General features: G+C 36.8%; 1 protein-coding gene across 1 annotated transcript; it reads right to left on the bottom strand.

Annotated features, from left to right (window-relative positions):
• Positions 1-13972: 13972 nt before the first annotated feature.
• On the bottom strand, positions 13973-44980 carry VRK1 (VRK serine/threonine kinase 1). Its single transcript, XM_015832052.1, has 13 exons — positions 44868-44980; positions 39769-39930; positions 38519-38574; positions 35853-35922; positions 35193-35280; positions 32396-32504; positions 32211-32303; positions 29689-29821; positions 28747-28867; positions 27476-27534; positions 26144-26316; positions 19114-19225; positions 13973-14382 (listed from the first exon to the last, which is right to left on the bottom strand). Exons 2-13 carry the CDS (start codon positions 39923-39925, stop codon positions 14282-14284), a joined length of 1272 nt encoding a protein of 423 aa, XP_015687538.1. The 5' UTR covers positions 39926-39930; positions 44868-44980; the 3' UTR covers positions 13973-14281.
• Between the last annotated feature and the right edge of the window lie 27109 nt (positions 44981-72089).

Raw genomic sequence — 72089 nt, 5'->3', positions numbered from 1 at the left:
TGGCATTTAATGGTGGGGCCTGGAAATGACTTTATAAACGGAACATTATTCTCCTACAAAAAGGATGGTATATTTTTAAATCAAGCCTGTAAAAACTCACTCATCAGTGGTTTGTGAAACTTGAGTACACTGATGCTTCAGTACTCAATTAATGTCAAGCAATATGGATTTCAATCTGGCTTGAATATATTTAAACAAATGAACTAGAGACAAATGTTGGCTCTTCGGCCAGCCAGAGTTAAAAAATCCATTTTCTAGCCCATTTATAATAAGAGCTAATTTGAATGTAATTTATCTGAAGCACAATGGGTTTCTTAATTCTTACTTGCATCTATTACTTACAGTTTAAGGAATGGTTATATTATGGATTTGGGGGCATTTAAATAAATTTCATTGAAGTGAACTGCATCATCCAACCTTTCAAAAATAAACAATGTTAGTAAAAGCTCATTTAGTATGGAAAGCATTTGAGGATGCTGGAACTTGAAAGATGTTCACAAGCAAGCCATAAAATGGGTATTTGAAAACATTATAGGGAAAAAAATGTGCTAGTTTAGGGCCAAAATTCAGGAGGAGTTTTCAGTCCTTTTCAATCCAACAAATTATATTAAAGGGCATAAGTTTTTGTGAACCAGAACTTATTTCATCAGATGTAGTGATGAAGCAATATAGTTTGTGATAGTCTTTGACTTTTAATAAAAATGTTTATTTGGAAGGGTACTTAACAGACCTTGTGATGTTTGAAAGGAAACATTTTTCTATTCTTATTGTTCTGGAATTAAAATGAAATTGCTCCTTGCTCACGTTAACCTATTGAAATTATTGGAGTTCATGTCTTACTGATATACAGTATGTAAGGTAACAGTCCAGTCCTGGTTCAACAGTTTGGCACATAAAAGAGAAATCTCAAATTATTATCCTGATTTTTGACATCCTTCTTAACATGTCTCTTTCTAGCAAAATGCAATTATTAGTAATTAATAGTAGAAAATTTCTTTCAGATATTAGCAACCCAAGACTGCTGTTCTCAGATACGTTCTTCTGGTGCTTAACTACCTTGTAGTCAATGGATCTTTGTTTCTGAACTTTTCCACACATTTAAACATTGAGGATACAATTCAGATTTACTCTTATTTAAGAAGAGAACCATTTAAATAAATGATGATTAACTTAAGCTAAATCAAAGCATCTATGCTTGTCCCATTATGGTTGTATTTTAATCTGAAATGCATTGGATTATAAACATGAGCTTACTAAAATCATTCTTTGGCTATGCAGCAGATGTTCTTTAGGATATGAACATTTGCAGAAATGATGAATATTTCTGGTCATGAAGCAGTTTGGAAGTCTCTAAAGTAACATATGTAACACCACTATTACATCACTGGCTGCTGATCTGCTTCCAGATGCAATTCAAGGTGTTGATTATTACCTTTAAAGCCCTTTATGGCATAGTCCAGGACATCTGCATAACCATCTTTCCATACTTGTGCTGGTAGAAGGAGTCTATTGAGGATCCCATTAACCAAGAAATTTTGGCTGGTAGGATCCAGAAAAAAAACTTTTCTGCCATGGCTCCTGACCTTTGGAACATCTTGCCGCAGGACGTAAGATTCACTCCCTTTTAGTCTTTAGAGAAAACCTCAAAATGTGGCTGTGCCAGTTGGTGGCTTGAGGTCCTGAACAGAAGCTGCTGGCTGGAGGTGATAGGTACACTAACAGAGAAGGCACCCCACCCATTTTTTGTAATTTTAATCTCTTTTTATATTTATAATTGTTTGGATATTTGTATATTTTATCTCATTGTAAGCCGCTCACAGTCGCCTCAAACTGTGAGATGGGAGGCAAATAAATTTAATAACAATAGGAATATGGCAGTCAAAATAACTATGAAACCATATTGAAAGGAGAAATCTACACATGGTTATTGATCTGTGTTTTTTGTCAATAGAAATCATGAATTTTCAGGGAAAAAAGACAAAGAAACTGTTAAAAATTAAGAATTAAATGTATAAAGACTAAGGTGATTGGGTTTGACTGGGAAGATGGAGTGAACAATTATAATTATACAAAAATCAGTGGATTTTCTGCTCCTCCAACTTCATGAAATACAATAAAATATCTAAACATTTAACCGCTTGTCTTGATTCCCCCTCCAAGGCAGAAAAGGGGAGTGCAACAGATCCAACGTAGCCCAGCCTATCCTGTGACATCTCTTCTCTGGGGACCAATCTGAGAAAAAAGGCTGGCAGTCAGAAGGGATCATCTGATATCTGCTGTTCTACGCTGGGTGATTTTTTTTCTTTTTTAAATAAACTATGTAGAAGATAAAAGATAGATGCCATGAAGCAGTGATGTTCCCTAAAGCACAAAATTGATTCAGATAAGAGATATGAAAATCCTCACTCTCACTAATGTGAGCTTTCCTTTCATTTTAATACAGACAGTTACAATGGACGCCCCCCCCAAAAAAAAATGTACTTGCAGTCTGATTTCAAAATTATTATGGTTGTACTCCACTCCCAAAGTCACATGATTGCATTTTGGGCATTTGGCAACTGACTTACCTTTATAGCCATTTCCAAAGTTTACTTCCAATTTTCAGCAAAAAAAATGCATATTGGGTTTAATGGATTTGCAAAATAACTTAAACAACACTCTAAAACCCCAAATAAAAGATGTTCATATCCATATGTCCATAAAGGTACAACACCTCATATTTACCAAAAAGCTGGATAAAAAACCAGGCCTTCAAAGCTTTTTTGAGGGACAACAGCATTAGGACTGCCTGGACTTAGGGGAAAATGCTATTCCAAAGGGCAGCCCCACAGGACAGAAAAAGTTGCTTCCTGATCCCACAAGATGGCGCTGCTTTAGAAATGGGATCCATGGCATACCAACCGAAGCAGAAGTTGGAGAGAGGCAGTTCCTCAAACATCCAGGCCCAATACCAGGTAGGGGTTTGAAGGTGCGATCAGCATTTTGAATTGTACCCAGAAGTTGTTTGGTAACTAGCAGAGCTCACATAGCAGAGATATTACATGGGCATATAAACCCATTACTGTTCACACTGCGACATTTGGATCCAAGTGTGGTTTCTGAGTGCTTTCCAAAGGCAGCTTCAGGTAGAGTGCATTAAAATAGTCCACATGTAAGTATTCTTGGCATGGGTGGTGGTGACAAAAGCCTCCCAGTTTGAGAGAAGAAATTCTTGTTCCCAATAATATCAGTAACTTGCTCCTCAATCTAAACTGCAATGATGACAGAAGCAAAGAACTAAAAACCCCTTTTTCTCTGGACATGATCTAATTTAAGCTTTTCTATGCTGGATTTTTTTTTTCCAAATGAGTCATGCAATGAGCTAGTGACATTTGGAGAAAATTAAAATTACAAGCTGGACAGCATTATGCACTCCTAACATGCCAAGGACATCTGCAAAATACTTTTGAAAAAATATGTTGTGTTGTGTTCTTTGGGAGTTGTATTTTTAGTTGATGTTCAGTGTGCTGCTCAGAGTCACTTTGTTTGAGTTGGACAGCCCTATAAATCCTGCAAATAAAGGAACCAACCAACTTCTCTTATCCTCTGTTATCTCTGGCTGAGGATTTTGGAAGACTGACTTTTCATGGTTCTGCTGCTTTCAAAGGAGCAACACTAAAAGAACATTGTAGAATTGAGAAAAGTCTCTGCCAGCCTGGAAGAATAGACTGACAGGAAAGGACTACAGTAAAGAAATCAAGGAACAATGAACAAAACAAAGGAAACCTGATAATAGTATTAAGAAAAATAAACGTATTAGTCACAAACATGAAGAACTAGAATTTATTCTGCATTGCTTCTTTCTTTAAAACACATTTTGGGCTTTGATACCTTTGCAATATGATAGATTGTACAGTCAACCAAATCTGGATTTGGCACTTTTATCCACCCATCGAGTCCTTCCTAAGGACCTGGGATAGACAGCTATTGGTCTTTGATAGTGTTAAAGCTATCGATGCAGGATACAAGCTGTTCCAAATAAAGCTGCCTTTTGCAATTGACTGATGGTGATTTTGTCAATGCCGACAACATTCAATTGGTGCTCCAGTTGTTTTGGGATTATACCCAGCATGCCTATTTCTATATGTACTACCTTTGCTTTCTTTTGACACATTTGCTTTACTACTATTTGCAGATCTGATTATTATTATTGTTATTATCATTTTACCACAGAAGCCCTTTTGAATTCAGTTAAATATTCTAGTGCCGGAAAAAAGACCATTTTTGTTTATGAGAATGGCAATGCCAAGATAGACCCGCATTTGGTGTTAGGAGGGTAAATTTTCATCCAGCCAATGGGATTTTTCCTTCCAATCCACTGAAGTTCATGCAAGCTCATATAATTGTACTGAATTTTTCCAGTCATTAAAAAAACCCTTCAAAATAATTGATTTTGCTATCAGATATTTTTTTTCTGGTGGACATATATTATTGATTCAAATACATAGTATTAAAGCAAGTCAAAGGAATATTTTTGGCTAAAGGCTATTGGCATATATGATTTGTTTATAATTGCACCAGTATATGAAGACAAAAAGTGATACAAATGCAAACTTTAGTATCAAAAGCTTTATTTATTGGAAAATTTTGTCTTTTTTTTTTTACTTATTTTCAGATTCAGGAGCTCCAAATTGAAAGAGCTATCAAATAAACCCACTAAAATGTCCTTTTCAACCTGCTAGACTAAAGATGACTAGAGGATATTCAGCATATAGAATGACTCTTTTGACAGCTGAATCGAGCCTCTTGTTACCTTTAATCTTGAACTTCGACTTGACCCAAGTCAGGATTAAGTGGTACCAGTTTACCATCTGTCATTGGTCAGCCCAGTGAAGGACTTTAAAGAGCACATTGTGTAGCATATAGCTTGGCCTTGATGTAGAGGCTATATCTGTTCCTACTTACATAACAATAAAAGTCTGTATTTAATTTCCCACCAACAGATGGAGGAGTAGGGCTTATTCCACTTTGTTGCTCCATCTGGATGTCTTAGAAAAAATAGAAAAGGGAAAGAGGCCAGCAATGCCCTCCTTGTTGTGTCCAGTGAAAAGACGAAGCAAAAGTGACTGGGGCATAGATTGGGTCATAGAAAATTAATACATGTCAAGGAGCCCAAAGTAAGGCTTAAAACATCATATTGACTCCTGGAATAATGGGAATGAATTCAGGTGCTGCCTCCATGAAGCTGCCCTGGCTGAAAGTATTTTGATGTGATGCTGATTTTTTGTTGTTTTACATCTTTGAACTGGACAAAGTTTTCCCATATTTTTGTAATTGCTTCACAACATTTTGATCTTTGCCCTCTCTCTCTTCTACACTAACTGTATTTTCCAGAAACCCACATTATTACACTGCTAAATTAAATTCAGGGTTATCAGATGCAGTAATCAAAGTTCAGATGGCTTTCAAACTCACCAGGGGAGAATATATTGATCTCTATTTAGAGCTTCAGTATTTAATGTTCAGGGTTGTCTGAGGTTGGGTCTGGTCACTGTTAGGAAGATGGCTGTACTAATCCTAACCTTAGTCTCCTCTGCTCTAAGTCATATCCATGCCAACAGTCTTTTGGTAATTCAGAGGAAATATAAATTATCAAACATAGCAACTTCATGGAGCTCCTGTCTTGTTTTTATATTAACTACATACAGGGCTTTTTTTCTCATAGAACGCCCAGAACGGAGTTCCAGCACCTTTTTTGGATGGAACCTTGTAGGGTTGGCAAGGCAGGTTGTATGACGTGTGTGAGTTGTGGCATTTTTTTTTTTTTTAGAAAAAAAGCACTGACTACATACATAAAAACAAAGAAAATGAAAACCCAACATAAAAAAGGTGAAAAAGCTGAAAGAAACAAAAACATACAAGATATATATTTAGAGACATTAATAAATTGAAGCCATAATTCACTGCAATAGTTCATAATCATTTCTGAAAACTATTGAATGGCTGGACCCATATATTTGTTTTTGCAGGGCTAAACTGTAAGTCTTTTGACGCTTAGTCCATTTTCTTTATCCAGAACTGAATCCCAAATTTGAGTTAATGCAGATAATTGCTTTTTAATTTAATTTTAAAAAGTAATTTAATATTAACTTAGCTACATCCCTAACAATGTAAATGGAATGAAATCATTTCTAAGATATTTCTTGCTGGAAAAAGATGTAATTTTTAAAAAATCTATTGCATTTTTTTAACATTTCTTCTTTTTTAACTGGTTAAGTAAAACATGAAAGCAAAAAAAGAAAAAAGTACATATACATACTTAATGCAGTGGATTATGAAATGTATGACCTATTTAATTTTAAATAGTCATTACACAAGGTTATATCTTACTTTATAAAAACATTCTATCTATTCTAAATTTGATTTAGACAATAATATTTTGTGGATTGAGTGAATTTAAATTAAAAATTGTTTAATTTCTGTTACAGAGGAATACTAAATAATACAACATTGTTCTTTTTATCTGCTTATTTTGAAACCTAATACTGAAAGCAGGAAAAATACTAACTGAATGTGAAAAATAATCCACACTGAAGTTAAGTAAAGCTTTTATCTGTGACTTTTCTTTTCCATTTATTAACAAGATACAAAAAGCACTGTTTCTTTTCTTTTCTCTTCTTTTTTTTTCTTAACAAAACTGAGAAAAGCAGGTTGGAGCAAGGAGGAAAACAAGATTCAGAACGTACTTTATGCCACCTGAAACACTGTAATCAGTCTCAATTTTTGAACCATAAATCTTAATAATTTCTACTTTTTCTGATTTTTAGCATTTTATCATTTTCACAGGCATCTATAAACTGAAGCAAGCTATGCATTTTACCTGTCAATGTAGCGCTTGATTTGTTGTAAGCATTTCCAAATACAGACTAATTTCTTTTATATGGTAACTATTTTATGTCATTTAAAATAAAACTATTAGGAAAGATTTCTTTTTCTGTCTTTCTGGAATAAGAAAAGAAGAAACCACCCCCCCAGGAAATTTCTCTGCTCCTACTTCCATTTGTAAACTGAACAGTTGGAAAAACTGTTTAAAAATACCTAAAGCCTCCAAGTTATCAGTCTGATATGCAACTCCACCAGTTTTTATAAAAGTAACTCTAGAATCAAAAGTACTACTGCCTCCTGTCTGGTGGTTCATCTGCCCACAGAGAATATACAATCTGTTCCTACGTAAGTCCCAAAGATGCTTTTTCAAAAGGCAACTGGACTTTCTTTGTTTTTCCCTGAAGACATTTCACTTCTCATCCAAGAAGCTTTTTCAGCTCTGACTGGATGGTGAGGAATGGAAGGATTTATATTGCTTGCAGCTATCTGGCTGTTACTACTCTTTCTGAGAGTTGTTGAGGTCACTTGGAGGTTTATCTGTATCTTCAGGGTCACCTGAATAGTGCAAAAGGATATGGATGTGGAACTTGCTGGGAACTTCAAGAAAAAAAAAGAGAAAGTCCAGTTGCCTCTTGAAAAAAACACCTTTGGGGCAACCATGACCTGGATGACTGAAAATCTCCATAGACAATCTATTCCTAAGGTTGAGATGGGCTATTGATAGCCCACCACTGCTTGCATAGAGAACATCCAGCACCTAAAGGTTATTTTGCTAAGCTTTAGTGGCAAGATTGTATATTTTAAGCTGCTGGTGATTTTACCCACTCAACCCCCAAAAATAGAAAGCAAACTATTTCCATATTTCCATTCCCACCCTTGAAACCTCCCCATGAAATTATAAAAAATTGACCATATGAACAGCATGGTTCTCATATTTTTGGTAGGAATGGAAGCAATTTTCCTCTCAGAGGGCAAAGCTGTTAAATCCCACTGCAGTGATGTCCCTGTGGCTCCAGCCCTTAGCAGCTTACGCATCCCTGCCCCAAGGAATGTGGCCCAGAAGCCAAGGATGTTCCAATTTCAGCTGGGGAGGTGCTCTGCTAAATTCTATAGCAATTGTCTAGGTATAAGGCTGCCTTTGAAGAATAGATCAAAAACTTAAATTAGTCCCAAATGCAACTGCCAGGTCTTTAAAGTATCTCATGGTATTTATAGCTCAAAACAAGACCCCAAAATAAACAAATGGTATAGATTAGACAAATAATAATAATAATAATAATATCATCATCATCATCATCATCATCATCATCATCATCATCATCATCATCTCACGTCTACTCTTATTGGTCATTAGAACAATTTTTTGCACTAGCTAATTTTATTTATTTATTTAGGATAGTTCCACTCCACTTTACTACTAAAGCTTTTGTTAATGTGACCTTTAAATGGGCAAAACAGTGCATCATAGGGCAACAATTTTTAAACCAAGGTTTCTCAAATTGACTAATGTAGAAAATGTATACAAAATCTGGGACACATGACTTCCAAGGAAAACTGCTCAATGAGATTTGAAGCTATTGTGGCTGCTTTCAGTGCTACTGGCTGCTGCTGTTCTTCATTTTGAATATTCCATGACAGTTTCCCAGCCAGTCTTGCAAGGAAGGAAGGGAGGGAGGGAGCTGTGAGGAAGTCAGAAGTTACTCCCGTTCCCACTGTTTTCTGTCCACCCGTGGTCAATCTGCTTCTCTGTTTAGGCAAGGAAATATTTCTCAAAGGATGACCCAGTGGGGCTCAGGTTGTTTAGTAGTTATCTAAAACTCTTGTTGGCCTTGTACCAGAATCTCTTGAACCTTGCAGATTTGTATGATGTGCATCAGCACTTGCTTCTGCAACAAACTGCAGAATATTTTCATACAAAGCAATATTTAAGATTAAGGGAAAAAAATCACATAATAAAAGACAGGCCAATGACAAGGTCGACTTCATTATCCTCCTCTGCCATGAAAAGCAATGGAAAGGTAAAGATGGAACACTTTGCCATGCATAGCAATTATTCGGCTTGATTACCTCCTGCCCAGCAACACCGGATATACACTTGCAGAGGTTACATTCAATGTTGATAGATCTAGAAATGCAGGGTATTGCTGTTCCCTTTCCAGCTGCATCTAGTGGAAGCTATTTACCAGCAATCTAATTTTTCCCCTGCAATTTGAGGAAATGTAGCATAATATTTATTTCTCAAAAAGAAAGAAAATGAAACGCAGCTCTTTTATTAGCATTATGAACAAACCACTTTCCATTTGAAACCTAACTTGTATAAACAACTAGGGACCATTATGCTTTTACCTGCTATTATGCTCAGTATTGTTGGTTATAGTTTATATATATTCTTTGTAATATATTGAGTTATCTTGTTGATATTTTTATTTTCTTTTTGCCCAAAGAAATGAACTTACCAGAGCCACAATCATATTGAAGAATAAACCGAATGGCTGAAAGTGTAGAAATGTTACAACATATTTTTCTGTCCTGGTATGGTATATCATATAGTGTGGCGATTTCTGTTTCCATTTAAATATGAGTTTATACTTTATAACATATGTCTGTGTACACACACACACACACACACACGTTTATCAGGAATAGTTCTTTCTTTGGTTCCTATTCCTATTTGTAGTAAATCAGTATTTCCAACAGTCCCCTCCCCCCCACATTTTTCTACTATGAAGAAAATACTAAAAATTGGTTCTTTGAATTGCAAGACTTTGCACCACCAAAGTGTGTATAGTAATATTTCCCAGCATGCAATTTTCCAGACTTTCCAGAATGGCCCAGAACTGAGGCAGTTTTTATATCCAAAATATCCCAAGTTACATTAACCTGCACTCCGAAAGCATCAGCCTGGGCTTGGAATAAATGTGGTCTTCTGCGCACTGAGCAGAGAGTAATTCCTATTTAATTCAGTGGGACTTACTTCCCATAGATAGAATATGCCTAGAGTTAAGCTTTAAAGTCTTACAAAACCAAAACCAACCAACCTCAAATCATTAGAGCTTTGCATTTATAAAAAATGTATAGGATTCATGGAAACACTCCCCCATTTACCTCAATTTTCTTTATGAAAATCAGAAGCATGAATCAGAAACTTGAATCAGAAAATCATAATTTGATCAAGGTATCAGAAAATGGTTTAAAAGAAAAACTCCTTTCAGGCATCTCTTAAAAGGTTTTTGTTCAGTCGCTAAGTTGTGTCTGACTCTTTGCAACCCCATGGACCATAGCATGCCAGGTTCTCCTCTCCTCCGCTGTATCTCAGTTTGCCCAAATTCATGTTCATTGCATCTATGACACTATCTACAATCTCATCCTCTGCCATCCCCTTCTCCTTTTGCCTTCAATCTTTCCCAACTCTAAAGAGGTAGTAGATTCCATACCTGAAAGAGAGAGTCCAAAGAAGATCATGGATCATCCCATCCACTCCAGTCAATCCAAGATTAGACTCTCCCGGTCTTGACTGTGAAGTGTGCGTACCATTAAAATAACACTTGTCAGCACACAGAGCTGTAAGTTTAAGTTGCTAGATTGTTCCTCATCATTGTTCATCTGGCTGATGCTATTGGGAGTTTTCATTCATTATTAAAAGGCTATGGATTCTCATCTTTACATAATGAAGAATAACTAATTATCTTCTTTCAGTTTATCCAATCCCTAGCCTTTGATCCAACTGCTGTCTATCATGCAAGGGTGAACATATTGTCCTACAGATATTTAAGATGATCCACATGCCAGTAGTCTTAACCAGTATAGCTGTTAGTGACTGAAAATTGTAGAATTTGTATTTCCAATTACCTAGAAGGCACCAGATTTTAAAATGATTGTTTGGGACAACTCTTTCAGATTTGCAATTCCTATGCTTTAAGACTCTTTTTGCACAGTCCTCTCATATATCATGTATGAATTCTAGCTGAAGTTTTAATTCAAATGAGAAGTCCCTGGAGTTTTCAGATGCATCTATTGGCAGCTCAGGGAATTACTCCTATCAGTATATCACACTTGAAGCCAATTGCACAGTTTAAAGCTTGATTGCAGAATTTAAAGTTATCAGGAAAAGGCATTCCCAAATGATTCCTGGCACTTCACAATCGGTGGCACAAGGAGCAACAAAGCAATATGCTAATATCAGGCCAGAATACTGTCTATTTCAAATGACGCTCATCTTACCACCACCAGCAGGCAAGCAATGCTATGGAAATTTAGTTAATTGCAGCTTTGTCATTTGCCAGTCTTATTTTAGTCTGCAATGATTTTATTTCAGCTGTTGACCTATGTGACCTACTTTACAAAGTGCATTTTTACTGGTGGAATTTCAAAGTGATGGGAACATGTGATGTAATTTGGCCATGTGCAGTACACAATGTGGAGATTTCTAACATTCCAGGAATCAAATAGAGTGAATCACACATAACAGAAAACAGGCCTATTAAATTTTAAGAGTTGATGGGAAGCAGCATCATAAAGTCATTACAATTTTAAGGGGGGGAAAGTGCATACAGGCCCTGAGTTGCTGCAGTTGAATAGAATAGAATAGAATCTGGAAGGGACCTTGGAGGTCTTCTAGTCCAGCCCCCTATATCATTTCAGACAAGTGACTGTCTAGTCTCTTCTTGAAAATCTCCAGTGATGGAGCGCCCACAATTTCTGAAGGCAAGCTGTTCCATTAGTTAATTGTCCTCACTGTTAGTTAGCAAATCTATCTTAATGAACCTCTTGTAATGAATCATTATGTAGAAATATTTCATATATTTTGGGTCTTTCAGATATTGCTTGACTTTGCTCTGCTGGCTTGGAATAATAAGACTTGACATTCAGAGAGCTAAAGGGTCCACTTTCTTTTTAAAAAAAAGAAAAAAAGAATTGAGCTTCAGAATAGCAATCAAAGTGAGATCCATGTGTCAAACAACTTTATACATTGTTCAGCTTCATTTCCCACTGAACTAAATCCAAACAGAAAGGTAATGGCAAGGAGGTATGTATGCGATTAAACCCTTCAATTAGAAGTGGTATTCACTACCCACATGTTGGCATTATGTGATTCCCTTTTCACCTTAAAATAGCAAGAAAATTTATAAACTAACCACTGCAAGATTACAATCCCAGTAGACGGCGCTTTGGATGTTTTGCTAATAATTTTGATTACATAAATAATAGAGGAAATACTTTGGTTTTAGCTAGGATCTCATGTATGGTTATTGGATTTCCTAAACTAACATGCAATTTTATATTCAAAGTGGCTTTTCCCCAAATAAACATAGATAAAATTGCAGCTCTGGTTTGGTAATTCTTTGAACATTTCCAGAGCAACATGGAACACGTTCTTTTTGAAAACACCACTGAAGGCTGCCACTGCTAGTGTTGCAAACATAACTGCTAACTACCATATATTGGCTTTTTGCTTTAATAGCCTTTTAACCAACTTTCTTAATGGACTGAATACAATTTAGATATAGAACTTGGCTAAAACGTAGCTTCAATTGGCTATTAAAATTTAAGAGCCAACTTAGCTAATTACAAAAAATAAGAGGAAGAGAGAGTGAGCTCTGGTGATAATGCTAAGCAGAGTAAGTAATAGCAAATGACAGTCTGTCTGGTCTTATTCTCAAGAGAAGATAAAACTTTTAACTGAGAAGTCAACCAGACAATACACAACCTTTTCCCTCATCACCCTCCACCAATTCTAATATTATTAATGGTGTTATGGCATGTCAAATCTGACAGCTCATTCAAATTTGAATTTTAGCGTATCACTTAAAGTAGCAAACTGAATATGAATTTATATATACAAACACTGAATTGTTTGTGTGTGTGTAGTCTGTATATATGCAAAATTACTGTATGATGCCATATAGCTGTATTATCTCACTATTTTAATCATTGTTAAAAATCAATACAAATAAAGAAAATAAAATTACAAAGCAGGCAAGGTTTGTACATGGTTAAAAAAAAAATAAACTAAACTATGCTTGTAATTAAATTAAATTCTCCCTGCAGATATTTTAGAAGATAGGAAAGTAAACGAGGATCTGCTGAATGTTTGCCACTAAAAGAACTGTTGAACGATTCATTATCAATACTCTCATTACACCATCAGTTGAAGAGCAAACTAGCTCTCCCGTGAAAATTTCTTATGTATGGTGACCACTATGAAAAGGGACAAGGGAAAAAAAAAATCCCAAGTATGTGGCGTTGTCTTTAATATTCCTTGACTCAAGTGTCTCCCTGCTGTGCCTGTAAATGTCAGTCCGGTTTTTTCATGGCTGCGTGCACAGATTAGAAACAGCAGGAGAGCTTGGGAATATGACTACAATACCGGTAAGGACTCTCGTCTTCATGGCACTGCTCAAGTAATTCTTGGAATGCAGGACCCTGCTGTTTTCTAATATTTACACACAACTGGAGTCATCAAGAGCAGTAAATGCAGGCTATAAGGAAAGCTTACTTTCTTTGTGTAAGGGACTTTGCATTCAAATCAGGACTCCCAAGAGCTGCCACCCCTTCTCCACCACCACCCCCGCTCAAAAATGCAGGTTATTGCAATATTTTTAACATTGTCAAGTGCTTTTCCAGTCTCTCGTTGCTTCTTTAAAGCACCAGAGCTCCTAGGAAACATACTTGTTTGTTCTTGAAGCTTCTCCATGGATAGACAAACTTCCTGGTCTTTATCTTCAAAAATCACATTCCCTGCCTGGATCTATCTTCAGTCCCAACATTCCCTTTCTTATAATTTCCACTCATCCAGCTGTAATATATTTTCCCATCTTCTGTTCCTTGAAATGATTTAGAGATTTATCCCTTGCTAATCCATGTTTGGAAGTGCCTCTATTTCTCTTCTACCAACCCATTGCTCAAATCTCACATTTTAAAGGAAGCATTGGGAAAATTGATATCCTATTCCAATTAAGCCAAAGTATGTATCTTTGAACTAACAGTACATTCTTCCTGTTCCTCCTTTTTATTACTTTTTTAGACAATAAAATTGCAAGTATAGGTTTGAGCCAGACTGTGGTTACACACATATGCACACAAATGCGACCAACAACTTATAATTAAATTTTCAAGATTTATTTTGCACAGACATTATTTCCTTTTTATTCAAGTTTATACAAAGTAACTAAATGCAAGAATGTGCAAAGAAATGCCAAAATACTCTGAAACATTTGTAAAATCATACTAAACGGTACGTTCTGCATATAAGATTTAAAAACTTTTATTTCTTCAAGCTAGCAGTATATTGCAAGTTTATGTATGTTTAAACATAAACAGATACAAAAGGGGAGAAAGCCAAGTGCTACTGTAATAAGTAAAATTCAAAGGAAAAAATAACAAGAACCCACTACTCAGTGCAAGTAGGAAACTCAGGTTATTCTGGATTTTTTAGCTTCTGAACTCTCTTCCTTGGTTTCAAGTTTGTCTTGGTTTTGGGTGAGATCTTCTGTAATTTGGGTTTGGTGGCTCCAATCTCTATAGTTATTATGAATAAAGACAATTTCATTATTAAACAGACAGTTCACAGAAATTCTGAATTTAATCAAATACGTTTTACTTACTAATACTTTATAATCCACTTCAAATTCAGGATATTAATAACTCTAAAGAAATGGTATTCCTAGCGACACAAACTATATTTGATTGGAGCACATGAAATTCTCCATTCCTTCTTGTACAATTGGTTTATTCTTATCCAATCACATACATACCTTTGGTTTTTCAGAATTTTCTCCGGAATTATTATTAAATTCAAGTAACACAAATGAAAATTTTAAAACTGAGTTTTATAAGTCTTTGCTTAAAGAAATTAGCTTAACCTATTACAAAATAAAATTGCCTATGGGGTGTACACTTAATAAAACTAAAATTGAATGCAAACATTATTTGAGGTGTGTTACAATGGCATCCTCCTGAGAGGCACTGATGGAACTAGAGTTCCAGCAAATGCTGCCATCAATTAGAGAGGGCCAATTTCTTAATATCCCATGTAATATGTGCTTCTGCCCACATTCCAAGGAAATTATAGAAGATTTTACACAATATTTATTGTACTGTACTATTTCTGCTTCAGCATGCAGAAAATTTTTGGAGCCCCTCTTGATAGAAAAATCATTTTGGCCTGAGTCACATCAAATTGAATATTTAATGAATTTAGACAAGGAGCTATCACTATGGAGGCTAGCAAGCTTTGCGCAGGCTGCTGCTAAACAGAGATGATTTCATTCCAAATTCCCAATATTTCTCCATTTCATCTGCTATAACAGCTTTAATATTCTTATTGATTTCCGCACAATATAATGTATTTTCTTAAAGTATGGATACTTTTATGTAGGTTGAATATATTTGGCATGGCTGGTGATCAAAAATATAAACATATTAAATTGAATTGAATATTTGATTGGAACAAGGAACTGGCAACCCATCAACAGTAAATATCTAGCCAACTTCCTCTGGCTCCAGCAAAATAAATTTCCTGAAGGGACAAAAAATGTCAAGAAGGAAAAAATGATTTTGAAGACAGAAGCAATAGTGGAACTGCTTATTCTGACCTACGTTGTTTGTACTCAAGTTTTAAGTCTTACTCCAGCAACTGATGTGGAAAATGAAGTAAACAGCTGTGCTTTCAGTTTGATTGCTCAAATGGAAGCAAAGGGAACATTTGTCTATAGCCACAACAACAAATGTGTGCTTCCCATGCATCCACATAAACTACTAGCCTTGAAATGGAGAGGAAGATACACCTACTGAAAAAATATAAACTGTCTTGAAGCAATGTTGAAATACTTCAGTTTAGCTCTCTATCCTTAAGTGAATTTTGCATCTAGTCAAAAGCGTTGAGTTTTCCATATATATTATTAATGTTGGATAAATACAGAAAAACATACATTTTAGTTGTAGTTAAGAAAGAGATTCTTCTTAAATCTGATTTTAAAGAAATTTGAGGTATATTCTTAACACATATAGGCAGTACTATTTTCCATATCTGTAATAGGAAATTGGATCAAAGAGCTTGTTCAGAAAGTACCTTAATGCATTTCAATAATACTTGCGTTATCTCAATATCTAAATTAATATTCACTAAAATTCAGACCTTTCATGCTGATATGAGTTTCACATATAATTCCAGACTGTAATTAGACTCCTAAGTTAGAATTATTCCTTATGTGGTTTTTGGGGATGTAATAATGCCTTGAAAATATATTGCCCAAGATTGACTATTAAGATCAAGCAAAGGAAGGCTGATGGGGTGCATCTAGAGCAGACATGTCAAACACAAGGCCCGGGGACCAGATGCGGCCCGCAAAGTGGTTTCATGTGGCCCGCGAAGCCATCCTGGAAACAGTGAGGGAACGGCCCCCGCTGCCTTGGCCCTGGACGTGTTTTTCTCCCTCCCTCATCTCAAATATTTTCCCACCACTCTGTACTTAGGAAGGAAGAAAGGAAAGAAGGAGAGGGAGGGTCTGAGGGAAGTCCTGCCTTAGTCCGGTCCTGCTGCCTTTTACCATCCCCTTGCCCCCTCCTCCTGGCCTATTCTGGGGTCTCCCATCCTATTGCTAAGGAAGCTTTGGATACAAAGCCGGGTCTCCTCCCATGGAGACAGAATGGGCCTCCCTCTGACTTTGCCCTGGTACCCATCATGAGCAACCTGGCTAAGGAGAGCAAGAACAGCAGCAGCAGCCCTGAGGAGTAGGTAAGTGCAGCTGGGCGCCCCTTTGGGGAAGTGGGGCTGGGCTTGGTGCCGCGGGTGCTCGAGGGCCAGGCTGGGCGTTTGACCTCTGCTGCCCAGGGCTCCGGGCAGCCCGCACCACCATCCAGCCCCCCCACATGGCCTGAGAGGCCTGAGGCTCCTCAAGTGGACCATGCCTTGGCACTTGCCCTGGTCTCACTTCCTTCTGCCAGAGACCCTCAGATCTGTCCCACTCCTGCCCAGGCCCCCACAGGCCCACTTGACGCGAATGATGTAGAGCTGGCCATGCCCACCCAGAAGGGCAGAAATGGGAAGTCAGAGTAGGGGGAGCCCCCCTGCAATAGTAACTGCATGTGGGCTGCCAAGCACCCAAATTTTGATCACATGACCACGGGGGGGGGGGACTACAACAGCCATAACTTTAGGGATTTATATACCAGTCATTCAGCACTACTAATTGTTCTGTCCCAGCCTACATGAGTCCTTGTTAAGCTCACAAGGAGAAACCCCTCTTCCAACAAGCAGGCTAGAACCGCAGGAAAAAAACCAATCCCCTTTTATTATTCACAGACCTGAGTCAATGTCCAAGGCAAACAAACACAGTAGCACCTCCCACACCTTCCCTTTTATTATGCAGCCAAGGCGTGGCTTCCTAATCCCTTCTCCTTTGCCTTTGTAGCCGCCCCATTGCATTCCTCTGTCCTACTCTCTTTTCTTGCCGGCATTTTCGTGCATCCTGGATATCTCCCAGCTGTGATTCATCACTGTCCAATTCAGCTATGTCTCAGCCTGAGCGCAAGTAGAGGGGCCAGGCTCCTTGTCAGACTGTAAATCTTGGAGCTCCTCGGAGCTTTCTTCTGACTCTGATGTCACTCCAGGTCCCTCCTCCTCCTCTGATTCCTCAGACTCAGCTACCAGGTCCACTGGCTGGCGAGGAATCACAACACTAACTTCAAATGGCTATTGAACAAATAGTTATTAAATGAGGACCACTTGTAATGATATTAAAGGCCTTTAAGTCATGCCCCTGGTCTGGTAGTGGGCTGCATCCTGTTCAGAACTAAATCGCACAAGCGGTAGGCGAGTGCACGCAGCTCCACTTGTGCAAGTGGTGGGCACACGTGCTCACACGGAACCATCCCCTCTCCCCAACGCTGCCAGCGGTCCACAAAACCAGAAAAGTTGGGGACCGCTGCTTTAAGTGTCAAGTACTGATACTTGAAAGAGCATATTTCCCAATATCTAAATTCTCAAATGTTAAGACCTGGTTGAGCCATAGTAATATGTGGCTGCAGGTATGTAATGCCCTTCCCCTTGAGGCCAGGTATGTGCTGACATTTTCTATCTTTCAATATGAGTTGCCGTTACTGACAAGGCTTATTTATGCCTTCTGACCTTTAGCTGTATCTTTGTGTCGGTTGTTGTGACTGTGTCTTAACTTGGCTGTAGTTATTTAACTTGGTGTACTATTTTTCCTTGCTCTGTTATAGATTGTAACTTACCACAAGATGCTCTGAATAATAGGTTGGCTATAAATGTTTTAAACAAATAAAAATAAGAATGCAAGTAATTTTTGCTGTCCAAAGCAATACAGCTTCATTTTGTGGAGCCAACACAGTCAGATCAAAGAAGGAATATAAGTCAAGACAAGCTTTAACTCAAGAAAGCAGGGTACTCTGCTTCAACATTTTTAATAGAAACATTGAGGTGGGCTGGAACTGCCAATCCAAGTGTCTTCTGGGCATGAAAACTGTTGCAGGCCTTTGAAGTGTTTGTTTTGATGTATACCAGGTGCCACTACATTTCACAGAACTGCCTCAAAAGTGTGCCTTGATTGAGGTTTCTTTCGAAGTGAAGCTATCCTTTGATGCTTTGCACAGTCCTAACTTGGAAATGATACCATCTGCCACGGTGCCTTTTAGAGACGGGCTATAACTCACAGGCAGTGAACGTGTGAGGTCCAAACTAATTCCTGGCATTTCCTGCTAAGAGAACTGGCAAGCCTTCCCTTCAGTCGTCCTGCTGATGTGCATCTGCTGGTCATAAACTACGGATTATGCCAAAATACTACCAAGATTTTATAGTCTATCTGCATAACTCCCTTTTCTTAAAGTAACTGCACTCACTGTTGCAAATGACTGCTGCTGCTGCTGCTGCTACTGCTGCTGCTAGCCTCTGGCTGCAACCTGCTGTGATGAATTGGTCGTGGGGAGTCAGCACTTCCTGACAGTGAATTGGACAAGATAGGTGAGGATAAAAATGAAAACAGAGAGGAAAATAAATGGTGGGAAAAGGGGTAGCGAGCCACCGCCAACAACTTTCATCAACTAACTGTCATCAGTTTTATATGATGAGCAATAAATATATTTCACATTTGCTACTGGCAGATAGCTGACAATCTTTCTTTTTCCATGTTATCCAGCAAAGTAGATACATTTATTGTAGAATTTAAACATCTTTGAATTTTTCTACAGCGATAGATCAGTGACAAATACTAATAAGAATGTTTGACTTACTCGGTGATGCAGGTTTTCTTCTTTTGGTATTTTTCACACCGTCAACAGCTATTTCGGCATTGTCCTCATCAGCAGTAGCTGTCCCTGATGCAGCAACTAATTTTCTTTTTGTCTATCGTCCAAATCAAAACAGAAAAAAATGCACACAGGCAAGATAAACAAATGATAATGCCACACACAAAATTGCTAACCATATTTCTCTATCAAAGCTTTCTATCCTCTGAGTAATTAACTCAAAAAGCTTTTAACAGAAAAAGCATGTTATCTTAGGAATCATGCTATGATTTTTAATATCTTATTTTGTACAGGTTCCTGCACGAAAATATTTTAGTCTATTCAGCAACAAGAATGTAGTTTACAGTAATCAGGTACAATTACAACAGCATATTGAGTGTGGGTCTTCCATACAACAATATTTCTTAGGCACACAAAATTTGCTTCTTGCACTGCCTAAGCAGTTCCCTTTATTCTGAAATTTTATTTTAAGTGATTGGAGAGATTCTTGTCTTGTACAAATGGCAGACACTCTCTTGCTAACTTGCCTAAGAGATTCAGGCTTTACACACATTTCTGTAAGAATTTAGATATTTACTATATTTCATATTTTCCGGATAGTGAAATATAGTGCTAAAATAATGAAAAAAATACATATTCCAGTATTATTTTGAAATTATTTTTAAAACGACTATATAATTAGTGTAGAATTATATAGATCATGTAAAAATCACACAAACTGGAAACATTCATTTATTATTTAAAATCAAAATTCAAGCTACCGCCAGTGAATCTCAAAAATTGAATTTCAAGTAGCCACCATTGCCAGCCTCCTTTCCTTAATCTCCAGACCCAGTTATAGTAATCTAAATTACTCAATTTAAATAAAAAAATACTTATTTTTAATAATTTGAAAGCATTCCAATTAGAAAAGAAAGAAAATAAATAAATAAAATGCTAATACTTCCTGGGATTCCTTTTTTTTTTTTTTTACTGTAGAAGAGATTTTTAAAAACTTTCAGATTTGGTTAAAATGTTATTGTTATTCCCTTACCCTCCACAGTGAGACCTGCTTCTCAACCAGAAATGCATCAGGTTAGACCCCTTGTAAATGCAGAGAGGACAATATACTTCAAATAAAACTGGAATTGTGTATATGTGTTAAGAAGCCAAAATGGTTGTCAATGTTCTTAGCCTATCAGCACAAAAATTACTACTAAACTTCCACTCACTTTTTTTGGGTAAGTTTGATCAAAGTATATCCACAGTGAAATAGCTGAAGTGGTTACAAGCTTATATAGCCGACGAGAAAAGGGGAGAGTGCGTTGCATCTTTCCCAAGTGTTGCTTCATGATTACCATCCAAACCCTGCTGGGCTGAACAGATTGGTTCGATAATTATATACAATAACTGCAGTGGGCAGGTAACCTTCAGCTGGCAAAGGGCAGCTCCCCTGGGAGAACTTCCATATGCAAAAGGGCCTGATGGAGTGCATTAGGTACATTCTTTCTTGCTGGTGCATAGGCCTGATTAACACCAACCCAAACTCCAAGGTTAGCATGTCAGCAGATTTGTGATGCATTAGGCAGGAATAAACACAGACACTTTTGCTTGTTCTCACCAAAATTAAGAAGGACTATTTCACCATTGTATTGCTTTTATATACAGGGTATAAATGCATTCTTCCTGTCTAACTGGAATAGAGCTGTGCTTTTTTTAAAAAAAAAAGACTTACTATTAAAGCAGCTACTCAATACTTTCCACACACTAAAATAGTTTCCCAGCTTATACAGTGAAAGGCACATTCTTAATCTTGATCCAGACCAGCTAGATAGCAAGAAAAATCACGTATTGTTCTCTGATGCAGAGTGCACAGCAAACCATGAATTACTAATTCATATTTATTTCAGTTCAAATGTTTTCTAGTTGTTATCAAATATCATCAATGGGCTCATCACTAAGCATATTCCATGGCTTGAGCAGTTTACAAGCGCAATAATGAATGTTTTTACTGCATGAAAATGAAGGAATCTTCTCTTTTGGAAGAAGTTAACTGAACAAACGTAAATGTTACAGTAACATCATCCATTTCATATGAAAGTGAATTAAATTTAAGCCTAGTAGGGAATGCTCTCTCATTAATAAATCCCAGAACCAAAATCACTTAAAATGCACAATAGAGAAGATGAATAACTCCCTCTGTAACCAATTTCAATTAGCTGGGCAGCAACTGTTTCTACTATTTCTCAATTTACTAGCCATTATGATATGGCATCATCATCTGTCCCCAACAGAATGCAGTTTTGAGGTTCAACTTGGAATAGATTCCTAGCCAATATCAAAATTGAAAAATGTATTGTGCAGTCCTATGCATAATCAAAACGATGTCATTACTGGAGTTTGTTCCCTAGCAGGTATGTATAGGACTGCAGCTGTATACCAGTTAAAAACATAATGTTCTGCATGAGCTCATTTGGGGGAGAGGGGGGGTAGTTCATCTTATACTTGTCTTGAGGGCTAAGGAATATGGCAATCTAGCCAATCTTCTACTGAGTTAGGAGCCTGAGCATCCTTAAGCCTGTACGTTCCTACCCTTTCTTTCAGATCTAGCCATTGTTTATTTCAGAACCAACTAGTTTGAAAAATGGTGGCATATATATAAAACTTTATACAAGATCTTCTCCAAAAACAGACGGAAAAAGACATTTGATCAAGTGAGAAAAAGTGTGTGAACAAACCCAAAGAATTGTTATGCAAGTCTTTATGGGATCACAACAGACTTAAGGAGCAAATCCTTGGAATCATCAGAATAATCAAAATAATTCTTTCTTGCTACAAGGTTTATCGATCCTTTCTACCTACCTTTGTAATAGCCTGCCTCATTTGAAAAGAAGCATTCATGACACATAAGGCAGGTTTTTACCAATGCAGCATCATTGTAAAGAGAGTGACATTTTATGCATTAGGAACTTACTCTAAAGAATTCTACTCTATTTTTATTAACTGAGTCTCTTTTCCAATTATAAACTAAATAAATGCTTTTACAATTTTTCTTCGACACAGCCCAATTAAACTGACACAGTAGAAATGAAGACCTCAATACACAAAATCTATCAAGTTAGACCTTGGAACTATATTAAGACAACCATTTCTATTTTTTTTTTTCATTTCACATGCTAATCAAAAATACAGAAAGCCCAAAGCGTAAAGTAAGAATAGGAAGCAAGCTGCAAGTTCCTTGAAACGCTTAAAAGGATTCATGTTTCCAGTTAGCTCCTTTGTAAATCAAATTTTTCATCTGAAAGACATTCTATTCATTTGGCTGCAGAGCTGCAATCCCATTAGGCTCACAAGGTGCTCCTTGCTTTTAAACACCTGACCATTTGTTCAGTGACTGTTCAAAGTTACAGCAATGCTGAATGCAGGGACTGAGAACGGTTTCCCAGAGTTATGGCTGTTGCAGCGCCCCCTTTAGTCACATGATCAAAATTCAGGCCCTTGGCCGCCTGCCATCGCTTACACAGGGATGTTTCAACTCCCCCACCTGCCTATCTCTCCCCCATCTCTGCCCCTTTGCCCCCTGCACTCTGGCAGCCTCTGCCGCCCTAGCTGACCTTTGTCATCTTGTTCTCACTGGCCACATAAGGCTTTGTTGTCCAAGTTGCTCTTGGTGGTTTCCTTATGGGGCTTGGGGAGGATGGGATGGCCTCATGTGGCCAGCAGCTGCCTCATAAAGGGTCAGGCTCAAAATACTTTGCCAGCAGCGGAAGCAAGAAGATGGCAAAGATCAACTTGGGTGGCAGAGCACAGAGCAACAGGGGCCTCAGAACGCAAGGTGACTGGGACTGGGCTTCACACGGCAGCAGCTCAGGGGCTTCTTGCAGTCCCAGGGCTGCCACACATGATGAAGTCACTGAGCTGCAGTGTGACAAGCAGCCCCAGAGCCTCGGGGTTTGGATCAGGGTGGGTCCTCACATAACGATCGGTGGAAGCGAGGCGGTCACAAGATGTCATGGTTTACGTGCAAATCACCCAGTGACAGAAACTCAGCTCACAATTGTGGCCATAACTCAAGGACTACTTGTACATTTGAGATAGGCGTCTTCCACTGGAGACATTCAGCTCTTTCATCCACGTTCTTACTGGAAATGGCTACGTTAGAAGCAATGCTACCTTGGCAGCCTCGCCCCAGCGACCTATTCCCTGTAAATGCTATGGTGGAACACTAGAGTGTACAGGTATTCCTCGACTTACAACAGCTCATTTGGTGACCGTTCAAAGTTACAATGGCACTGAAAAAAAGTGACTCCTGACCGTTTTTCACACTTACAACCATTGCAGCATCCCCTTAGTTCCGCGATCACAATTCGAATGCTTGGCAACTGGTTCATTTTTATGATGTTTCAGTGTCCCGGGGTCACGTGATCAGCTTTTGTGACCTTCGGACAAGCAAAGTCATTGGGGACGCCATATTCACTTAACAACCAGGTCACTAACAACTGCAGTGATTCGCTTAACGATTGTAGCAAGAAAGGGCGTAAAATGGGACAAAATTCACTTAACAAATGTTTCAGTTAGCGACAAATTTTGGGCTCAATTGAGGTCGTAACTGGAGGACTACCTTATTTTTTACGATGCTGGTCTTGAATATGACTTGGATTAAGCAATTAATGCAAAATAACTGAGCAGCCATTAGCAAAAAATGGGGATTACCATCACTTTACATCTGTAACTTTGTCGATTTCCTAGCTTATTTTCAGCCTTTATCTAAAGTGCAGGTTCTGACTGTTAAAAGCTCTTCATGAGCTTGGGAGCAGAATTCTTAAAAGATATGATTTTGTAAAAATCCTTCTTTTATCTAAAGCATAAGGATTAGTTACTGAAGAAAGTGCCTACTTGATACTGCTGCTCTTGTCATGAAGTACACTGCCACCAGAGTCTCATTTTGTATATATTTAATAGTAAACTTCATGGTTGACTGGGATGTGAACCCTTGTTCCTTAGATATTTAAACAGCATTCTAAACATACAGATAGCTTAAGTCAGGGGTCCCCAACCCCCGGTCCATGGACCAGCAACCGGTCTGCACAAACAAGCAAAACCCCATCTGTGGGATGCAGGCAGCACACAAAACCATGCACTCTCCAGGCCATGGGAAAACCTTTCTCCAAGGAACTGGTCCCTGGTGCTCAAAAGGTTGGGGACCTCTGGCTTGTTATGGGTGTGTGTGTTTTCCCTGCTAAGTTGTCATAACAAATAGGTGAGTTTCAACTGGATTCATATATCAGAATATTTCTTTTTGAAAGATTATCAATGCTGAGGATTATCAATATTTTTTAAATTCAAATTTATATCAAAGTTTTTATTCTCAAAACCAGAAAGAACAATTATTCAGCAAAATTTAGTTTTTATATTAATCACTAATTGGCTAACCATCTATATCACTAAAAAATCCCTACTAGTTTGGAAACTGCTTAGTGAGGTTACACAGTATTTTTTTATTCCAAATAATTTCATATCAAATAATAAATATCATTTATTATAATATTTACTGTAAATTTCCCTCTTTATAAATAAAAACAAGTCTTGGTTTCACATGAATTGGCCACATATTAGCAGTCACTATGTGATAAAGACAAAGAGATATATGATGAAATTTAACTTGATAATGCCTTCATTTAAAAAAAAATGACCTACATTAAATGTATAGTATTTTTTTCTATCTGATGTGACCAATGACATATTATATAAGGAAATTTTATCATTTCAAGAATGCCTCATATTTACAAACTCCAAATGACAGTTACATAATTATCACTATCCTTGAAGAACAATTAATCAATTAATCCTGCCATCCAATACAAATGCATGGAAAACATGTCTGGATACAAAATGCATGGATAGCTTGAATAGGTATCACTATCAAATCCTTTGAAAGCTTAATTTAAATACAATTGGGGATGATGACTCATTTCAAGGTTTTGTTGTAATTTCTATTTTTCAGTAATGAACAACTGGTTACCCACACAATTAGATACCGCATACAAATTGCATGTACTACCATGTTTCCCCAAAAGTAAGACCTACCTGGAAAATAAGCCCTAACTTGATTTTTTTTTGGGGGGGGGTGGGCCTAATATAAGCCCTACCCCAAAAATAAGCCCTAGTTTGGGGGCGAGGCACACACCTAAAAATCAAGCTAAGGCAGGGGTGTGGGGTGTGGAGCTGCCCCACGTGCCCCGCACCCCCTTACCTTGCAGCCAGGCCTCTCCTTGCCAGCCCACTTCTTTTGCGGCATCTTCTGCAGCCAGGCCTGCATTTCGCAGACAGGCCTTTCCGGAAGGCCTTTTCAGCCAAGAACTGAGCTATGGATTCAATCCATTGCTCGGTTATCGGCTGCAGAGGCCTTCCGGAAAGGCCTGACTGCGAAATGCAGGCCCGAACTCCATTCTGAGCTGCAGAATAAAGCTGCTCCTTCAGCTGCAGAAGAAGTGGGCCGGCTGGGCGGGGCTGTCGGTGCCGGAGGTGAGTGGAAAACCCACCACCTGAAAATAAGAGCTGGTGCCTCTTTTGGAGGAAAAAAAAAACACCCTGTCTTATTTTCAGGGAAATACAGAATGCTGTTACGCTTATTTCAGGGCAAATGCTTTTTTAAAAAAATACTTTTAAAAAGCCCTTCTACATCTGTTTAAGAAAATTTTGTGGCAAGTGCTTTCACCACCCAAGTACTCATGCTGAGTGGGATTTCAAAAGCAACTTTTGATTTGGTAGGGAGTTCTCCCCCTAATTTTAAAATGTTAGAACCAAAGAACCACCTTAAAGCTGTGTACAATCTTTCAACCACACTTGAACTAGTTCTTTGGATTGCGGGTAGCTATAGGAAATTTAAATAAGTCCATGGCCCAGTCAAGTCTTATGCACACATTTTTTCTTTTACTGTCTTGATTTAATCTATGTGATACCCATTTATAAAACCATTCATTCTTATTTCAATCAAAAGCAAGATACATTAAATATGAATCTGAATTAAGCAGACCTTAGGCTTTGTCGGAACATCACCATTCAATGAAACTTCAAAATCCAGTATGTCATCATCTTTGTGACCAATGTCTTGCAGACCTTTAAGAAAGATTTCTCGTAACTCGTGATATGGTGGTTTTTCAGTGTAGGACAGAGTCATCACTTTTTCCATATACCTGGCTATTTCAACTAAAGAAAGCAATGAAAAGTCTAAATCAGTCAAATTACATTTTCATATAGCAATACAGTGATATGGTATAAAATTCAGATACTACTACACAGTCACAGCTAATATCCAAATATTGTAAGAAAAATATCTTCTTCTCTGCTCATAGAAACTATTTTGTTTCTGGAGAGAATTTATAAAATATGTAAAATTCTGCTTGGGATAATCAGTATAATAGCTAGTTGCAGATAAATATCACAGAAGAATCAAAAGGAGAGCTTTCCTGACAATTTCACATCTTCAAAAGAAACTCTGAGGGGGATAGATTTGTCAAATGAAGAAGGGCATCTTCTCCCATATTTGTCAAGCTCTAAACAGACCTAAAGCAGTGATTAAATCTTTCTAGAATCATTTTATTCAGGAATATTGAAGTTTCACAGAAATAATATCAAATTTCATAGTATACATAACATGAACCTTGTTTACAGACAAATATGTTAAAGAATCTGGATATACAGTATAGATAAACAGATCCATATTTTAATAGCTTCTTTCTTAATCTTTTGACAACATTTGAAATGTAATAATTTTAACATAAATAACCACAGTAAATCTTAAAGCAGAACTATGTTTAATGGTAGTATGCTTTTAAAAATAAATAAGATCAGCAAATAGATTTAAACAGGGAAATTTATAATACCATTAGTCAGATTTTTTGACTGATCTTTTCTAAAAAGAAAAAGATTTCCTAGCAAGCAAATTATCTTTACTCAATTTCATGATATAGTTTCATTTATAACTCTTTTCTGTGCAGTAAGAAAACCTGCAAATGTATGGACCACCACAGCATCAGAGTGCTGGTGAAACTGGTACTGTTGGCAAAATGGGTTGTTTTTCCTTTCAACTTTCTCTGAAACCTCAAATAAAGTATATTGTGAGGGAGGTGAGAAAAAGTCTGTTTCTAGGCTGCTCTTGTATAATTCATAATTATTAGACATGGTTTTTTTTTTTATTCTGCCTGTAAACTGCATGTCAGGACTTCTTTGGACAATTTATTACATAATCCCCCCAAAAGAGACACTGATAAATTTTGTTTCAATGAATTCCTCCATATTTTTCCCTTTCCTTACATGAAACAAATGCTCTCATTTGATGAAATAATTTAAGCAGACTCTTACCTACCTGGTTTATTTTCTTTAGTGAAACACTTAATCATGAATTCTGAAATATTATCTGTATACCTGGGAGAAAAAAACAAGATGCCAAATTATGTTTAACATATCAATAGTTTTTCATAGATTTTGATTCCTTTCAAATATATAAATACATATATACAGTACATGCAATACACACATATACGGGCAGCAGTATTGAAGATTAATAAAGCTATCCTACCTTTTTAAAATTGCACTCCGTTATTGAATAAAATATGCTACAAATCATGCTGTTAAGGGTAAGGACTGAAAACATTCTGACAATTAAAATCTTAGAAGCATAGAAATCCTGATGTATTAAGTTTCTGATGGATATCTGTAGCATAATATCTTATTTTGGATAAATCAAACCACAATGATTGGCAAACTAAAATTGCATTGGCATTTGGCTTTATGGAGATCTTATGTGCAAGATGACACAACAGATAAGAAAGCTAGAACCATGTTCACTTCTCATGTTTCCAGCTGTCAAAAGAATACAATACTGTTTATTTAGGGCCCAAGAGGATTCAGCAGAGTTAGTAAAACATTTAGCTAACATTTACACTTCTGTTCATATTAAAATTCAGTTGCAAGGTGATTTAAAATAAGCATTGGGAAGTGAGGACAACAAAAAGCATGTGCCACTTAAGAATAACATAGCGACATTCAGCATTAATACTTCACAGTATTTCTAGTTTCATTGTTTCTGGCTTTATCTCAGACTGCAGATAAAACAGTACAAAAGTCAATTGTCAAGATCTCTAAATGATATCATTTATGGCAAATTCTGTTGTACTAGTTCAACAAGCACTCTTTTGTTTGTTTTCCTCTTTCTTTTTCTTTCACATTAGGCATTTTTGTCCTCTCTTGTAAGATTCAACTCTACCCTCAATTCCAAAGGCTCACTGGCTGGTTTTAGGTCAATTGCTCCTTCTCAGCTCAACTAATCTCACTAAGTTTTTATGGGGACAACGGAGAGAGAGGGTGCTATGTACACCACCTTGAGTTCCAGAAGGTAAGGCGGTATATAAATCCATCCATCAATGTTGCAATATAGTGCTGCACTATGTAACTGCACAGCTGAAATAGGAATGTCATCCAACTTCCACCCAATAATTCAATTTCAATTAAACCTGTCAAGCCTGTCTCACCTGGATTTTTAAGATGAAAATATGCTATTTAGTTTCATCTAAGCATATCTATACTGAGCAGTTTGAGTACATCCAAGAGTATTGTTATTAAATATGTTAAAATTACCTAATTTTTGATTCTTTGACATAATCTGGATTTTTCAGATTATCATCCCAAGGCAGACTACCGCTAAGCCAGCAGATCATACAATAACCCAAAATTTCCAAGTCACCACGTCTTGAGGGAGCTAAAAAAGAAACAAGTGCTTAATTCATAGTGAAGATGAAAATAGTTATAAAATGTATCATTAAAGAACAAAAGGAATAATTAACTTAATACCCCCATGTCTTTTAAAGATGATTAAGAAGTTCTCCTTTAGGAAAAAATGTCAGGTTTATTGCATTGTAATATTAGTTACAACCTATAAAGGCAGAACACTATGGATTATAATTTCAGTTATACCGAAAAGCGGTTATTGGTTGGAGAGTTTCAGATTGCCATGACAAATTTAAGACCACAGGGAAAAGTACAGTATGTAAAAAGGGAAATTTTTAATGGAATGAGACTGATTGAGGCTTTGACTGAAACAAGTTACATAAGAGGATAACTGTTTTTGGTGAACATTTTTTTTTTGAAACAGATCTTTTGCACAGATAAATCTTATGTGCAGTTGTCTGAATTAAAAGCCCTTGCTCATGGTCACTCATACTCTGGTACTTTCTAGAATGTGGTGAGTGCATGAAGAGCATAGCAAAGTCAGATTGCAAGAAAATCAAAGGGTGGAGAGTGCATAGGAGCATAAAAATGCAACTGTCCATAGGAAACTGCAATTGTCGTAAGTGCAAGCCTGTTGCCAAGAGCCTGAATTGTGATCATATGACTGTGGGGGCACTGCAATGGCCCCAAATTTGAGGACCAGTTGCAAGTAGCACTTGCTCAGCACTGTTGCAACTTCAAACTGTTGCTGAATGAGTGCTCGGTAATGAGGACTTACCGATATATTCAACAACTTTGTTACCTTTTATTTGTAAGAAGAATGAATATATATAAAAACAAAAACAATCTTACCCACTCCCTTGTGTGCATCAATACTAGTAAATTCAAGAGTTCCATCATGACATCGTTTGGGGTTTTCTTTGTAATCCTTGTGATTGCCTTCTGGAGAGTATCGAAAAGCAAGGCCATAATCTACCAAGTATACCTGTGCAGATTTCAAGCACAACAAAACCAATCCAAAAATTAAAAACAGCCACACTAGAAGATGTTTATGTATATAATACTGACAAGTTCTCATTATATCATTAATATCAGGAAATGTCATTCAAATATAAGTATGTATTCTCTTTTTGTCCAAGGATTCTTCCTAATATTAAAAGCCTAATCATTCATTCTATATACTTCAATAAAAAACAAAACATTATAAACAGGACACCCAAGCAAGTTAAAGTAAGCCTACCTGCAATTCAATAACAATCTAATACTGATGTTAAAAGAACCAAATAGGAAAATATTATCTGCACCTGCCTTAATAATTAACCAGTTCCTGATTGAACTAATGTAGAACAAATTGTCTCAGGGGTGTAGATGGTGATTCTAAATATCCTATTACCAGCACATACCTAATTCAGAATTATTTTTAATAACCAAGGCACACTTTACCAGTGGATGCTTTCAATTCCCACCTGAAATCTCATGCTGCTTTTACCACTAGTCTCAATTTCATTTATATCTCACAAACTGTAATAGAAGCAAGTCAGCACCAGACCTATCCTCTCTTTTTTTCCAATTCAATCTGCTGGCTATACAAAGACTTTTATGGCACTGGATCAGGTTATTGAAGGGACCACCTATCTCCCATGTTTTCTGCCCTCCAGTAATATCTGACAGAATTGGTGCTCCTTCCCTCAAACAACTGCATGTATCAAGACCTGGGCCTTCTCTGTTGCAGCCCCTGCCCTCTGAGAGATTTGTGTAGCTCCCACTTCAGCAATGTTATGAAAGGCTTTTTAAAAATGGCCTTTCTCCCAGGCTATGGGCTAGGGCACTTGTGGACCCTGTTGGTTATGGCTTTTTGATATATGGGGTATTGTTATCCAGTCCATGGGAGTTTTCTTTACTGTTTTCTATTTTTAAAGTATAAGCTTCCTGGAGTCATTCTGGAATTTGGTGGCTTCTAAATCAAATAAGTACATAAATTCATTTCCTGGCTCCAAATCTGGTAAGTGGAAATTAATATAGGTTGTAAAAAGTCTGTGCTTATAGAAAAATCTTAGACCCGGGCTGCTAAAATTTCTGACTTGATGAACATGTCATGGGTTCTCACAAAAGAGATACCATGTAGGAAGGGGTCATGTCTTTTCATCAACATAAGGTTAGCAAGCTACAAAATACCCATTAACCAGGAAGCCAATAATCTGGAGAATATTTGCATTATATTGTAATTTTGTATCAAGCTAAGAGGATATGTCAAACATTAAGATGGGCAAAGTGTCTTTGAAAAGTGAGTTCCTGCTATGAATTTATTTCTTGATTGCAACGCAACTAAAATTTTGTTTTTAGAGTATGTAATATACGTATGTGTGTATATTGCTTTAATTTTACTATACAACCCAATCATTTCCCTTTGATTTATGAAATTATTTTCATTTTTAGATAACTCATCTTCCAAAATAGTATTCTTTATCAACAATTCATACAATGGTGATAAAAACTGTGGATATAAGACAAAAACTTTGACCTCCAGTTTACAAACAACAAAAAGAAATCTAAAGTGATGAGGTGATCAAACAATCTCATAGTACCTAAAATAACATGGTGAACAAATGAACTATTTTATGCAGATAAATCTAGGAGCTGATCTTTTACTGCCATTCTTGCTTGAATAAAGGCAATGCAACCATCTAATGACTCTTGGACCTTTTGCCAAAGGAAGAGACAAAGTAACCCTCTCAATATTTCTATCAATTTATATGGGAATATGAAAAGTAGACAAGTAAAAGCTCTTGTGGGTGAATAAGTTCTATGGATTCATTTTCAAAAACAGAAAAGCTCCTTTAAAAGTACTATAATTCACTTATTCATCGCAAGAAAAGTACCTAAACCTGGAAATTGTTCATTTGCTAATGATGACTACTATAACTAAATGATAATAATAAATGGACAGCTAGAGATATTTCTGTAAACCTTTTGATTTGAACTAATATGTTAAGAAATCAGGTTTTCAAGTAACAGAACACTTATGCTTGATGGATTCTTCAAACAAAGGAAATAAAAAATTGACAAAGCAGACAAGCAAATGTAATTCACTGGTGTAGTATATAATTTTAAACTTCCACCCCCAAACAGCTATTTGAAATTCATTTTGTATTGCAAGCATTCTCTTTAATATTATTCAGGGCAGAATAGCCAATTTGATCAACTGCCAGCAAAGTGAATAAAAAATGTACAACATTAACTAGATATAAATGTCAAGCAGAAATATTAACGCTGTACACATTCAGAAAGGCAAGATTTCTGCTGAGGTTCACAGCAGTTCCATTTTCTTTAAAACAATAGGTTAAACACTGAAAGAAGAAAAGACTGAAAGTTACCTGATTTGGAATCTTGTGGCCCAGGAGAAGATTTGAGGCCTTGATGTCTCCATGCACATATTCATGTTCATGAACATATTCCAGAACATCCAGCTAAAAAACATAGAGCGTCAGAAAAAAAACTTCAACAAAATAAATTTCAGTGAGGTCTCTACTAACATTAACATAGAAAAACATTAACTTACTATTCTCAGTCCCAACTGTAACACTGTTTTGTGTGAAAACTGCTTTCCTTGTTCTTCAAATATCTTCTGAAGATCTTTCCCTAATCTGTCCATCACCATAAATCTATAACTGATTTGAAAAAAATACATTTCAGGAAATTGAAAACAAATGTCATACAAAAAAATAACATTCACTCTTGAGGACAGTACAGAAGTGGAGTTTTCTTAGGAACAATTAACAATTGTGTGCCACTAACTTCTTCCAGTTCTTTTTTTGACTTCCCTGTTTAATTTCCAGACTTGGTATTTCTTAATGGTCTTCCATCTACATACCGTGTTTCCCCAAAAATAAGAACCGGTCTTATATATTTTTTTTGCCTTCAAAAGAGGCAATAGTCTTATTTTCGGGGGATGTCATTTCCACTGTCTTGCCTTGCCCCGGCAGCACCAGCACCCAGCCTAGCAGGAGCCTGCATGGCCGCTGCTGACCCATTTCTTCTGCAGCCGCTTGCTACCGCTCGAGCGCGTCGCTCCCCAGCCTCTGTTTCGCTGGCCTCTGTAGTCCAAAACAGAGCTCCGGGATGACACCTCTGCTGGCGAAACAGAGGCTGGGAGCGACACACGTGAGTGGTGGCAAGCGGCCATAGAAGTGGGCTGGCAGCGGGCATGTGGGCTCTTCTGGACAGGGCTGTTGATGCCGCCGCCACAAGGCAAGGCAGGTATCAGGGCATGGGAGGCTTGGCTACGGCAGTCCTGAAGCAAACAGGTACGGGGTGTGTGGGGCAGCTCTACCCCCCACCCCTGCCTTAGCTTGATTTTTACGTGTGCACCTCGTCCCACCTCGTGCAACCAGACAGTGGGAAGGAGTGGGCTTATTTGGGGGATAGGGCTTATATTAGGCACTCATGTAAAAATCAAGCTAGGGCTTATTTTCAGGATAGGTCTTATTTTCGGGGAAACATGGTACCAAGCAGGACTGATCCTGATTAGCTTTTATGATGACAAAGGTTCTAGGCAGGCCTTTTTTTGTTATAGAACACACGGAAAGGCGTTCCGGCACCTTTTTTCAACAGAATTTGTGGAACTAAAAAAAGTTCAGTCAGACCTTCCAACTTCTTGCGGGGAAAAAAAAAGATCTCACAAGGAGTTGGAAGATCTGACTGAACCTTTTTTAGTCCCACAAACTCCGTTTCCCTGCAGAGAAACACGCCAGAGCGGGAAAGCAGGTTAGCAAAGAAATGCTTTTGGGAAGAGGGAGGAGCTGCGCCGAGAGGAGAAGCGACAGGAAACAGGGCTGCCATTTCCAGAAGGGAGAAGGGAGACATGGGGCAATGCAGGGCAGCAAGCAAGTGCTGTTCTCTGCTCTGCATCCCTGCACAGAGCTGCCATTTCTCCATGATACAGGCGACAAAGGACTGGCGGAGGGAGGTGGTGGGGGAGGCTTGTGCTGCCCGTTCACAGCGCAAGCCATAAGAGAGTTGGCAGAGGACAAGAAGGCGGCGGCTGCGCCTGGGCAGGTGATCTGCGGGATGAAGCTTAAAGAAAGCCCCTCCAGCGGCGCACAGTGGCAGTGGAGCTGTTCACCGTCACTCCCCCCTGGCTCCAAAATGGTGGAGGAGGACCGGGCCTACCTCGCCCATCCCATCCACCTTAGCATAGCAATCCGGCTCGGGAGGGGAGTGAAAGGTTGCCGATCAAGAAATGGCCTGGCCAGTGGGGGGGGGGAGCTGAGTTCCGGCATTTTTTTTCTTACAAAAAAAGCACTGCTACTCCCAGACAATGCAATGGCATAAAAAAAAAAGTTTAAAATCTGCTAAAAATTACTAAACAATCCCCTTCCATATTTTTTACAAATTCAGGAAAGTATGCAGGAACAAATGAAATCAGAACAGGATAGCAGTTCAACTGATACTAAAGGCAAATTTATGAAGTTTAACAAAGATCAGGTATGTCTCCTGATTGAAAGAAATACAGAATCTGTGCTATTCTAATTAACCAAACTTCTGTGCCATACTTCTGTGGCACCTGAAGCATGATCTCATTTAATTACTCCCCCTTAGGAAACAATAAAAACACAATTGTTTTCACTCATTAAATAACTTATCAAAAAAAATCAATAGAGGTCTTCTTTAAACAAAACCTTAATGCCTGTCACTAAACTACAAGGCAAAAAGAACAGTTAATCTCATTAACAACCCTTTCAATTAATAAATCTCCTGTATGATATTTTCTTAATGGTTTAATTTTAATGATAGCCAATTTTTGTTACTTTTTTTGTTACTCCACATATCTAGCAAGGTATTTTCAATTATCTGTTTGGACAGATATTTTTGTAATTTAGTTGTTAGGTAATACTCAAAATGGATTACTGCCTATTTATTCTGTTTTGGCCATGGGATGAAAAGCAAGAGAACAATAGCTGACGTTGAAATCCTACTACTTGGCCTGTATTCTTTAAACATATTTAGTTTTATTCTGATGGAATAAAGCTAACTTGGAAAGGTTAAACACCCTATCTTATACTTCCTGAGAACTACTAAGCACATTTATTAAATTTAATAGAATATCATAAAATTACTTAAGATTCACTTAATACTAACCACAATGCATACTTCCAAGTTTTCCAATAAAATACATATAAGATTGTGCCAATTTCTCAATATGTTGATCATGATAAGATAAACTTAAATGACAAAGACCTGCACTTGACATTATTCTGACTCATTTTAAGAAATATTGCAGAGTTTGGAAAATTGGAATTAACGGAAGTTGTATTATAAAAAGTCTTTGATATTCTAAAATAACAAATGGTTTATACCTTTTGCCATTCTTTTGATGCAAACCAGAACCCCAATATTTTGGTACGCCTAAATATTTCAGTTTATGAGAAGAAATCCATTTTTTAACTGAAAAGAAACAAGTATTTTCAATACACATTTGTTACCACATAAGGTTGAAAACCATAATTGCTATTAAAACTTAATATGAACAGTAGAGAATGGTGATATTTTTTTTAAAACAGGGAACTTCTCCTTCACTGAAATTAATGGCACTGAAAAGCTTAGAATCTAAACTGTACATGTACTGCATTTTTTTTAATGTTTATACATTTTAGCCTTGATTCCTTCTATAGTTTTAGCAACTTAAACATAACAATTGCACCCCACATGAGCAAAAAGCTAACAAGATGCTAGCATGTTTAGCATATTATTTAAATACAGTTGTTTATTATTCCTTTCCCACTTTTCAAGTAGCTACAGATTCCTAGTATTAAAAAAGGACAAGTTTTAGATCCAGTTTATAAAAATTATTTCCAATAAATACTGTATTATTATATGGTTATAATTCACACTCTTAAAATAACCATTTAGAATCCTATATGAATTACAATAACTCAATACTTTATATTTCCCATATTTTCTTATATTTAAGAATGATTACACTGTTTTATTGAATAAAAGTGAATTGATTTACTTACTTAGTTCTGGTTTAGCAGCTCGCATGTAGAAACTTAACTCAGTAAAGAGTGGTCCATTGTCACTGGGCTCCTTTAAATATCATTTTATAAATAAATGCAATGATTTAAATTTGATTTATTCCACTTTTTTCCAGCAAAGATTTTACTAATATATAAAACATTCTATTTTCTTATAAAAACTATTCTTTTAACCATTTAATTTTTCTCCCTTATAATTTTTCTTGATAATTGTTATATAATTAGGAAAGAGAAAAATAATTTAAAAATAAAGCATTTCCATATACCACAATAAAAATGTTTACATCAATATGGAATTTAAAAACCCAAATAATATACAGTACAGCTGGATAAGTATTTGAAGGGCACAAGCAAAGCAACCCATCTAATATGGAGGCATCTAAATCCTCTAGAATGCTTACCACAATTGCTCTATAAACTTCCCAAGGCTGTATGCCAGGGGTGTCAAACTGCCAGCCCATGGGCCGGATGCATCATGCCGAAACCGCACCCACCCCATTGCCAGCAATGAAGAAAAAGTCACAATACGTCGTGACACGTCACGTGACATTGCGAGTTTGACACTCCTGCTGTATGCATACCTCTTCAGGTAACTGTGAATTAAACAAAGCAGCTGTCTAGGCACATACATGGAGAGACAATTTGGGAAAGACTTTGAAACAGCCATAAAAAACTTTACGGAGGATGCGGTAGTCTTACTGCTTTGCTCCTGTCAATATACTTCACCAAGCACGCATTTTCCGTATCCAAATAATAATTAATATACTAAAGATACCAACATATAAACTTTCAACAACTTTTATTGGCTCAGACAAAATGTATTTTTAAGCCAGTGCATGTTATATAGACATACATTTAACATAGTTGTCTCCCACCTGGTCAAGCTAGCAGTTAATCTAGCACCATGCATTCTATTCTGCCTATCAACATCTTTCCAGGATCTCAGATAGAATTCTTTCCAAATAGGGACTGACCATGGGTTCTTATACAACTACATTATGAGATATAATAGTTAATTATAATATCTCCCATACATGCAGATATTTTAATCAGATCATTTATTAGAAAAAGAAGTGTCCTTGCCATTAATGGAAACAAATTTATGCATAAAGCAATCTACCACAGAATTGAATTGGTTTACATGGCTTATGCAATTTTTTTTTCTGATCTCATTCTGAAATCGGTGTCACTTTTTAACTAAATAAAAATATGATTATAACAAGACTAAATCATTAGTTTTATAGAACTGTTAAGAGTTTTGGTCATGGACAGTCAGTGTGTTATTTGTGATAGTTCTTTCCCAGATGACCCTGACTTAAGTGGCTGTAATCATAATGCAGAATAGACTTAAATGTCTACATACACTGTAGTTAAACTCTATTCTATAAATCTATAGCTAGTGTCAAATGTCACCATCTTCAAGAGATATATATTTCAAGGTATCTATTCATGCATAAATATAATTTATCACCTTACATTTAAATTCTAAATTATACCACAAAGCACTGATTCATATAAATATTTATATCAGTCACCTCTACTCATGCAGATCGCCTCATGTATATCACCAATATGAATCACTATGCATACTTTTCAATATATTTAACAGTAAAAAATGTGACATGTACATTATCTTACATCATAATTATAACTGATTAATAGCATTTATAATTCCATACTAAAGATAAAAAGTAACAAGAAAAAAGCAAATCCACCTGATACTAATATAAAGCAATAATATTTGCAGCAACACTAAAATGCACTCTATAATTTGGCTTTTTTAATCAGTGGTCTTCTCTGATATCATCACAGTATTCAGAATGTCAAAAGTGAGGGACCAGGAAATCGTGGTCCCATCTACCCACTCATCCATATTAGTTAATGGGAATATAAATGGGGTAATAAAAGGCAGATGAGAGGAAAACATGCACAGGACATGCCCCAACATTTCTGAGGCATCCTGCATGCACTATTACTAGCTATATGGAAATGACTGCATGATCCCAATTCCTGCTGTTAATGAACTCATGATCAGAATGATAGTGCTTAGATTCCATAGCACACCGCGACTCCAAATGCCTTATATGTCCTTAAGATCTCTTAATTTTCCAAACACAAAATTCATGAGGGGGCAATGACAATTTTTTCTCCTTTACCATGGATCTCTAAAGTAAAATAGCTCATAATTGCAATTAGTTACAAAATAAAATATGCAGTGATTGCCCTAGAGATATACAAGCAACAGGTCAGATTCCAGATTGTCTGTCCCAACTTTACAGAACTTTTATTTCCTATGCAATTTTTGAATACTTCAAAGGAAACCAGTGTAAAAAGCACATGTTACTCCACTATTCAATACCCAATATAAAGAAAATTAGAGATTATTTGAGCAAGATGACAATAGCATTTGTTTTTATTAAAATATTAATATTAGCAAAGCTTAAAATACATTCTAGTTTAATTTAATCTATTTAAACAATTCATATAACACTGGTTGCCTGAAGATTTTCTACAATTTCACAAACTTACAAATGGAAAAGTTTGTCTTTTTCATTTTATTCTTCAAATGCAGACTTTTTCAAAAGAAATTATTTCCAGAGTCAGTCTGAAGTTAGGCACACCAAAAATGAATGAGTGAATAAACTTACCACTTTTATAACATAGGGTGCATCACTGGTAACTGATTCAGATGAATTAACATCAGCTGTTAAAATATAAATAGTTTTTATCTTAATATCTTAGCGGCAATTTTTATATAACCAACAAATATAGTAATTGGATGAAAACCAAATACAAATTAATGAGTATATTGAACAATATTGTACGGTGGAGCCTTATGTATTCTTTGCACAAATCTACCTCCATATCATAAATACCCATATAATAATAATATAACTTGCTAATTTTTACATTTAGTATTTCAACTTTGCATGTAAACAATGAATGCCACATTCCATTTTTTAAAACTGTACAAACTTGCCAAACCTGGCCAGTCAATCAAACACACTATTCTGCTTTAAGAGCAGCCAGCTGGTGCTGCCAGATGTAAATAAGTCAATTTAAATGTTCCGTCACTGAAATATTCAATGATTTTGGATTGAATTGAAGCAACAAAGCCTTTCTTAAAGAACTATAAACACCAAGTCCTAATAAGAACATGGCAATAACATCCATAACAGAGATTTCTAATTAGCATAGCCATCTTACCCTCCAAAAAAATTTCACGTTTTTATATTTATCTGCTGGAACAGACTGGGGAAGATAGAAGAACCCATTCCGTTAGAAGAGTCCATTCTACCATAAAATACCATCAAAAAGTATTGTGACAAAGGCCCAGCCCTTCTTGTAAGGGGAGCATGAAGGCAATGAAGAAAATCAGAATAAGCAATAGAATCAGGCACTTTCTATTCAGTTCACCAGATGCTGTCACCAACCCCGCAGTCCCCTCATCAATCTGCTAATCAGCTGAATGGCAGAATCCCAAGAACACTATTAGGCCTGTGGACATCCTTTCCGCAGCATGATAACCATGCCTTCTACAGCAACTGCTTGTCAATTGATTGGCAAGCTGGCTAAAGCTGGAGAGCCTTGAGGAGTGCTATACAACAACATAGCAAGCTTTCTACAAACTGTTTGAAGGGGAAAAGATAAAAGTTGTATTGTCCCTTTTCTAAGGTCACTGCTTTTCTGCTGTTATAGGAAGAGAGAAGCTGCAAAAAGTGATGAGGTTCTCCTCCAGGCAATTCTATTAGCTGAGTATTTTGAAACAAATATGCTCGTTCTGTAGGAAAGTATATCCATTTAATATTCACAGGGATTCTGCATGTGTTGAGAATATACATTCTAAAATAATTATATGCTGGCCCCTATATTTTAACAATCTTGGCAATATTCTTACCAAGGTACAGACAGCCAAAACCACCTTTGCCTATAACTGGACCAAGCTTCCATTTTTTCTTTAAAAGGTCAGTAAAAACCTCTCCAGGAGGAAATTCTTCTGCAAGTTTCCGTTTTCTTGGGCCTCTTTTTCCTGTCGACTTTTTGATATTAGGCATAGTCACTAAAAAAAAATTAAGAAAAAACAAAGTAATTAGAAATAAGATAAATTTGACTTATGTTTTGAATCTTAAAAGGTCTTTATTGCCTTTTTCCATTTGTCACCCTGTTTGACAAAACAAAAGAATGAAAATCAACCCCAAGCAAGTTCTGATCCTGGAACTCTAATGATTTTTGTACTGAATTCTTCTGGGACAAATTGATCAAAAGGCAAATACAAAAATATATTGTTTTACTTCCTATATGATACTTGCACCTCTGATAAGGGTGCAAAAAAGGCTCTACAGTTTAAAAATAATATATTCTTATCAATTTCTCTTATCATATTGTAGCAAATAATTACATTTTGTAAAAGTTAAAAGATAATAATAATAATAATAATAATAATAATAATAATAATAATAAAAAAAATGATGATGATGATGTTGGAAGGGACCTTGGAGATCATCTAGTCCAACCCCCTGCTCAGGCAGGAAACCCTATACCATTTCAGACAAATGGCTGTCCAGTCTCTTCTTAAAAACTTCCAGTGTTGGAGCATTCACCGCTTCTGGAGGTTGTTCCTCTGGTTAATTGTTTTAACTGTCAGGAAGTTTCTCCTTAGTTCTACGTTGCTTCTCTCCTTGATTAGTTTCCATAGCATATCCACAGGACCATTACTAACATATACAACTTGTAGCCTTCCAGATATTGCTAAATGACATTTTTCAATATTATTCATTCTGGCTATAGTTATTGAAAATTGTCATTCAGCTATACCTAGATGACCACAGTTTATCTACCTTGGTATAAGATACGTCACAGAAGTACAGCACAAAAGTAATGTTCACTTTCTTTTTTCAATCTCTGAAAAAATGATATCTCACTAATTGTGCTCTTTTTTTACAATAGCTTTTTTATTGTGATGTGCCATTTAATTAATGGGAAATTAGCAAAATTAGCAAAAACTGTCTTCCCTCATCATTGCTCCCACTTTGCCATTTTTAAGCTGATTAGTTTTACCCCTACTATTGCCATCAACTCTTCCAAAGCCTAGCTGACAGTCTCAGTTCAATCAAATGCAATCGAGCTAGGCAGATGAGGTTTGCTTTCCTTTTCATAAGGTTTCATTCTTGAACCTCTGATAAATATGAAAAGAAAATTACTCTTCATAAATAGCAAACTTCTTAAATTTTGGCAGAATTATTCATCATTAAAAAAAATATCAAAATTTTATGTCCTAATATTATTTATGACAATACTAACCATTATTTTACTATTAAAATAGAAGGTGTGCAACAGAGGCCTATTGATGTGGAACTTATACTTCTACTATCTCTCACCATTATATTAAATAGGTTGATAAGAGTAAGAATTCAACCATATCTGGAGGGCCATCTCTTGGCAGGGCCTTTTGTCACATCACATTATGTTAACCATTTGCCATTCCAGGCTTCTTTGTGGAATTTTCAACTTCTGTATCTCTTCTGCATTTAATGTCCAAGTTTCACAACCCCTATCTCAGCACAGACACTATACACATTTAAACAATTTCCTCAGAAATGCAGCGGTTAGCCACACTGCATAATGAACAGGATAATAGCAATCCTTGATTAGATATTGATACTTTAAAAAATCCATTAAAATATCCAAAGAAATGCTGGGCAAATGTAATGCAATTTGAAGGTGTTAACTATAAGTACTTGCAGTGTACCGGTGAAATTGAAAAGCAGTTAAAGAATCCTTCTTGCAATGAACTCATTTGGCTAATGAAGATGATACATTATCCCTAAAAAAATACAGGTAGTCCTCGACTTACAACAGTTCACTTAACGGCAGTTCGAAGTTACAACAGCACTGAAAAAAGTGACATGACTGTTTTTCACACTTACAACTGTTGCAGTATCCCCATGGTCATGTGATCAAAATTCAGATGCTTGGCAACTGATTCCTGTTTATGACGGTTGCAGTGTCCTGGGGACATGTTATGATCTTTTGTGACCTTCTAACAAGCAAAGTCAATGGAGAAACCAGATTCACATTAACAACCATGTTACTAATTTAACAACTGCAGTGATTTGCTTAACAAATGTGGCAAGAATAGTCATAAAATGGGGAAAAACTCACTTAACAAATGTCTCACCTAGCAACATAAATTTTGGGCTCAATTGTGGTTGAAAGTCAAGGACCCCATGTATAAGAATATAAAATCTGTGCATTAACAAAATTTCCAAGTATAAAAGGCCACACTACTTAGATCTGCATATATATTACACCAATATATTAATTAGTACATCCTACGTTTTTGGGAATAACTTGATGCATATGAAGGCCAACACTAGCTATACAACTGGCAGCTGTGATTTCACATTGTTGTGCACATTAATAAAATTTATTAAATTTATAAGCCCCGATTCTCAATTCTGAGCAGTTTAGAAATTGTTCAAAACATTTAAAAATACAGAAGTGTATAAAAAGCAGAAAAAGAACACAAAAGAGCAGAGGTAGCAGAGGAACCAAACCTAGATGGTAGCAAAGAAAAGAAAGGAAGGAGTAACAACAAGCCAGGTCTTTATGGTGTTTTGAAATACCAATAGGGTGGGAGCCCTTCGAACCATCATTCCACAGGACAACACTGCCACTTCTGGGGCCCTGACAGATGTTATTCTTTAATCAATGGAATCTAGAGGGCGCCAGGTCTGCCAGATGAATGTGACCTTATCCTTTCGGCTTTGAATCTATTCAACAAACAATATATAATAAACTGCATACCTTATTCACTTATTGGTATCTTAAAACAGACATAACCAATTATCATAGTGTAGTATCATTTAGATAAGATGACATTAGTTTGATTCATAAACATTGTAAACTTCTCAATGCTTGCTTAGGAGTGTTAACAAAAAAAAGCAGAAAAAATAGAAAAAAAATAGCAGAACCCCATATTTCTCCATTAGCTCATAGTCCTTCTTTGCTTATCTTGTTTACTACAAAATTAGCATAATTATACTAGCTTACTCATATTTGAATGCTATGTGGCATAATTTCACATCCCCCCCCCCGCTTTCTGCTGTCCACTGGTCTTTTTGTTAGCATATTGATGCAGTTTCATGTTTTCTTTTTATTTTATTGTTCCATTATTTCTATTTTGTTTACACTCTTTTCAATTCTTCCTTTTTTATTATTGTTAGCCAGCTAGGGTAGCCCCGTGGCAAGATACAAGGCAAATAAATAATCCAAATTGAAAAGTCACAGCAGTTATATTCTATGGGCCTCTGTATATCACTTGAAAGTAGCCCAAACAACCTCATAGGGTTGTTGTTATGGGGCAAATAGGAGGTTGAAGATGTGTTGGAAATGTTTGCCGCCTTAAGTTATTTATAAAAATAATAAAAGTGATATATGAATAACCCTGGAAAAACCAGTAATGCAGTAGATATGCAGACTGGGTGGGGGAAGGAATATTTGAGGACTTAGTGCAGCTTTCATCAATCCTGTAACTTCCAGAAACTCCTAGCCTAGAACCATTAACCTCCCAGAATTCCTGCATATGTTATAGGAAGAGAGATCAGTAGAACCCTGATTATTAAACAGATGATTCTTAAGATAAATGTTAAGACTAGCAAGAAGCAGGCTTAGGAGTAAACAAATAACAATCTTAATAGTTAAATATCACTAGAGATATATATTTGGCATTTCTTGTACCTTGAAACAGCTCTGATCATCATGATTAGTAATAACTAAATTAACAATTATTTAGCACCGTGTTTCTCAACCTTGACAATTTTAAGGCATGTGGACTTCAACTCCCAGAATTCCACAGCCAGCATTGCTGGCTGTGGAATTCTGGGAGTTGAAGTCCACATGCCTTAAAATTGTCAAGGTTGAGAAACACTGATTTAGCAGGTCCTAAATAGGGCTATAAAATTCATTGCTATTATTGTTTTCATCTCCCACTTTCTTTACAGGTTTCTTCCTATTAAATGTTTCCAAACACGTTGTTTCTACATTGGGAAATGCAGAACTTATGTCCTTCATTCTCTAACACATCACAAACTGTTATTTATTTCAGTTTCCTTCTGGCAAACCCAAGATACTCCATTGAACAGAACACATACTACCTCCCCACCTAAAAAGGAGGAAACGTGGGCTTATATTTTACTTCGGCGAACCTACAATCAGAGGCCTTTTGAACAGTCCTAAGAATTCAAACTATGATTGTTGAAAACTAATGAGAAAGTTATGCTCGCTTGTACTGTAGATCTACTCACTTCCCCCCCAAATGTGTCATTGTTGCTTTTAGCATCAAAAGGCTGCCCCCTTTATTTTAATAGATCGCCATTTATAAAAATGGGCAAAAGTAAAATGTTCGGAGCAGTTTTTTCCCAATCTAGACCTTCGAACTATTACGTTCAATCTGTTCATTACAGCCGTAAGGCCAGACATAACCAAAATGGATAACGAACTGTTACATTAGATCTCCTACTAGCTTTCACTTTTAATTCACAAACCTGAATTAAGGGTTTATGGGAGCCTCATTCAGTTTTGAACTAAAATCTCCTGCCCTGGGATCGACCGTCAATCCCGCCCAAACGGAGCGGAGCCAGTGGAAAGAGGCAATGAAAGACACGGCAAGACCCGAAAAATGAACCTATCCTGTAGATATTTCAATTATATTGCTAATTGATTATTTTTACGCCGACATACACCGCTAAGAACGGGAAAAAGAAATACGTAAAGTGTTTCTGGGGCCACCGGCTCCTAAAAAAAAGGGGGGGGCTCCCAAACAGCAGAGACGAGCTACAGAGGGGCGAGAGGAGGAAGGCAAAAGCAGTAAGATCCACCTTGGGGCAAAGGAAACCACGTGTTTTCCCGAGCTCTCCTCCCAGGGGAAAGGCGATGCAATTGTCGCCCGCCCCCCACCCCGCCAGAGCCATAGCGAGAGAGCGCTTCGGGCCATACCTCGTCAGTCAATCGGACTCTGGCAAGAGGTCACACCAGGCGAGAGCGCGTAAGCTCGACCACCGCCGATCGCGTCCCGGACAAAAACTCAGCTCCTCGCTCCACACCGGAAACGGGAGGGCGGAAGTTCGGAGTTGCCGCGCAAAGAGAACTTCCGTTTTCCAAACGGGATACAGTCCTGTAATTGTCAAGGCCGGGGGAGGGGGCGGTCTTGCTTCCCGCGCGCCCAAAAAGTGGGCGTGGCCTCGGCGCCAAGCGTGCGTTCGGCTCTCTTTTCGCGCGTGGGTGGCGTTGCGTGTGGCTGCTGAGGTTATAGGCTTCGGCAGCGTCTTCGTAGTTGCCCTTGGCCAGGGGTAGGCAACCTTGGCTCTTTTATGACTCATGGACTTCAACTCCCAGAATTCCTGAGCCAGCTGTGCTGGCTCAGGAATTCTGGGAGTTGAAGTCCAAGAGTCATAAAAGAGCCAAGGTTGCCTACCCCTGCCCTTGACGCTTGACGCTTGACTGTTTTTAGATAAAGCACGTAGGGACTCAGCCTGGGTTTGTTGTAGTGCACGCTCGAGAAATTCTGATTTCATACGTTTATTTCAGTTGCATCTCTCCGCCGTGCTTTTAGCCCGCGAATGAACCCATTCTTGTTCTTCGGCGCAGTCGGAAGTAAATCCCATGACTTTCAACCGAATTTGTTCCTGCCAATTTCGACTCTGTTCTTCCAATTTTCGCTCTATACTGCTGCGACCTCGGTTGCCCCACTTTCTAAATCTTGCTTGGAAACGACATAACAATAAGCGGAATAAAATATTTTACATTAATTTGTCCTTAGAATTTACGTGTACCAACCTGTTTCTACTAACGGCAGTTTTTTTATTACTGTTCAGAAAAATTGCATTGATCTACCTATTGCCAGGCAGGTGAATTACCCTGGTCTTTTTCCTTGTGTTTTAAAGTGGCTTTATTGTATTTACCATCTTACTGTTTTGCCCCAGAGATCATAGTTTTTGGTGGGAAGACTGGCTGTAAGTTTAACAGTTAAATTAACATCTTTTTAAAATGGTATACCGTGTTTTTTTTAGGATGTAAAACTGAAATATGACATCTTTTAACAACCATGATAATGATTGTATTAGGTGAAAATATTTTAGAACAAAATGTTTTGTTATGTAATATTAGATATTACTTTTTTTAACAAAATATTTTGATTTAATAACAACCGAAGGCAATAGATTATCAAGTAATTCAGTTCACTGTATCACCTTACAAAAATAAATTCCCTCTTAGTTTAATGAGGGTTATTCATGGTGGGCAATACAGTTGTAATTTTATTTTTGAAGTCAACAAAAACTTTAGATTCCTATTATGGAAAAAGTCCTAATGGAGATAATGGGCCTTTTTTATAAGTACAAATATGCTTTGAAGCTTGCTATCGGCTGACTAAATATATGCTTCAGGATAGTGTATCTTCAAAGTATCTAGTGCTAAATGAGAATTGCTATAAACTTTTTTTTAAAAAAAATTTTTATTATTTAAACCAACAAAACAAAACAAAACATAACACACATATATACACAGTATATATTCCTCCCTTTTTTAACAGCGATTTCGTAACAATAATCTTCTATTATTTACATTTCCCCCCCTTATTCTTCTTTAGAATATTTGTCCTTGTTGCCCCATTATTTCTTACTTGCATTTTTCTTCCTTCATACATTATTATACACACATTTTCCACTTTTAACCTTTCCACATTTATTCTCTATAAACTTTCAATCACATTATACAAGTTACTGTTTTTCCATGTAGTAGTGTCATCCAGCAAAGATAGTCCTGAATTAGTTTACCTCAAAACTGTTTTAAAAATCCTGCTGTTCTAATATCTCATTCTGCCTTTTGTATTAAAAAGTTCTATGAGGACTTTTCTATGGAATTTTTATGACGCCCTAACAAATTTTCATATTTAAACTTGGCGATATCCTCTGAACAGTCTTGGTGCAAAGGCTATGGAAAAATCTCCAGAGAGCTACAGAATTTTTTCTATGTGTAGGCAAGATTAAGAAGGAAAAGTATGTGCGTCTCTGTCCAATACAAAGTTAGCAAGATAGAATAGAGGTTTAAAATACTGTATTTTGGGTATTAGCTTGGAACTGTTTTTATAATTTTGTCTTTGTACTTTCATGTTCCCCAAAGTCCTTTGCGGTGGGAGGGGGGGTTATAAATATGGTTAACAAATAAGTGGAATTAAATAATTTATGGCTTGGTGTAATACAGGAAACCAGACGTATTGGCTGTATTTGCTCAACATTCTTGATTTGGCTAAAATAGAATTGAGTAGTTTATAGTTCATTATGTTGTAGGAAACCTAATCTTAGTCTTATATTGTATAAATCACGCTATCCCTTTTAGATGTAATATGATTTATTCATAAACATTATGTAAATGCAGCACGTGATTTTATGGATAGATAGATCTTTTAACCATTTGAGGAAACAAAAGAGGAAGTTGTTTACAGAAGGCTACCAAACAAGAGTCCCTGAGCAACTCTGGGCAAAGAGCGTTCCACAATATGGAGAGTACCACGGAGAAGGCTTGCTGCCTAATCCTGTCCCCCATATACTTCTCTCAGAAGTGAGAATGGTCAGTGGTTCACTGAGAAGCCAAAGGAAATGAAGCAATTAGAGTGAGGTGCAGAATGTCTTCTTCAGCAAACATAGAGAAAACCCTTTCTGTTACTGCCTGCTTCTTTGGAAAGTATTTATAGGAGATGACCAGGTTTATGCCCAGGGGAGGGGTCAAACTCATCATCATTCTCGAGTCCCTTCGCACCCACAAGAGATCTAAGTCCAGCTCACCTTGAATTCCCTTGACTTTTATCTACTACCAATTTGCTTTGACCGTTAATAGTTCAGATTCTTGTAGGGCAGGGGTCCCTTATCTGTGGACCACAGCCCACTACCAGGCCACGGCCTGTTGGCCACTGGGCTACATAAGTGGCTGGTCAACTCACACAAGCGTTGCCACGAGCATTGTGGGCATTCATAGCCCCCTTGTGCAAGCATCACCACAAGCTTCGCAGGCGTTCGCGGCTCCACTCGTGCAAGCGTCACCATGAGCATTGTGGGTGTTCATGGCCTCACTCACACGAGCAACAGGTATTTGCACTCACGCACATGTGCACCCCCCTACAAAGCCATCTTTTCTTTTTCCCCTACCCCCAACTTTTCGCCAACCCTGAAAAGTTGGGGAACTCTGTTGTAGAGAGCTTTAGCATACAACAAACCTATATATTCATTTGAACTGCCTGGACTCCTGATTTTTCTGTGCTTGACATTATTCCACCTGAGATTAGATTCACTCCCATGCTTGTTTTCCTGAAAATCATTGAAACCTGGCTTTTCTAGACAGACTTCAGAATAGACCAGTGATGTTGGGAGAATCTTTTGATATGGGTTTATATGTTGCAGTTGTTCCCTGAGTTACTGTTGTATTAGTTTAAACCAGTGTTTCTCAACCTTGACAATTTTAAGGCATGTGGACTTCAACTCCCAGAATTCCACAGCCAGCAATGCTGGCTGTGGAATTCTGGGAGTTGAAATCCACATGCCTTAAAATTGTCAAGGTTGAGAAACACTGGTTTAAACTATTTGTTAAAATAATTTACAGTAACCTACTTAAAAGAAACATCTTATACTTTAGAATGCACGTAAATGCAATCTGAAAACTACCAAAATTAATGTTACAATAGTAGGATAAAATAATCAAATCCTACACAAACCTACTAATCAAAAAGGTCATCAGACCTTCACAGAAGTGAAGGAGGGAGCTGATTCCGAATAACAGGACTAGTTCCCTAAAAGCCCAGAACTGGAGACCACAATTCTGGAATCAGAAACAGAAGACCCTGTCCAGAAGAATATGAAAAATGAGTAAGGTTGTAAGACACATTAAGGACAGACACTGGAGTTGTTATGACCAAAGGGCAATAAAGATACTGATCAGTAGGACTGAAGAGTCCTGAGAAATACCAAAACAAGTGTTCAAAGTCCAGAACAGCCCTACTTTAGACTAAGAATCAAGTAATGAAGGAACTTCTATTGACTTATGAGTACAGGTAGTCCTCAACTTATCACAATTCATTTAGTGACTGTTCAAAGTTACAGCGACACTGAAAAAAGTTACTTATGACCATTTTTCACATTTACCATCATTGCAGCATCCCCATAGTCATGTGATCAAAATTCAGATGTTTGGCAACTGATTCATATTTATGACGGTTGCATTGTTCTGGGATTATGTGTCCACCTTTGTGACCCAATAAGCAAAGTCAATGAGGAAGCCAGATTCATTTAATGATAATGTTACTAACAACTGCAGTGATTCATTTAACAACTGTGGTAAGAAAGTTTGTAAAATAGGGCAAAATTTACTTAACAAATGTCTTACTTAGCAACAGAAATTTTGGGCTCAATTGAGGCCGTAAATTGGGGGCTACCTGTATAGTAGATTTGTTGGGAGGGAAATTAATTTACATGGGACTAAGACTTTTTATTTGGGAGATAAATTCCCAATATCAGATAAAGTATTGTTTTACAAATAACTTAATGGAAAGATTAGTAGGTGTTGTCATACACCCAAGGAAATTATTTGTCAGAATGTTGGTATCATGGGCTTCCACATTGAAAGACTAGGATTAGAGTATTTCTCTCCAAAGTTACATTTATTTTTTCTCTTATTTTGTTTATCCATTTGTCCTCCGTCATAGTGAAAATGTGGCAATACATGCTTGTGGCCTCCTAGTTTTAGAGGAACCAAAACCTGTGGCTTGAATATGTCACAACTGAACACTCATGTACATCCTATTGAAATCTTTGAAAAACAGACTGGATTGGGACAAACACCAATATTTTGCTTTCCCCACACTCAAATATAGTCTGCGGGTAATTTTATTTTATTCTATTTTCACCCATAATAATTTATATCCCATGTAAATAAAGTATTCTGTTTACTTATTGTTCATTTCATTTATTTCCTGATTCTCTGATTACCAGATGTTTCTTGGTATCTTTATATTTTTCTTTTTCAGACAAGCCAGACATGAAACCTATGCAGAGCTCACCCACAGGTGTCTTACTGGTATGTGTGCACAGGTTATCCTACTCAGAAAGTTAAAATACAAGCTCACTCAGATACACATGCTTAGTTAATCACCACTGACATCCTCTCATTTGTTCCAGAAGCACACCAAGGGTTTAATCACATGCGCTATTGTAATCAACTTGCCAATCACATGTTGAAGTGTTTTATTTTCTTTGACAGAATTACAATACAATCCCCCCATCCCAATCTATCTAAAACACCAAGATGAAAAGATTGATACTGCATTACAAAAATGAGAACTGACACAAAAAAACCCTATGCTTCCCTTCAGAAATGCTAAGATGATTGGGAAGTATTAGCATCTTTGCCCTATAAGTGGGCAGCTCTGTAAAGATTACCAAGAACTTTATCTACTACATTTAGTTCAACACAAAGCAATTAAAGCTAAGGCCTTAACCCATCTTAATTCCAATTTATTTATTTATATCCTGCCTTTATTATTTTTACAAATAAGTTGGTGGTGAACATATCCAACACATCTACGCCTAGGTTACATTGACTGAATGTCATAGCTCTCCAGGTTCCCCTCCAAAATATACTGTATATTTGTGTCCTGGCTGGGAATACAAAATTCCTGAGCCCCAAACACGTATTCTACCACTGAGTTACAATCATTTCTTTTAAAAATATAAAACAGTTTCTAGACAAGTGACTGCCTCTTATATATAGTAGTTTCAATAATAACTCCTGTTACTTTGAGCTTATCCACAGCCAAGGTCAGCCACCAAGTTTTGAGGGTAGAAACAAATGATATAGCTCTTTTACTTAACTCTCTCCTGTCACAAATACAACCTCTGACCATATTTTCAAGTAGTTTCCCCCTTATGTCACTTCAAGTGTTCTGGTCCCTTTGGCCTGGTGTGCTCTATGAGGCTAACTTCAGCTGAATGGAAAATGATGAATTGGTGTTCAACACTAGTTTTGAAGAAGAAAACAAAAGCAGACTGAGAAGTAGGAAGCTCTAAGGGGGTGGGAATGATTCTGCCAGGTCTCAAACTAGCCCTCTTCTATTTACAATGAATGTGTTCTAAAGTAGTTGTGGGTTTTGGATTCCAGGGTCAGGAAAGATGATATCTTTGATTTCTGACAGTATAGTACTCCCACTTGTTCTTGAAATAACAATTGGAGAGGGGGTCCTCCTGGACTCATGGCTCAATAGAAGGAAAAAAGCATTAAGGAGAAGATTGGGATTAGAGTTAGTCAGGGGTCAGTGGTATGGCTGCTTTTAGCACCATGGGGGAAAGGATTTTATATTGTTGTTTTCTTTTTTCTGTTGTTCTTTTTTCTGGTGACTGTGAGCTGACTAGGATCACTATGTGAGATAAGTAACCACGTGAGTTCTTTAAATAAATAAATAGTGCTGTTTTAGTAATAATGATAAGAACAGCTGTAAAGGACACTAGAAAGAAACAGGGCAGGGAAAAAAGCAATTTATTTAAAGCTGTTTGTTGTGCCTGTCTGTGTATACAATGTTGACACTTTAAAAGTAGTAAGTTTAAATTTAATGCACATAGCACAGGTAGAAGTACATAGTCCAGGAAGATCTGCCTCTAGGGCTAGGCAGACAAAGAATTGCGGAAGGTGGGAAGGCATAGCAGCTGAGTGGACTTGTAGCTTATAGACTGAATCCCTTGCAGCTGTTACCAAAATGTTTCAGCCCAGAGTCTAAATGGAGCTGGCAGAAGCAGCTTAAGTGGTCAGCCTGGATATACCCAAAAAGATTAGAGAGTTTGCAGACAGCGACGGAAATAATGAGAAAATGGGACCTCCTAATGAAGTAGGAATTTGTCCCAAGGAGCAGAGAGGCAGAAAGCAAAAGGCCAGAGGTGGGAAAGCATTGAAATGAGATTTGGAGCCACGTTTGAAAGCAGTGTGGAGGGCAGGAAGGGAAAGGAATGAGGTGGACTAAGCTGATATCATCAGGCTAGGAAAAAGCAAGAGCTAAAAGTTAGCTAGAAAGAGGAAGCCTAAGGAGATAAGGGGAATTAAAGAATATGCAGGGTGGCCTGTTCTCTAACCAAAGAGAAGCTACTTCTGAGCAAGGGGGGGGGAGAGAGAGAGAAAAAACACAAGAATTTTCTTTCTCCACATTACATTGTCCAGCCAGGAGTCCCCTCCCTGCTGCAATAGAGAGGCAGCTGGGGATGCAAGGGAATCAGGAGATCAATTGGCTGTGCTCTGCCAATGGAGGAAAAGAGACTGTAAATCACCAGGGAATCAAGTGGGAAAGGGCCGGATCTAAGACGTCAACAAGTAGGTGGGATCAGAGAGGTCAGGATGAGGGAGATCCAACCCAGAAGGAAAGATTAAGCAGCCAAGAAAGGCAGAGGGTAGGATGGGGGGTGTTGTTTGTTTAAAATGTACTGCACTTTTAGGGCGACTGTCATTCTGTTGTGTATTTGGGTTGTGAAAGAAGAAGGATTGTTAGTTTCTTACAAGTCCAACCCAGGATGGCTTCTGCATTAAAGTAACAACTACAGTGCTAAGCTATAAATTATGGTTTCACAACTGCCTTGATTTGGTTAATACAACAGGCTGAGCTTAATATAATTCAACTGTTTTTTTTTCTGTGAAAACAGCTTTAAAATGTGTTTTCTTTAAATATGGGCCTTAGGAATTTTGGATCTTGCTGTTCTTCTTGTTCTAAGGAAGTGAAAAATGTTTATGTGATTTTTGGCTCAGTCTGTTTATTATTCTGCTATTTTTAACTTTGTTTTGAAATGCATGAATATACACATAACCAAGAAGGGGGCCGCAAAGAAAGTATACAATGTAAATCAAAATTTTACTTCTTCTTAAAATCTGAAATGCAGTTTTTGTAGTAAGGATTTCTTGATTCAGGATACCAACTATTAATACTTTGTGAAAGGGTCTCTAGGATATTCCAGATATCACAAACCACAAGGGGTACAATAGAATTCACATCCAAAACAAGGATTTGCATGCCAGGATTTTTGTTAGAGTTTGTGTGTGTGTGTATAATAGTGAAATTTATGGTCCAAAATCTTTTTACATACTTACCTATGCCCTACACTTCACAATACATGGAAAAATATAGAAGCAAAGGACTGTTGACGTAGCTATCCATCTGTCAATAGATAACTTCCCCTGTTGGGAAAAAAATTACTACACTATGTAAGTACTCTACACTTTTCAGAGGATTAGAACTTTTTCTCCTCTGATATGGCAATAGGTTACATCAGAATCAAGCTAGTAATATGAAGAAGTTATTACAATATGATGACCATTTTGGTGGCCCTCAGGAAATAATTTTTTCATCCCACTTCAGTTTTCTCTGCAGACAGATGTCCCCTCTCACACCAGCAACTGTCATTGTTGGCAAAAGTGTCCTTGTTGGCACTTCAGTCAGTCCCCACTTAAGAGGCTGAACAGACTTGAGACTGATGTCCACCATGAAGATATTTGTTCTTCCTATATGATATTTGCAAAAACTGGTTGTATTCTCTTCTGGAATATTCCAGGTCTTTTCTGAAATGTTCAGCTTCCTTTTTTCTTTAAAGTAAATATCCAGCTCTTTTTAATTTTAAAGATTTAAGTAAGAGGATGCAAAAAGAATTATTCCACTGGTTATGCTATAGGAACTAATATTTGTTCCCTTTAGATCCTCCTTACTGATTGATGAGGTGTTATAAGCAATGACAAATAACTATTTAGGTACATGGCTCTTATTTATTCAATTTATTAAGTTGTAATTATTTAAAGTTACAGAGGTAGGCTTTGCTTTTGGTTGGATTCAGACTTGGTTATGCTTAGACTAAACTCACTGAAATCAATGGATCTTCTAATGGTCATAACCAAATCCCATTGATTTTTCTGAGTTCACTCTAAACCTGGATCTATTAAATCACAAAAAATGCATGGCCCCCAGGAATTAAGATGAATGTTAGCACATAATTTCTAATTACTCCATCTCTTAGTAGGGTCTGGAGGAGAGGACTTCAGACACTAATCCCACTAAACGGAAAGAAGCAATCATTTTGAAATAGTCCAGTATTATTATTATATTACGTCCCAGAAAATGGAATGAATACAACATGAATATAAGCAAGTTCTTTCTCTTTTTCTGCACAGCAAATGGCAGCATGCTAAGCCATAAACTAAGATTTCAAACCACAGTGCTTGGGTTCACACAAATGACGGCCCGAAACATCATTATATTAATTCATGCACTGATATGTTTAAAGTTCTTCAGTAGTTTAACAATTGTTAAACTACTTTGACAATTCATGTGTTTGTTCAGTACAGTACTGCCTCTGCTCATTTAGAGGTATTATAAATAAATTTCACATTCCTGTGCTTTTTAAGGGTGACTTTGAATACAAAGATAGCATCTGGTATTGGAAATAGGTGAGTGAGAACAGTTAGTGTCTTTCAGAAGAGTGAGGTAATTTTCATGCCTTCATTTTTGGGAAACTAACATACCATTATGGCCGTGAAGTACTATAGGTGTCAGGATCATAAGGAAAGGCATTTTCCCCAAATTACTACTACTACTACTACTACTACTACTACTACTACTACTACAACTATTATTATTATTATTATTATTATTATTATTATTATTATTATTATTATTAAAGTTGGAAGGGACCTTGGGGGTCATCTAGTCCAACCCCCTGCTCAGGCAGGAAACTCTATACCATTTCAGACAAATGGCTGTCCAGTCTCTTCTTAAAAGCTTCCAGAGTTGGAGCATTCACAGCTTCTGGAGGCATGTTGTTCCACTGATTAATTGTTCTAACTGTCAGGAAATTTCTCCTTAGTTCTAGGTTGCTTCTCTCTTTGGTTAGTTTCCATCAGTTGCTTCTTGTCCTGCCTTCAGGCGCTTTGGAGAATAGCTTGACTCCCTCTTCTTTGGGGCAGCCCCTGAGATATTGGAACACTGCTATCATGTCACCCCTCGTCCTTCCCTTCATTAGACTAGACATACCCAATTCCAGCAACTGTGAGAAACTGGTGAAGTGGGCACAGCAGTGCCTGCATTTTCTGCATCACATGAGAAAAGCACATCTTCCTTCCCCTGTCCTGACCACTTTCTACAGGGGACGATCGAGAGCATCCTGTCATACAGCATCACAGTCTGGTTTGGAAGCATCACTGCTTCAGACAGGAAGGCGATGCAGAGAGTAGTGAGAATGGCCGAAAAGATCATTGGCAGTCCCCTCCCTCCCATCCAGGACATAGCACAGAAGCGCTGCTTGAGCAGGGTCCGTAAGATTATCTGGGACACTACACATCCTCTTCACGACCTGTTTTCCTTGTTACCTTCTGGGAGGAGGCTTCGTGGTATGCGTAGCAGAACATCCAGATTCAGCCATAGTTTCTTTCATTCCATACAGCATTAACCTTGTGAACTCTCAAGCTTCCTCCTTCCATTATATATTCAAGATGGACAGTATTTAATATTTATTTGTTATGTATATGTAGGGGTGTGGGTCTATACATATGTTGTACATAGTATGTTTAGGTATGCGTCATATATGTGTTTCACTTTGAGAGTGGGCAACTAAATTTCATTTTTGATGTGTGCCGTTTTGCCCACAGTAAAAAAATGACAATAAAGATTATCTTATCTTATCTTATCTTATCTTATCTTATCTTATCTTACCTTACCTTACCTTACCTTACCTTACCTTACCTTACCTTTTATGATTTAGCCTCCAGTCCCCTGATCATCTTTGTTGCTCTTCTCTGTACTCTTTCTAGAGTCTCAACATCTTTTTTACATCGCGGTGACCAAAACTGGATGCAGTATTCCAAGTGTGGCCTTACCAAGGCATTGTAAAGTGGTATTAACACTTCACGTGATCTTGATTCTATCCCTCTGTTAATGCCGCCTACCACTGTGTTGGCCTTTTTGGCAGCTGCAGCACACTGCTGGCTCCTATTTAGGTGATTGTCCACTAGGACATGGCTTGACATAAATAGAGCTGCAACAAGAACCAGACTCCATTACACTCCCAATGAAATCATCAGTGTGAGATGTCATGAGTCCAAATTGCCCCGATTTTGCCTGGCAATGAACTGAACTATTTTCTGGCTAAAATAGTCATGCCTGATCTAAAATCTAATTCAAGGAAATGTATTTTCCTTGTAAGCTATAGCATACAATACAGTTCTTCCACAAGTGTAGAAAGAAATGGACCAAAACCAACTGAGATGTTCCTGGCATCATTCAGAAACTGGAATGTGATTGGTGCAACCTTTATGGAAGTTTTATGTTTAAGAGAAATGTTTTGCATAGGCAGTTCCTCTAATGCTGGGGTGTCAAACTGCCAGCCCGCGGGCCAGTTGCATCATATGGAGGCCACGCCCACCCCAGCTCTGGCAATGCAAAAAAGTTGTGATATGTCATGACATGTCAGGTGACGTGGTGAGTTTGACACCTGTGCTCTAATGCAAAATAGCTGAATAGTTTCACAATACATTAACTGGTTTGTAGTGTAGTGGTTAATATTTCATTAAAGGTTTAGAGAATGTTCATGCTACCATTTTTTAAAACAATTTCTATTGCATTTTTGACATGGGATAAATAAACAGAACTGGCAATATTACAAAAGTGGCCCCCTAAACATTTTTTCATCCCCCAAGTGATATCAACACATTGCTGAAATTTAAATATCACTTCCATCTGTGCTTTTTTCTCTGCTAATGATCAAATTGCAGCCATCAACATGAGAAAGAAAAAAGGAAGGAGGGAGGGAGGAAAGAAGGAAGGAAGGAAGGAAAAGAGAAAGAAAGAGAAAGAAAGACTTAATTTGTTCTTAAAAGTAGGCATATGAATTTGAAAAGTAGGCATATGAATTTGGAGTGAACTAGAATCTAATTTCAATTCTGAAAAGTGTTGAATTGATATCATTGCCATCATATAAAACCTGCTATATTGTTTATGGGTCTATTTTAGCAAACAGCAAAAATAATAATGTACTTTTAAAAGGAGTGTGAAATGCTTCTGCCAAGATATATAGCTGCAGAGAAGTAATATGTGAATATAGCACTTACTTCTCTCCTGATTTAATGAAGGCTCTTGAGCTCCATATCACAAGAACAGGCAATCCAGTATTGAGTGTAAGGAACACTGGAAGTATTTCTTCTTTTGTAATACACTTTATGTTCTCCTTCAAGAAATTATTTTGCAGCTGGCACAATAACCTCATTTCCTTTGTCAAATATTTACATGTGGATCCAACTTCAATAACAGATAAATGCTAAAATATGAAAGTCTGTGAATGTTAGAATTATATGGAGAAGAAATGGGAAGATAATTAATTATTACATCCTACCAGACATTGAGCATGTAGCCATGATTCAGAGTGTAATGAATAAGATGTACATCAAACTTACACATTGCAGATCACTTAAACTCAGATGCAATACATGTATAGAAATGCAAGCTGGATTCATGCATTGATCTAAATAGCCATAATTTGTTAACAATGGTTTCTTGAATAAGCCACAATTTCACAATTATAGATGGTAGATTATCTTCCATAGTTTGGAAACCACAATGAATGAATTCACACAACACACTAAGCAAAACTAAATAGATCACAGTATGACAGAGAATTATATGTGAAAAGAACCATGGGATTTTTTTAAAGTATTGCTGATGCAGGTGCTCCGTCTTATTCATGGAGTTTTATGATGAAATCCAGATGTTATATGCCTTTCAAAGCACCAAATAAATTATATTTCCTTCCCTCCCATCACTAGATTTCCATTTAAGAGGAAAAGACAAGCAGCTGTACGATGGCTTGAAGGTTTGAAGTAGTAGAAGTCATCTATTTGAAAGCTTCCACAACTTGACTGCTTATCTAAAAAGACCCCTGTACAAATTTATGGATTATATATATAACTCCTCAAGAACTCAATGGGACTATAGAAGACAACACTGGAAGTCAATTCAAGACAGTTCATTGAAATGGACATCAAGTATGGCACTATCATGGTTCCGATAGATGAAACCAGTTAAAAGAACTTCAAGGCAAGATTTCTTCCTTAAAGAACATTTTATTGGGAAACAAAGTATCGGCACTTACATAGTTGAACCCAAGAATGAGATTCCCTCCCCCCAGATACAAAGTAACAAATTGCAATTCCCACCCCACAAGAGTTGTCATAAATCACATTCCCCAATTAGTGTAAAACACGGCTTTTCTCTCCAGCCTCTCAGTCCGCCAAAAGCTTATCAGAACATGTCCTTGAGTTCCCACACTTCTACATTGTTATGGTTAGCTACACCTTCAGGCATTTACCCCATCCCCCCTTCTACATCTGAACTCTAAAAGAATAGAAAGGCCCGTTAAAAGCAAAAGTAAGAATGGCTACTGGTTCTCAGTTGTCAGAGCCACGACATCCATTGTCACAGCGTTGACAGGCACATTCTAAGGTGATGCACTGTCTTCACTGCTTTTCTATATAGGCTTGGACCCTCTTGGCCAGATAACCACAAGGACTGGATATGGATACAAGTTCAAGAGTGGAGCTACCATCAGTCACCCCTTCTACTTGGATGACATCAAGGTGTATGCTCAGAGTTAACAAAGACATTACTCGCTGACCCACCTGACACAGATTACAGTGAGGACTTTGGAATGTCATTCATACTGGAGAAAGTAGTGTGGCCATACGGACAGATAGTAAGTCAAGAGAGATAAAGTAGATAAGACCAAAAGGGCAGAACCACCAGTGGGTCACATAGCAGAAATACAGATCAGCTACAAGTTAGCTGCAGGTGTCTATGCTCTTGTGTATGTGTGATGTTTGTGAGAGAGAGAGTGCAAGGGAGAAGAGAATTCTGGCTAAGGAAATGAAGGTGAAACAACCTGCTCATGTCTTTTAAAATTTCTTCCAGTGCTTTAACCTTGATATCCATAATAAAGAATGGAATGTTTAAGGAATTACTGACAAAAATTCTGAGGAAAATCTTTTGCATGTTTTTCCACCCTTCAGTTATGATACTGAGGAGAGCCAGTTTGGTCTAATGATTAGGGCACCAGACTAGAAACCAGGAGACCATGAGTTCAAGTCCAGCCTTAGCCATGAAAGCCAGCTGTGTGACCTCTGAGCCAGTCAGTCTGTATCAGCCCAACTCACAGGGTTGTTGTTGTAGGGAAAATAGAAGGAAGGAGAACTATTAGATATGTTCGCTGTCTGCATAAGCTAAACAGCTAGTAGACACATACTTAACTAATTTACCAATGCAATTGTCTTTCTGTCAGTTCTGTCTCTTAATAGGGATATATAAAAGTTTTTGCCAAAGATCCTGCTGAGAGCAGATTTGGTTTTCACTTGTAATGGATTCATAACAGGTTGAACAGTAGGAGGGATCAGTCCAGCTAATGTTGAGAGAGAGAGAGAGAGAAAGAGAGAGAGAAAGAGGGAGGGAGAGAGAGAGAGACTCAAAAAAGATATGGTAGTGGCACGTGGTAGTGGCATTTAGAAACCACCCATCTCACCAAGGGACTCTAGGTAGTGTAGAATTAAACACATAAAAAGCATCCATTGGTGTAGAACTCTGCCATGCAAATTGACAAAATATAGCAAGACTTAAGGTTTACACCAAATTATTTTCCCCATCTTATGAAGGCCTTCTTATCCCAGGTGCTATTTTTCCTCTTTATTTATTGCTATCCCTTGTGTTCTCATAGTTTGCTACTGGAACATTCCTATGCCTTATAGCAATTCACTATCTAGTGATAAGGACAATCTAGTGTAATGCAGTGTTGACATTATCTACATTTCTTCAGATTAGCATTCCCCAGTCTGGTGCCCTCCTCCACCCCCAGACTGCCAGCAGAATTCCCAGGATACCTATCCTGCACTAATGTTGGCTGTCTGTCTGGGCATTGCATCTATAAGGCACCACCGTAGAGAAGATTGCTTTGCTCAAATCTTCTGTGAAGCAAAGCACTCCTTCAGTATTTTACATTGCTCATTTCATATTGTGCTCTTTTATTAAAACAAAGTATCATTAAATTAGATTTTGTTGAAGGTAATCCTTGCCCATTTCTTTGTATCAGTTTTAGTTGCAGCCTACAAGACAGCCCTCAAAAGCAGAGTGTACCCACAATAAGATAGGTATTTTTAATGCGTAACTTAGTGTGCTCTGCAAACCCAGTTCATTCATGCCATGGTTAAATAACAGTTATAATTTAATACAGTTATAATTTAATCCAGTCATTGTGTGTGAAACAAGTTTAGGAAGAGGGGAAGACTGGGCTGAACAAAAAATGTTATACAGTACTAGCAAAAATGGAGCAACACGAAAATTGATTTTTAACTGAATTTTAAGTATATGTTTTTTATTTATCATTTTAAGGATTTTATAGTGTACTTTAATTATATGTCTGTAAGCCGCCTAGAGCTGCCTCAGTGAGATGGGTAGCATAGAACTTTAATAATACATAATAGAAAATAAATACAAAAATAGCATTGGATCACATCCTACAAATACAATTTTTAAAAATGATATGAATGATGAACATTTTCTCTTGAGGCTTAAAAAAACGGTGAGTCACTCTTTTGCAGATTTGTCAGTACTGCAATTATTATTAGTACAGGACCAGCAAGGTAGAATATACCTTCAATCACATGTTGATTTTACATTCATATCACAAATAACAGGAATTCAAGATGATGCTTATACTAAGCTCTCCACTGATGTTCTGCCTATTTCCTGAGCAGTAAGTCTTATGTAGTAAGGCAAAGGACATGGAAAGTGTTTAGAACAGGGGTTCCTGGGAACTTTAAGACTTGTGGACTTCAACTCCCAGAATTCCCCAGCCAGTCAACTCGGAGTTAAAAGTCCATAAGTCTTGAAGTTCCCAAAGTTGGACACCTCTGGTTTAGAACTTCAAAGACAATGCTGGCATAATAGGGGTGTACAACTTGGAGTGTAGCTGCACATAGAGTTCCTAAAGCCATTTTTTCTATCACTTACATTGAAAGGGGGCAAAAAATGCTTGATTTCTTGGCTGTTTTTCCTTTTCTTCTTTCCCTCCCAATAAAACTTTTTTTTCACTTTGAAAGTGAGATGTATAAATAAGTAAACTATTACTACCCATTAAAGCAAAAGTTAGTAGCTGGTGCTGCTATGATTGTTGGATCATGGGTCAATAAGTTTACGGATTTACCCATCTCTCAAAACTCGCTCCAGCACCATTGAGCCTACCCATGCAAAATGGGAGTGTCTTTTGACTGCACTCCCATATTTTCTGTGCAAAGCTTCCCAGCTTTAAATCCATGTTGTGGGCCCTCCTCTAAATGTCTCTGAACTTCCAGAGTCATGACCCATGGTTTGAACATCTCTGCTGTTAACATGTACCAAAAATAAGGCTACAGTGATTTTTAAAAGCAAACTCACAAAGAAAAAGAAATGTTGCAATAATGGATAATTCTTAAAACTAAAGAAAAAGTGGATTTTTTTTTTTTAAAAAGCACTTTAGATTTACCCCTGGGATGATAGGAGAACGTGGATTCTTTCTTCTTTATAATCCAGAATTTCTTTCAAGGAAACTTTCATCTGACTTAATTCTCACCAATTGAACCTAGAGAGCAATCTTGCTGAGCCTTAGGCCGCTAGAGGGCGTGCCAGGGCCATAGCAGTTTCTTGCCCTGCTTACGGAAAGAATGCCTATAAGCGCACAGGGAAAGAGACAGAACGGACGGCGCATTGCGCGTTTTCCTATCCTTGAGAACAACAAATTTTTGCATAACCGGTGTATTTATAGGTCATATTTCTTTGCTTATTGCCTCGTTTTTAATACTGAACCTGGAGAGAATTGGAGCTTCAGTTTAATACCTCCTCTTACAAAGAGGCAAAGGAAATGACAAGCACAGAAACAAGAGGAACAAACTAGAGGAAAGTCTTTTGAGGCACACGCACGCGTTTGTGGGTTGTGTATGTGTACTACATACATACATACGTACATACATACATACACACATACATACGTACATACATACATACATACATACATACATACATACATATATATACACAAACACACACAGAGAGAATATATATATACTGTGTTTTCTGTTTCTGTGTTCTTAATTTCCATATATATATTTCCGTATTTATTATATATATATCACTTAGACACCTACCTCAGGGATCACCTAGGAGGGAAAATACAACCCATCTGCTCCCGCTCCTGTTTTTGTTTTTATATTTAGAAATGACAAAACAGGGATTGTAAATGGCATCTAATAGCTGAAATCCACATTTCATAAATCTGAAATGAAAGTATCTTTTTAACATTTGGAATGGCTGCTAAAAAGCTTTGTAAACTCAGGAAATAAAGACAGGCATGCAGTTGACTGGAAGCAATGGGGAAAATGTGAAATGCTGAGCCTCTTTTAACACAGAACTGATGAAACAACTGACCCTCTCCATTGTATAGTTGGATGAGGTGGGGGGATTTTTTTCCCCCACCGCCACAGCCTTCTGATAAATGAAATGAAAAAGCAACATTATTGGGCCACCTGCTTCTAATTCCTAATTGTGACAACTTAATTCTGAAATTGTTTGTTAGCTGCATAATATTGGAGCCATTAAATATATGAAAAAGCCATTACATTCTTTAAAACATTGCACTGGAAGAGAGAGTGCAGTTTAATATTAATGTTGTGTTTTGATAAAATAACTTTTCTAGAGAGGAAATAGACTAAAATTAAATTTCTGTCTGCAGGGAAGAAAAAGAAATCAGAGTGGTAAAGAAAAGGGGAAAAAAACAGCAGGGGCATGGCGTTATTGAAACATCCTAAAAAAATGACATCCCAGCTGTTTTGGGGAAAGTTCAGTTATATTTTGGAAAGAAAATATGTTTCCCCTGCAAATGATAAGAAACTTTTTTACAAATAGAAGAAGACCGTTTAACACTTTGTACAGTACATGGATGTGCAGTATTTTCTTAGGAGATTTCTTGTGTTTGCTTAGCAATACAGCGTGGAAACAATAAACAATGCCAATACAAAATGCCTGAGATATAGTTATTGCTGTGAGAGAGATACAGAAAGAGCTTGAGCATTTAATACCTCTTGGCAATGGATATCAGGAGTATGTAAGCACCCAATGTGTGATTGTTCTCATTCTCCTTATTTTCATTTATTTATAATATTTATTGGCATATGGGAATTTTTAAGCATACAGTATCAAGAATATAAATGTATATTTCAACGTTTATTTTCTGTGTTTTGATACATGGAGGTTTGGTTCTTCATCTACCTATCTACCAATCAAGAATTAAAGACAGTAGGAATTCTAGTTTATTGAATAACTAATCAGAAACTTTCTCATTGTTTAGCATTACGTTAAAAACTGAATCTTTAACATGAAATTTGCAGAAGTACTTAGAAAAATACGGAGAGCACTCACAAATAGAAACATTATCCCTATTTTTTTTATATATAAGACGGAATGCATCCCCTAAGATGATGCATTCTGCAACATGGGTATGCAGAGCAACAAGTGTGAAAGCAAATAATACTCCCTTTCAGAAATGGATTAATATGTAAATATCATATGCATGCATATGTTGATATTGAAACGTGTGCCTGTATAACCACTTAATATTAGTATGTCAGTATTTCTGTACTTCGTCTCTCTTTTTAGTACTTGCTACAATGAAATTATTTAAACTCAGTGATGATTGAGTTAGTAGCTGTATTATTCCATAGGTACATATATTACATGTTTTTATCATACAGGCATAATGCAGTAGTTTATGACCCAGACTAGAGAAAATTGGGTTCAGGTCTCTGGGTGACATTTCAGTTCATTCTACCTGAAATGCTTGTTATTCTGAGAACAGTCACAGGAGACCCCCCTCCCATTAAGCATCAGGAGTTACCAGAGGAAAGGCAGAATAAAAATTCAGTAATAAAGTAAGTAGGTTTCTATAATGGAAAAAAAATGTACTTTGCATAACAATTTCCATCCATAAATAAAAAATACAAAGTAATTATGCAATGTCAAAATAACAAAACATAAACTCAGTTTAAGTATCTGGTACACACCTGGTTTTCCTGTTAGAGTTTTCCTAGCATTCTTTGTAATGGACTAAAAAGATAACATCAATAAAAGAAATTATGTTTCTTTAGAGCAAATTTGTTTCATGTATGTCTATGTTTTATTCATTTTGGTGAGAAAGGAGATATTCTCTTAAGAGTGCAAATCTCAACATGAAAAATAAAATAAAATTTAGCTTGTCATGGGTTGAAGCTGCCCCTGGCCTTCCAACAGCAGCAAAAGCCTTGTCAATTTGAAATCAAAAAAAGTAATAACTTTTCTGTGATATTTTTTACTACACTGTGGTGGCCAAATATCTATTTCCATAACTTCCTTGATTAGTTGGGAAATAATTTTAAGAGTATACATAGAATGAGTGATGAAGCAATCTACATAAAGGAGAATTTAGCAAACCTTTGCACATGTGACCCCCTTTTTCCTTCTTTGGTGGTGAAACCACAGAAAAGACTAGATGTCTTGTTGTCCAGGAATTATGAACATGTAATCCTCTACACTGCTGAGTTAGTAGATTAACCAGTGGCACTATATATGGAGAACAATTCTTATCTGGTAGAATTTTTTAATAAGGACAGAACAAAGTAAATGAAAACAAATCAACAATCCTAGCTAAGTCAATTCAATGCTGAATTTCAGAAGTAAATGAGAAGGAGGACAAGCAGAGTCATAGCTCATCGGACCAGCATATGCTTTGCATACAGAGGTCCCAGGTTCAATCCTTGGCACCTTCAATGGGACCCTGCTTCCAGCAGATGTTTTGACTCCAGATTCACATCAGCCCTGGCTGTTTGTCAAGAATAATGAACTGTATAACCCAACATGTTAATAACATACCTGCCTCTCCCTTGTATTAAAAGACTTTAATGCAGTAGAATTGGAGGAGACAATTATCCTGATACTTTGGAGAGACATTTCTGAGCAGAGGATACTAGACTATAATAGGCCAATAATCTGATACATTTCTTAAAGCCAATTCAGTATGCTCTTCAGTAATGGTTGCTTCATTTTATCCCATAACTTCAGACTGATATTGATAATTGTTATGTCTGACAACATCTGCTTTGAGAAATGCTTATACCAAGCAAGGATTTAACCTTTTGCACTTTCCAATCTGCAAATATGACCTTTTATTATATGATCTATTAATGACTACTGTTTCACTCATTACAAACAGCAGCTACCCAGATGGATAAAATCCCAAAGAAAATTCTTAGAATACTGGGCAACAAACTTTGAGTGTAACTAATAGTGAACCTCTACTTGATTGTTGTGGAAAGCTGAAGTGAAGGGAGATTTTAATAAATATTCCAAGTTTTATTAAGAAGGTGTGGAAAGAATCCAGAGACGGAAATATTTTGTGAAATATTAAAAGGCGGAATATATTTCCCCAAAGGAATAATGGAGAAGATCTTTAAAAAAAGACAGTAACCAGCCCCCAGAAATCAGCCCAGCCCCTAGGCAGAAGCCAGCTTTTAGAAATGCAAATTTAATAATCCTTTCAGAAAGGTTGGAGCCTTCCTGCTAGAAACTGAAGAAATTAGGAAGACAAAGATCCTTAAAATCTACATACCCCACCCAAACTCTAAGACAGGACATAATAGGATTAACCCACCAATACCAAAACAACACACTGAGACTCAGGTCAAAGTACATGACACAGGAAATGCAAAGCCTCAAACAGGAACAAGAAATAACCTCAAGAGCCCCAGAAGGTATAAAAGCCCACCACTCTGCTCCAGTTTTTTTCCCCAGAGCCATCTTTCTGTCTGGCTCTCCTCTTCAATAAACTACAACCTTCTTTCTAAAGCAGTCTTCATGTTGTTTATTCCCAACTTGGACTGGACCCTGATGAAAAATTTTCTTTCAACAAAGGCATGAGCGATTCTGATATCCAAATAAGAACACTTTCTTAAATCAGCATTTTCTAAAGGAGTACTGTCAAGATTCATTCAGTGGCTCTTTATATATAAACTAAAAAAATGATCCTTCTCTAGTTGCTTGGACCTCTTTGACTCCAAGCACCAGATATTTGCAAGGTTATTAGCAATTCTGCTATAGAATATATTGATTGCATGTAATAAAGAAAATTCCTGGACCAACCTACTCTATACCTGTTCCCTAACCATCTGGGCATTTTCTTAAATTTGCTGCTTATTATGAAAAAATGGTTTAGTTGGTTGCAATCTGCTCATTTTCCTTATTATCCACTGATCATTCCAAATACCATGATCTGCATTTCCTTTGGTCTGATCTGCTTTTCTTATCATAAGCCCATGTTCAAATTTCTTCTTCATTCAGTAAAAATCTCTTAAGTGCACCTAAACTTTATTGTATTCAAGTCAAATTATGTCATTAGATTCTAGATTCTTCAGATAAGATCAGTATTCAGCATTTACTGCATCACATTGATCCATTTACTCTAGTAATCTCTAGCATCTCTGAAAGATCTAAAAATTACTACCTGACTATGAACTGCAGGATTAAATTTGTGACTTTCTGCATATTTGACAACTTGGCTATTTTCTGCCTCGGTTTGTAACCCATCATTTTCTAATGAAAATATTCAAATTATCTGGTTGCATCAATGCTGCATCAGAAAAATCATTGGTTTAAAATGAATTAGATTTATTTCAGTATGCAACTGAAAGCACAGTTGCAGTCCTTAAAATAAGTGCTGGAGCTGTTTAATGCTTCAAATTTGATTCACAAATTCATCTCAGATTGTAGATGGGTGCAAATACAGAAGGTGCCTTCTGCAGCTACACCCTGATATTTACGAATAGACATGGTTGCTTTAAAGAGTTGAGTCAGGTACTATATTTGTGTTCATTCCCAGGCCAAAAGAACTTTCTGGAATTGAATCTGAAGAATTGTACAGGGTAACAAAAACTATCATACTCCAAGGAAGATGTCATCAAAACATTCTCTGTTGGTTTATATATAGCATCACACTAAGTTGTGGTTTGATTCAACCATGGTTTATTCACAATAGCTAGATTCACATGTAATACTGAACCATAACATATAATGTTTAGGGCAATATGTGACTCTTGATATCTTTTCTTTAATATAACTTTCTCCAACCTCTTACCTTCAAAATGTGTCATATACCAGTTATAACTTCAGACTTAGGAAAAGATTCACTAGTCCAGGCAAAAGTGATACTGCAATGGAATAGTGACCCTTTGTGATTTTTCCTGCATACTGCCTCTATTAATAAAATCTATAACCAACAGAGTCCCTGTTAGACAATCCCAAAGCAGGGAACAATTAAATAAAAATAAATAAAAGTATCAAACAATTTATGAATAACCAGCCCTCTAAAATCCCATATATTAGAAACCACAAAATTACCAAAAATCAAACACTGCAAAAAGAAGCACAACTGGATGAATTTATCCTTCATCCTGGATAAATGGATCTTAAAAGTTCACAGGGTTCAATGGTAACCACCCCTGAACAATTGAGGGAATTCCACAACTGGGGCATTTTCATCAAGAAGGTCCTTTCTTTGATCTCTAGAAAGCAAATTCCTTGGTAAATGCAGCATCTTGAAATGATACCCCCCCATCCCCACCCAAGACTAAAGTTCCTTTGATAGGCAAGTACTGTGCCAGATATCAAGATCTAAGCTAAATGTCATTGTACATATAGCTTCCAGTGTGAATCAAGCCCTCGGGGTTCCTTCTAGTAGCTTTCTTTTAAAAAGCTGTAGAGTCTCATTACACAATCAGTTATCAAGACAGTGGCTCACATACTTATACGTGGTGAAAAGGAACACCATATAGCATTATATTATAAATCCCACTAAATATAGTGGGATTTGCTTTCAAACAAATATGGATAAAAAGGATCAGGTTGCATTTAAATTTCATCCATACCCAAAGGCATCAAGTTTTCCTTGAAAAGTTAAATGCTCCAATCCTACATAATTTAGATTGCTTTCTTCCCGCATTACACATCCTTCAGATATATCTACAGCCATTTGGAAATAGGCTGATCAGACCTACAAAGTGACTCCTATGCTGACGTTTAAAGATTTGACGTTAAAGAATTTATTAATGAAATTCAGGTAAAGCTTTACAAATCTGGTAACCAAAAGATTAGAGGGTGTTGTTGCCTTCCTTTTTTAAAATTTCATTGTATTTGGCCAGGCAATGGATTAGAAAGGGGCAGATTCTTAACTTATTTCCCTCACAAATTTACACAAGGCTTTTTTCGAGCACTCAATTTGTATTATAAGAGGTGCAAACCACCCCATCATCATGTAATATCTATCTATCTATCTATCTATCTATCTATCTATCTATCTATCTATCTATCTATCTATCTATCTATCTATCTATCTATCTATCTATCTATCTACATGGATCTTATCAAATTGAATGGTTGGCCTAATACGATGCAGTTCTTTCTCTTCAGTGAGTCTGAACATCACAGATTTTGCAGCTAGTCATTGTCTGCTCATTTTGTATGGTTTTTATTAAAAAGAAAACCTGAAACATATTCAGGCTCTAAAACCCAAGCAAAAAATAGAGCTAGGGTATATTTAATGTTCACGTAGAATCGAAACACATGCCCCAAATCTTTCTACCCCATATTCTTCTTTACAAATTAAATAACAGCATTGCTGGATGGGAGAGGGGGGAGGGAGCAAGGCAGCTGTAATTTTGTAATTCCTTTTGTGCATGATGGTTGATGTTAAACTTTTCCTTGCACCAGTTCTCTCTATGAACTTCCCTAGATGTACAGAGTTTCATCCATATAGCTATGATTATAATTATTTTTATTAAAAAATGAAAGGGAAAAAGCAGGGGAAATATTTTGAAAGTCAATTAGAATTTTGTGTACGTTTTCATTTTTTAATGATAAATTAAGTTACTAATTTTGTCCGTGCTCTTTGTAGACACTGCAGGTTTAATTGCTAATTGTTAACTGCGAATGAATACATTTGCATATTAATTAGCTCCCAATTTACATTTTTAATTTGCTTCCTTCAAAAGGTGCAAGATAAAAGGTCGCGTTATTTTAAATAATTTATGCTTTATTGCATGAAATACACTAATATGAAATGTGCCTACTAATTTTAACCCCTTTCCTGAGAAGGGAAAGAAAGAAAAGAAAGAAAGAAAGAAAGAAAGAAAGAAAGAAAGAAAGAAAGAAAGAAAGAAAGAAAGAAAGAAAATTAAAAAGGACTAAAAAATAAGGAGGAGTTTTGAAAAATGGCATTATCTTGTGTTCATTTAGAGAATAAAATGTTTTTTTTTCTCCATAAATAGATCTGACTAAATACGAATATGTTATTTTCTTTTTTGTCATTTTTTTCAATTGTCTTTGTTTTAAGAATAAAACTGCTGCTAAAAGGATATTACTGCTATTGTTTCTAACAGAGGATTAAGTGGAGAAAAAAGGATCTCTTCTTTTCCTACTATCCAGCTCTGTCCCATCTCAATAAAATAAAGACAGATACCATGTCAAAGTAATATACCATGTTTTGCCTATCAAATAATTTGCTTTCATTTACATGATCAGTTGTGGATGAAAAAAGAGAGAAGCTTTTGATTATAGGATGAGTCCTTCTGAAGGAATGCTTCTTTGTCTATTTTAAATAATCACAAATTGTCTGTTTTGCAAAGGATTTTCAGCAAAGCTGCTATGTACCGTAGATTCCTTTTCACTATATAGACTGAAACACGCTTATGATTTTCTCACAGACTTCTGCAATTGATGTTAAAGCACATGAAAAGTTCAGATGAGATCATATCATTTCAGTAAGTATGCAAAATGCTGCCTTTCCACCCAAATGTTGATGTTTCTCAAAAGAAAATTGCAGTAAAATTAAGTTAATTTGCAGGGAAACACTCCTACAGGGTTTTTTTTTTAATTCTAAGAAATCACAAACTATTTTCTGTGACATCACCTCATACTTTAGAAATGAACAACGCAATATTTATCATTTTTTTGTAATTTGATTGGTGTCAGGAGGTGATAAAATTTATAAAACTAATGTCAGAGACACTTCCACATTAGATAAAACTAAACAGATTGTTTTTAAATGCAATATACAGGTATGCATATTATATATTTATATATACTTTGAAAGTTTTGTTTCCTTTTATGCATGTTAGATATAAAACAGAATTGCTGTAGTGGCATTTTCTTTCTTTCTTTCCGGAATAAAGCTAATTTAGGAAGCATGACTGATACAGATGAATAAGTTTTGAAATTTACCTAAATAAATTTGCAATTTCTAATGTAGAAAATGTGAATTGGAACATAGTTATACCACAGTGTCCATATTTTTATGATATAATTTTGCAGTGGAACATTTACACAGTAATACACAAAATGTTTATCTGTGTAAAAATAATATAGCCAATATATTATTCAAGGAATAATTTGTAAATGACTGTGCATTTGCCAAAAGTAGATGCATAAATATATACATATTAGAGAAAGAATAAATAAATATGCATATAGAATTTGGTGAAAACAACATTCACAAACTGTTGCAAAATGATCCCAAAAAAACTTAATGAAAGAGAAAAAAAATGCAATAAAATTTTATCAGTTTAAGCATCCCTAGATTCTGTAGCAAAGAGGCAAGGCTAGAAAGGATGTGTAACTCTTTCCTATTGGCCACTTTATTTTACATTTCTCTGAGACAACTTCACCATCATCTGGACAAGGTTCCTAGTACATGTTTTGCAAAATCCTTTTTTGGGAAGTCCATGAGAAGAAAGCATGGAGGGAGCATTTGATGCAGAGAAATGGTGGGAGGAGAAAGGATAAAATAAAACACCTTACTTGAATATCAAAGAGGGAATGCTGATTTAATGGCACGTCATCAGTCAGAATCAATTTATATAAATAAAGATTTTTTTTCTAACTGAGAAGAAATAGAAAATGTAGTGATTGAATTGTTGGGTATTTTTAACAAAATAGAAGCAAAATTAACCACTCCAGTATAGTGTTAGCATTAGAGCCCCTATTCTCCAGATGGTGAAAATTCCAGGAGTGCACAGAATTATCTAAAATTTTATTTCCTTGGAATGAGAATCCAAAAGTGCTTTTTCAAAAGACAACTGAACTTTTTTTGTTTTTCCTTGAAGACATTTTGATTCTCATCCAAGAAACTTCTTGTCCAAGTTCTGAACCGAACTAGCTTCTTGGATGAGAACTGAAACATCTTCAAGGAAAAGCAAAGAAAATCCAGTTGCCTTTGGGACAACCATGACCTGGATGACTGAGAATCTCCATAGACACTTGGAATGAGATGTTAGAGGCATAGGACATTTTCGTTTCATTTCTATTCACACCACACCATGGAACATTGAAATTTAAATATCTGAACCTCATTAGGTAGATATTTTCTGAAGATGTTTCCATAATAGGATTTTCATCTCCAGCAATCCTGTCCAAATTTTTTCAGGATTTCAAAACAGTGCATATTTACCACATTCCTTGTTGCACAGAACTGCCAGCTCCTTAACTTTCGGGTCTAAAACCTGAAAAGTTAGGTGATGAGACATTTTTAGTAGTCCAGTTAGATCCTCTATCATTTTGAGGCAGGAAATACAGTGTTTACCTTAAAATACAATTCACAATTTTAAATAAAGTGCTCTAAAAGTTATGGGAAAGATAGAATATCCCATTATTTACCCTACCCACAGCACTTTTTTGCCTCCTCCCTACTGGATCAATATTCAGTACAGTCCTACAGTCACTAAAAGATAAACCATCTATGTTCTAAATTGGAGAACTGGTGCTTTGGAAAATAAGTTGATCCCCTCATCTTTGTGGCAGCCCCTCAAATACTAGAATACTGCTATCATGTCACCCTTAGTCCTTCTTTTCTCTAGACTGGCCATACCCAATTTCTGCAACTGTTCCTCATATGCATGTTTTTCTGCTATGAGCTAATAGCTTCCTATTTCCTGCAGTTGTCTTCTCCAGAGACCTCTGATTTTCCTTTATCTTCAGCTGTCTTTATTGCAAGACTTCTGCCTTGAGCTACT

Source organism: Protobothrops mucrosquamatus, unplaced genomic scaffold, assembly GCF_001527695.2.
Source record: "Protobothrops mucrosquamatus isolate PMUCROS unplaced genomic scaffold, P.Mucros_1.0 scaffold_296, whole genome shotgun sequence".
Lineage (NCBI taxonomy): Eukaryota > Metazoa > Chordata > Lepidosauria > Squamata > Viperidae > Protobothrops > Protobothrops mucrosquamatus.
This window is presented reverse-complemented; position numbering and strand designations above follow the sequence as displayed.

What these genes read in the sequence shown, in the direction of transcription:
- VRK1 (XM_015832052.1), bottom strand. Translation starts at nt 39,925, where the DNA reads ATGCCTAATATCAAAAAGTCGACAGGAAAAAGAGGCCCAAGAAAACGG. An exon ending in GTCAAAGAATCAAAAATTAG is followed by an intron (nt 27,535 to 28,746) that starts GTAATTTTAACA and finishes TTTTTCTCCCAG; the next exon opens with GTATACAGATAATATTTCAG. An exon ending in CACTAAAGAAAATAAACCAG is followed by an intron (nt 26,317 to 27,475) that starts GTAGGTAAGAGT and finishes TGCTTTCTTTAG; the next exon opens with TTGAAATAGCCAGGTATATG.